Genomic DNA, 72089 nt, shown 5'->3' on the forward strand with positions numbered 1-72089 from the left:
TTTTTCACTTTCCCATTTTCATGTCTTTATTTTACTTTTCTGGCTAATTGTTTCAGCCAAACTTCCAGTACAATGTTGAATAAGTGGAGAGAGAAGCATTTTTTATATGGTTCATGATCTTACTAACATTTTTGGTGTTTCTCCTTACAGTATTGTGCTACCTGTAGGCTTTCAAACATGACATTTAACATATAGGGAGGTTTCCTTCCATTTCTGCAGTCCTTGTCTTTTATCAAAATCATAACAACTTGTCTCTAGGGATTTTACTTGATGGTGACATTCAGTTTGTAGGCCAAGAAAATAAAGTCTCATAGAATTAAGATATTATTTAGATAAAACTTCTCAAAATCCAACATTTTGAATATTGGGCTCATTCAGCATTCTTTCCTCATAAATTATTTAATGAGAGGTAAATGTGTTTTCAATTACAGTGAAGTTTCACTGGACCCAGAGATATACATGTGGTAAGCCTGCCCTCTTTGACATTTATGGAAGTTTACATGAGGAGTGTGACTTGCACATTTTTGGAGTCTAAGAAACTTCTAGGAAAGAATCCATAAGAGTTCATGAGGAAAATATGTCATGTGATAATGTGGCTAGAGGATTACACATGGGCTGGGAAGCAGCTTCCTATGCTGGCACTAATGAGATGTTCACAGGAACAAGTCAGGAGTCACCTTGGAGTAATCTGGCATCAGAGAAAAGGTGCAGTCCACTTTTTATACATTGTCACCTCAATGATGATGTTACAGAACAAACAAGGGGGGGCCTGGGACAATATACTATTATTGAAAGAAGCCCCCGGGTCCGTTATGTCTGCCGCCCGAGGAAAGACATCTCTCAATGCCAGAGATTCATGAAAAGGAAAGGAAATGTTTATTTAATGCTATACAAACTTAAAGTAGTGACCTAATGTCTTCACTCAAATCCCAAAGTCCCTTAAAACACCCACAAACACACACAGTGCTTCCTTCCTTCCCCCTTTGCCCAGTCCAGAGTACCGTATCTCAGGAAAGGAAATAGAAGTGCATGGCTCAGGCAGTCCTCTGGTTCTTCCCAGTTAGTACTCCATCTCGACTGGGAGACCTCCCTGGGTTCCTGGCACCCCCCGCTGAGTCGCCAGTATCTCTGCTAAAACCAGGTGGTGGTTCCCCCTTCTAAAGCTGTGGGGGTCCCCACTCTGTCAAGGGCATGTGGTCCTCTCTCCCAGGGCCACGGGAGTCACCACTCTGCCAGAGCCGCGTGGTTCTCTCCCTCTCAGGGCTGCAGGAATCTTCACTCTGCTAAAGCTGTGTGGTTCTCCCTCTCATGGCTGCGCATGGTTCACCTTTCTCAGGGCTGCGAGAAGGGAGAGTCCCCATGCTGGCCAGGCCGTGTGGTTCTCCCTCTCTCAGGGCTGCCACCTCTGGGTTTAAATTCCTGCACCAATCTTCCTCTGCAGCCCCATTTCCAACTCCTCCTACACTCAGCTTCACATGCCAGAACTCATATCCTTCCAGCTTTACTGGACTGCCATCATGAGTCTGGGCAGGTGTGGCCCCATGTCATGGAGCCAATCTTCTCCAAGTTCCCATGCAGGCGCTCTGTAACTCGGGGGACCTGCCCCCTAGTTATATCTTGGTGGGGAAGTTACTTTCATTCCCCTGGCTCAGAGCATGGCCATAGCTATTCAACATGTCTAAGCGACCAGCCAAAGGCTATAGATATGTTAAATGACCACTCCAGAGCTTAGCTGACAGGCTGTTGCTATGCAAAACAGCTCTCAATGGCCCTGCTCAATTTGTCCCTTCCCCCAATTCACACCCTGGGAATCAGGTTAGAAAATCCTAAAATCTCCTGGACACCTTGAGTTCTGAACCCCATTTCAAATGCCTATTTGGGGTCCCCCCTCTTGGCTGCACCCTGTAACAATGACAATGGTAATTCTGCACATGTCAGTACAAGCCCTCATGAACTTTACAGAGCCTACTATATACTATGTGTGGCTGAGATCTCTGAGGAAGCAGCATGGCCCCAGGTCCCAAGCCCACTCTCAGAACATCACATCATATGTTTCTCTATAGAGTCCGTGAAAATAACCATTCTCCTAGGCAGCAAAACTACAATCAGAGAATACAAGGATGCCATGGTCATGACCTGCTACACAAATGTGATCTCCACACAGTGATTATTCAATGACATGATTCTGTTGCTCAGGGAGAGAATTAATCTGTCCTGGTATTGCAGACACAATACCCACAGGGTCTTTGTTACTATAGGTTCTTCCCACCATTGTATTCAGGACCGTGGGTGTCAATGCCATAGTATGGTAAAAAGGACAAGAATTCTTTAATTAAAAGAAATACTGGTTTAGAATAATAGCAGAATTCTGTCATTAAATCTCACTCCCTTCAGAAAACAAAAATAGACCCGCAAACATACTGTTTTGCCTTCTCCCCTTTGTTTAGTCAGGCTAGCCTCAGAGCATACCAGTCAGAAGTACTGCCTTCAAGAAGAAGAAGAAAAAACAAAACAAAACTGAAGTCTGCAGCTCACTTCTAGTTCCTCCCCATAATCCATACTTATCTGGGCAGGTCTCCCTCAGTTTTCAATACCATCAGCTATGTTGCCAAGATCTCCAGTTCATAATCCTAAAGCATGTGGGATCTCCTCATTGTGAGCTATCGACAGTCTTTTTTGCTTGTATTTTCCCTGCATGGTCCTACCAGGTGCCTCATTCTCCCTGTTGTACATAAAAGACAGCTTTGTGTTTAAATCTTAGCCTGGATCACCCTCCATAATCTCATTTCCCACTCCTTCCACAATTAGCTACACCTACTAACACTCCCATTTGTTCTACCTTTCCAGGTGCCATAGTGAATCCTGGCATGCCTGTCTTCATGTTACACAAACTGCCTCTAAGCTGCTCTCAAAGGCTCAGAAAGTCCCTCTGGCTACACTGCATAATGCCAGAGTCTCTCTGGCTCTGCCAAAGCAAATGTTTTAATATTATTACAACACTGGTCAAGTTACCCTGTTACACTGGCATAACAGTATCTTTGTCATAGATCCTGTCAGATGAATAATGCTGAGAATTACCAGTGTGACAGTTCCACACATCAGTTTCTTCAAATTACATTTAATATATGAGTGACACACCTCCCTCCTTTGTGTTATTGAACTCAGATTCTTTTTTTTTTCTTGCAATTTTAATAGATTTTTTTGTTGAGGTGGAAAGTCCTTAGAAGACTTTCACTGATTCAGTAAATACTCAAAAATGTGAGCTGACATTGTCATTCTTGTGACCTAAAGTCATATTGCACATCAAATTTCACTTCTGGTTTCCCTACGATGATTGTCACCATGGAAGTGACACTGAGTTCCTCCAAGGACAAGCAGCAGTCTTGAGATGACTGGTAGAAGCACATGATAAGCTGACAGGTATCTGAGCTCAGACCCTCCTACTCGTGGATGTGTGAAGGGCACCTGGACACCATTTTAAAGAATGGAAATTGCTGCATCCAGCAAATGCGAGAACAAATGTCGGAGACTTTCAGGGAATCAAGGATGTTACTTTATTGGCCAAATTTAACCTGCGCAGGGGCGAACTCTCAGAGTGTCCAGACACACGGTACCCACAAGGGGCTGCAAACGAGTGACACCCTCAGCGCTTACACCTAAGTCCTTATATAGGGGCGGGCAAGCAAGCCTTATACAGAAGCAGACGTGGCAGTTAGCAATTCACTTACAAAGACCACGCGTGGGAATTTCAAACCAAGCATTCTTGCATAAGGCGGGAAGGCAGGATGTTTGTTCAGTAACCTAGTAATCTCCTGGCTCTAGCTAGCTAGGTTCCTATTTTCTCACGGTCTAAGTTTTTCCCTACTCCTTACATTCTGAGAGTTTGCCCCTGTGCAGGTTAAACTTGGCCAATAAAGTAACATCATTGATTCCCTGAAAGTCTCCGACATTTGTTCTCGCATTTGCTGGATGCAACAGAAATGAACTAAGGAAGACCCGTATGGGTAGCTACACTGAGGTGTGTTTCAATATTTGATTCCCTTCCTAATTTTTTAGTCTGTTTTGAGGATTTCTGTTTTCACAGCAACAGAATTATTTGCTTGAGTTCAACATGACTCTGTCCTTTTTCTTTTTAATATGATATAATTGCAAACTTTCTTAAAACAACCAAGGCTTTGGCTCCAATGTCCTAGTTAAGAACAATGGCCACATAATTAGAAATGACCTCATCCTCTAAAAAGCTAAGATTGACCTGATTGGTATTTTGGTATCTCTTAGGAGAGGAAATTCCCCAAAGCTTGGGAGACTGCAGGTAAAGTGTGAGGGTATTTCTTCCTACCCTCAACAGGCTGTAAAAAGCTCCAATCTAAGTTTGCATAAGAATAAGTTTTGTCAGAGTGCACTATAGGATGAATGTCAGTTCCTGAGTAGTTTATTAACAAATCAGGGAAAATTCAGTTGTACCAGCCATGTTGTAGGATCAAAAATACTCTTCTTTCTTGGAGATGACATTTGATCAAAGGGAATGTCACTGCAGAAAACATTTTAAAGTTTCTATGAAAACCTTAAGAAACACAGCTTTCTGGAAGATCAGAACTGGCATCTCCCATGTTTTTGAACCTGTTTATTAGTGGCTGTGAATTTGCCACTCTTCACACATTGCAGGAATTGAAGGAAATGCAAACTGGGTCTTGGCTGAAGGAGATTTAGTTGTGTTTTTCTACACTGTGTGAAAAGCAGTTTTGTTAGGACCTAGATGTTTGTGTATTCTCTCAGACTCACTAGTCATTTGACACATTCTTCCTGACTAGAGGCCTCTGACCTCCTTTTTAGAGCTTTTTTTTTGGAAATGTACATGCAATTTAAAATTGCAGATTCTTGCTCTGCCTTTCTGAAATACACACAGGTATCCTCCAAAGCTCCTTAAAAGTCTGTCTGTCTAGAAGGACTAGGTTCATTCTCCAGAAATGAGTTCTGCTGGTGTCCTTATTTCCCAGTCCCTGAAAAAATATAGAAGCCTAACTTGTATGGGGAGCTTTACAACCAAGATGTAATATGACCTCATGTCAGGGTATCTCAAGATATTTTAGTTTTCTTTTTTGTAGAGCTAGTTAAGAAGCACAGATGTCTATGCTTCATGCTGTTCTTAAATTCCTTCTAGGCTTCTGTTTCAGAAATTTTGAGTTCATTCTCACTGCCATATTGAGTGGGCTTGAATAATATTTTTCTTACATTTTTAAATTGGTTTTATTCTTGTGAAACTTGGAGAACACCTACCTCCAAGTAGCTAATTCTCTCATATTCCTCACTCTGTCAATATTTCCCACATTTTTCAACTTTCCAGTTAAAATTTTTATATGGCTATAATCTTTCAAATAAATGATTTCCATTTTCTTCCCTCATCTTAGACTTGGTATCTGCATCAGGAGAAATCCTGACTGCCCACATTCTTCTGAGTCCTAAGGTTTTCTCAAAGAAGCCTTGGTGCCAGAATCTGAGAAGAGGCAAAGGCTGTAAAAGATAAACATCCATAATGGACTAGGCATCACATGAATTCTCATTTGACATCCACGTTCACCGCACCTTCTAGGAGCAAAATTACAGGGATTTTAGACACTATTCTGTCATGAAACTCAACAAATCTAATAAACATGCATGTCCCTGCTTATCAGCTGTGCACAGGACCAAAGAGGGTGACCCTGTTTTGATCCCATTCTTTCACCTGGAGTTTAGGACAGACATCAGTGTGCTGATTCTTTTTTGTTTTAGTTGTTGGTTTCACAAAACAAATGTCTGTGCTTTGATAGCTCACAATCAGAACCTGAGAAATGGGAAGTAAATCTCTTCTTTTTTTCTGTTTTCTCTCCTGCTTCTCATTGCCCATGAGGTATTTGACTGAAATCCTTGGGGGTGCAGCATGAAGTGGATTTTAGGTAAACAGAGATGGGTAAAAATAAGGGCCATAGGTGGATGGGGTCTTCAGAGTCAGGGTTAGAAATTGTAAAGCCTGAAGAGTTTGGGGGTTTTACGCACTCTGTAAGTTCAATGGAATGAAGGGGTGCTATGCGAAAGAACTCTTTGGGGGGTCAGTTTGTGGTTGAAAATATGAATGAAGACCTGAGTATTTGTTGATGGAGGAGCAACTGGAGATGGGCATGAGTGTTGAGACAGAATGTTGGGAGAAAGGGTAATGTCTTGGAGACTCACATTAGTTCCCTGGCAATGGAACAAAATGAAGCATCAGATGTACATGTTGGTAGAAGACATGGGACAAGTGGGAGATGAAAATGAGCATTCTGTGGAGTACTAGGAGTGTTGAGGGCAATAAAATGTTGTAGGAAGGAGACACCTTGTATACATACAAAGGGAGTTTAGGAATTTGGTTCTCAAAGGTGGTTGGAGTGCAGGGTCGTGAGGCTACAAAAGGGGTGGGAAGTTGACTAAAGAAGGTGGGGATCACAGGGTGGCATTTGGGGGAAAAATGAAATTGGAAGGCAGAGGTGACCATTTTCTGTTTATGACGAAGTAGAGATGTGTGAAGATGACTTTCACAACAAGATCTGAGGACCGGAGTTATTCAGTGAACTGGGACGCTGTGGAAACCTGAATTTCAGCCTTGTACCTAAAGACATCTCTGAGTTGAGTCAACAAGCTAACCATGGGTGGAAGGAAGATGGCATCAGGGTAGGAGGGAGCAGATTCTACTTCCTCCTACACATGGGGGAATATCCTAGCCAGTCTAAGGCGTAAAAGAGCAAATAACCAATGTACCTCAACATATACGAAAATAGGGGACCAAAAATTGTAGTGGAACCGAAAAACCAGATGTGAGACCAAAAAAAAAAAAGCCTGGAAATGTGAATAGACCAGAGTTCAACTCAAAGAAGGGTCATCACAACAACTGTGACAGTGAGACAAAGTTCACTCTGCTATTACAAAGAACCTGCAAGTTACTGCATATTTGTATTATTAGTATTGTTTCCATTATTCTTACATCTTTAATAGTAATTTTGTATTCCTGTTCTTTTGTATTCCTCTCCTGTATAGTCTGCTTCGCTAGGCTGGTTATATTGTATCACTTGACAGGTTTCCCTTGATACCTCTTTCATAGTGTATTGCTAATTTACTGTCCGTCACTTCGCTTGTATTTATTAGCATACTCCTCAAGGTTATACTCCCTATTTTTCTTATCTAGATCACATAGACTCTGTCATATGATTGTTGCTCTAGTATTATTGTAAATAATTGCTGTTCCATATAATTGTAAATACTTCACAACACCTCTCCCAGATCTTAGTTATTACACCCAGAGAATGCTTGTTGCTTCATGTTAAATCAGTTAAAGGCTCTCTTTTACAGTTCTAGTGGATGACTGCAGAATAGGAAAATGGGGTCTGGAAACAAAAGAGTGGGGGAACTTCGAACTAGAGAAACATGTATGATGTCAGACAGAAACCAATCTTTTCTCTATGGTGGACTCAATTACTGATATTTTAACATATACATGAGCTAAGACATTTGGAGTTTAAAAATGTGCTTTTAGCCCTGCCTGGTGTTTCTACGTGGACTGAGCTTGGGCCTGTGGACCTAAAGGTCAGCAGTTTGATTCCCTAGCCAGGGCACATGCCTGGGTTGCAGGTCAGGTCCATAGTAGGAGGTGCATGAGAGGCAAGCACACATTGATGTTTCTCGCCCTCTCTTTCTCCCTCACTTCCCCTCTGTCTAAAAATAAAATAAATAAATTTTTTTTAAAAATGTGATTTCATGCAATAAATAATAATCCTGGAAACCTCTTATTATAGGTCACAAAGTATGTGGTAGATGTTCTATTTGTCCAGTTATGACATGGAGCCTAAACACAATTCCGACTTTCTTCAGGTCCACTTGACATTTGAATGACCCTTCCTCTGCCATGTAGTTTGTCATGTAATTTAGATCATCTGGCCCAATACTGACCAATCAGTGGAGACCACAACCCTGAAATGGCACAGCTCGAAGAGCTGATGAATATTTTTTGAAATCCTGCTAGAACTTATATAAAACTTTTACCTTTTGAAAACAATAAATCTCCTCAAGACAAAGAAACTAGTATGCATCCTTTTTGACTTATCTTACTGAAATCTTTTTTGTTTAGTAAATTTCTTCCTTCTAATGTCTGAGGGGTCCCCACAAGACATGCAACCAAGGGAAGAATGGGCTTTGGTAGCTTGTTTCAGAAAACCACCTAAAGCTTTCCCCAGAGCCTCTTTTGTGTGATTCTGCAATAAGCAGACAACAACCCCTCCAACTGTCACATCTTTCCCTTAAAGTTGTAAGAGAACCACAGAAGCCCCACCTACTCTCTCTTCAGCTACAATTTTTACTCTAGGTCCACCCTTGGTTCAGTCTCCCCAGCTTTAATACATGAATGCTCAGAATCACCTGTGCTTACTTTGGGTAACTCTTCATGCACAGAGTCAAGAATCCAGGCACTACTGTCTACCCTTCCAAAAACCTGCCCTGAGTCAGGTTCCCTTTCTGGTAATGTTTTGAAATGTAGAAGAAATGCAACTGCAAATGGAAGAAGAGAGATGTGTGTGTTTTAAGAGATATTAAAAGAGTGCAGTTTATCCCTATAAGTTGGTGCTTTCTGAATGAGTAAGAAGAGACAAGCTGCAATCAAGGGAGGTTTTAGAAGGTTACTGGAAATAAGGTTGAGAAAGGGATTTTATGAATAAATGCTAGAATCTAATTATGTGAATGTCTTTATACCATAACTCAGGAAGAGAATATTAATTTAAAGGGAAGGTGAAGTGGCTACAAAATAGGACCCTCCCTATTGCTTTTGAAGCAGAGAAAATATATTTATAAAACACTTATTGTCCTCCTCACCTATGGAACTTTTAGACAGTAATTGTACTTTGCAACATTGTATTCTATCAGCATGGTCTCCAAATAAAACTTGAGGTTACATTTTCCAAGTGTACCACTAGAAGAAATCTGATTAATAATTAAAAATTGTTCAGCCATAGTGAGTAAGATTCCATCACACAGGCAGATTATTATAACTGGATTGGTGTATAGTGTGCCTTCAAACTATAATTAAATGTAATACAAGATGCAAAACAGAGACATGAGATAGGAAAACTTAGATCATAATAGTTTATAGGTTAGAAGTCATCCAGAGTGTTTTTCAAATCAAGGCCTGTGGGACCAACTCTCTCCCATTTCCCTGTTTTTAACTTTTGAGAACATTTGGCTTTGACTTCCATCTAAGGTTAAGTTCTTGCTGCATCACCAATGGTTTATGGTTCAGCAAGATAAACACTGATGCTTAGACTTCCTAAGTATCCCTTCCTAGCACTGTGAGACAATGTTATCTAACTCTAAGATGGCTCACCAATGCATCCTTTAGGTTTATTTATTATAGAAAGGGGCAATGTGGACACAAAAGTGGCCACATACTAAAACTGACAATCTCAAGGGAGGCCTGAATGGTGGCATGTCCAACTCAGAAACCTAAAATAACCAAATAGGAGGGTTTGGAATTCAAACTTTTTACCAAAAGCAAGCCATGCTGCACAGTCATGTCCTAGGCCAGTATCTGTCTTAACAAAGGTCAAACTTTACCTTAACTGAGGGTTTCTGCTAGCCTCTGCCATATCATATCTTAAAGTGCCAGGGTACTGGATTCATTTCCAAAACCCTGACTGCACCATAATGGAGAAAACTTACCTTCTCATTACTGTAGTTACTGTGGTTGCTGTTAACTGCTAACTTTCCTGTACCAACCAAACTATATCCTTACATCCTTTATAATTCTTGGCAGATTTTGAGGTATTATTTAAAAAAGCATTTAACTCACTTGTTAATATTCACACATGGTAACATAAGTAAAATCTCTTCAGTTTTAGTGCCTGTAAAATGTGAATGATTCCAGCACTGTTACCCTCTGGGAATCATGTAAGGAAGACCGTCCATCCTGATATCAATGGGGACATAACACAAGATACCAAACTTAAAATTTTGCATGACTGACACAGTGAATAACCTGAAAACAAATTCAATTACAGTGAGAAATTATTTTTTTTTCACAAGGTACTAAAGACACACAGTACTGGGCCCAGTCCTCTGAAGAAGGGATACTTTTAAATGTCTGTCCTCCTGGGTTGTTATGACTCTACTCAGTCTCTGGAATTGCCCTGAGAAATCTGCATTCTTCTCCCTCTGTGTTTCAGAGATACAGGTCTCAGAGTGGAATTGTCCTATAACAAGGCACAAGACCCTGCTGAACTCCTCTGTTCTCCTCTGTACCTGCCTACCCATGCTACAGAGATGAGACCCATGGATCAGTGTTTCTACTTTTTACTGAATATTGAGTCTTTGAGACACATCCTAGTTGACATGAGTGGTCTTTTTCCTGTCTGACATCTTTGCTAGATTTTTTTACTTCCTCAAAAAGGGACACATTTATTAAAGACATGAACTTTGGCTGTCTACAAGACATGATCTAGATATTTTGAAATGCCATTACAGTTTTAAGAGCATGTTACATTTTTCAAAGGGCAGTGTCTTTACAATTAATAAGATGATGTGGTCAATTCAGGCTCTTTAAGAACAAGCTCATTACTTTGAAAAAACAAGTATGGGAATTTTAAATAAACATTATTATATTCTTGTTTGAAAAGAACATGATATCATTTTAATAAATGGCTTTCTTCAGGACAATGTTTCAGTTATTGAAAGGAAGTCATTATATTTTTTGTGAAAATATTGTTTACATTAAATACAAAGCAATTATATTCAAAGTCGAAATGATTATGAAACAAAACCAAGAGCATCAATTTCTAAGCTCATTTACTTATAAAGAAGGAAAAAGTTGATACCGTATATCCATGAATTACCAAAACAGAATGAAGCTAACAACTAGGAACCAAATCAAAAAACAGCTCATTGCCAGCATTCAGAAGCCCCTGTGTGTGTAGTCTTGGCCACAATCTACCTCCTTAAACTTAAAGTGACAATTTTCTGAATTGATGTTCCTTTTGATTATTTATTTACTTCTGTTTTTTCAATTACACTAAATCTAGGGATTGCAAATTAGAGTTTGTCTTCTCAAACTCCTAGCAATGCATGTCCCACACCAAGTACCAACTTATCCTCAGTCTGCCACTCTCTATAAAGTTGTGTCAAGCTCATTGAAATTAGAGCGGTTCTTTTTTATCTTTATTTGTATTGGGGTAAAACACACATGAATGTAATTTTCCCTTGTGATCATTTTTACAGGCAATATTTTTGCAGTTAAGTCCATTTATAATGTTGTGTCTCCGTAAGCACTTTTTATTTCCAATATGATTTTGTCACTTAAGCATTTCAGGTGAATCTGGAACTTTCAGATATTTTACTCAATTTGTAACTAGAACACAGTAGTTAAGACATAATCATAGCTGCTCATTTGCAACACCTCACCTGAAAATGATATTGTTTTTATTTTATTTCTTTACTTGTTTTTATGGTTGACTCCATTACTGGTGCCTTCATTTTTCCCTTTTGGTCCCACCTCTACACAGTGCCCACCTCTTTTCTGTGGCCATCACTGCACTGTTGTCTGGGTGTATGGGTTATATATACATACTCTTCGGTTAATTCTATCACCTTCTGTTCTCCAGTTCTTCCTCCCTTTCCTTCTGACAGCAGTGTTTTCCATGCACTTGTGCTTTTGTTTCTATTTTGTTTATTAGCTTTCACAAATAAGTGAGATCATATGGTATTTGTTTTTTTCTGACTGTCTTATTGCACATACAATAGCATGAGTTTATTCTACGAATTTTCAAACAAGTATCCAAAAAAATAGGTATCCTCAGGAGTGTGGTTTCTGGTGAAAATGCAGTTTCATTTTTATTTTTTTGAAGAAACCCCAGATGTTTACAAAGTAGCCACATGCATCTGCTTACTCACACTGAGCCTTTGTTTACATGTCTATCAGCCATCAGTATGTCCTCTTGGGAGAAGTGTCTAGTCAGCACTTTGTCGATTTTATAAATTCATTGTTTATCTTCCTGGTGTTGAAGTGTGTAAGTTCTTTATGTAGTGTAAAAATTGATCCCATATCCAATATATCACTGCCAAGTATGTTTATCCATACAGTGTGTTCTCTTTTCATTTTGTGATGGTTTATTTTGCTTAGCAGAAGGGTTTTCATTTGATGCACTTTCATCTGTTGATTCATTGTTTCTTTTCCTTGCCCTATGAGCCATATCAGAGGAAGCATTGCTACAGAGATATCTGACATTTTACTGCTTATGTTTTCTTCTAAGATTTTTAGGGTTTTGCAACTTGCATTAAAGTTTTTAATCCATTTTGAGTTTATTTTCTGTGGTATAAGTTAGTGATTTATTTTCATTTGTTTGCATGTAGCTATTCGGTTTTCCCAATATTATTCCATTTTTTTAAAGGTTTGTCTTGCTCTGGCTGGCGTAGCTCAGTAGATTGAGTGCGGGCTGCAAACCAGTCATCGCAGGGTCAATTCCCTGTCAGGGCACATGCCTAGGTTGCAGGCCATGGCCCGCAGCAACTGCACACTGATGTCTCTCTCTCTCTCTCTCTCTCTCTCTCTCTCTCTCTCTCTCTCTCTCTGTCTCTCTCTCTCTCTGTCTCTCTCTCTCTCTCCCCCCTTCCCTCTCTAAAAATAAATATTTTTTAAAAAAAGTTTGTCTTAACTCAATTGTATGCTTTTGTCTCCTTTATTAAATATTAGTCTTTCACATAGGTGTGGGTTAATTTCTGGGCTCTGTCTTCTGTTCCATCAATTTGTTTGTCCTCTCCTATGACAGTACATTTTTGTTTTGATTAAAATGGCCTTTTAGCATAGTTTCATTTCAGGCATTTAATCTCTACAACTTTGTTCTCTTTTCCACAAGCTTTCTAAAGCCATTTGGGTTCTTTCACTTTTGGTTCTAGATACATTTTTAGAATATATGGTCAAAAAGTGTGAAAGATGCCATTGTTTTTTTAACAAGAATTGCATTGAACCCATACCAGATTGCTCAGTGTGGCCTGAACACTTACATCATGTTAATTCTCCCATTACATGAACATGGTATATTCTTGCAGTTATTCGTATATTTCCTGATGTCACATCCCTTTCTTTCTCAATGTCCCTCAGTTTTCACAGTACAGGTCTTTACTTCCTTGGTTCATTTTTTCTACTTACCTTAATTTTTTCCTGGTGTTGTATCTGTTGTTACAATAGTAAATGGGGTGTTTTATAGTGTTTGTACTGATAGTTTATTATTGTTCAATAGAGTCATTACCAATTTCAGAATATTAATTTTGTGTTCTGCTACTTTGCTGAGTTCACTTATTTCATCTAGATTACTTTTGAAGGATCTTTAAGGCTTTCTATTTACAATATCATGTAAGGTGCAAATACTTTGGTCAGAGACAAGGTCCAACCCACTCTTTACACGTTGTCACCTCGACAAAGGCAATCACTTTTCTGCAGAGGTAAGCACCATCGTCAGGTGACCTCTATAAACTTCACAGTGGACTATGAGTGGCTGGGATGTCAGAAGTTGCATGGTGGCCCCAGGTCCCAAGCCCACTCTCTATCTGTCACACCCTCTGTTTCTCCACAGAGCCTGTGAGGGTGCCAACATTCTAGCCTACAATCCTGCTGTCACAGAGCATAAGGACCCTGTGCTGCTGGCTGCTACACAGTTGTGAGCTCCACTCAGGGTTTTACAACAGTGAGAGCCTATGGCTCTTTAAGAGGATAAAGCTGTCCTGTGCCAACAGAACCTTCACATAGACCTTGTCAGGAGAAAGGATGTGGGAATTATGATTATGATGCCACCAACCCCAGAGTTTCCTGAAGGTGAGCCCCTCAAACTTGGTGTTAAATATAAATGATACTTCTTTCCTCACCTGCTATTAATCTCTGAATAAATCTTTGGCATTTTTAAAATCAATTAGTTGTGAGAGTGGAAAAATTTTAGAAGACTTTCATTGAGCTAATAAATGCTCAATGATAAAAGCTGACATTTTCATTTTTGTTGTCTTAAATTTACAGTTTATAGCAGATCCCATCTTTGGTTGGTCTCAGATGCACCATCTGTACAGTGCAGGAGTCACCGAGTCCCTCAGAGGAGGAGCAGTTGTCATGTGATGAACCTCGGGAGCATGTGACCAGGTTGAAAAAATCAAGTTCTGTCCTCTTTCAGGGGTCATGTGGAGGGCCCCTGGACACCATTGTGGACAGCAAGAATAAGCAAAAAGACACCTATGTGGGTAGTAACACTGGTCTCTTTCTCTGTGTTAGACTTCTGTCCATAAATTCTAATGTCTTCTTGAGTCTTCTTATTTACATGGCAGTAGGATTCTTTGCAAAAGTTTAGCGTGACTCTGTTCCTTTTATTACTAGAATATAAGTGGAACCCTTTCTTATACTAACAAAGCTTTGTTTCAAATGCCCTCATTCAGACTGAAGCCCAGAGAACTAAAATTAACCTCAGTCTTTGTGAAGCTAATTTGGACTTGATGTTTTTAAAGGTATTTCTTGGAGAACAGGGCATCACCCAAAAGCAGGTTTACTGCAGGTGAGGTGTGAGGATGAAGCTTCCTAACAACCCATTACAACTCCCATGTTATATTTTATGGAAAAACTTACTTCAGAGTGAACTATGTGGTGAATAGTAATTCGTCTTCATTGCACTAAATGATCAGGGCAACGCAAATTACAGTAGCCATGTCATAAAATATAGAATACCTTGTTTGTTTGAATGATGTGTGACCCCCCCACCAAAAAATGAATAATTAATTAATTAAAGGTGAGTGCAGAGATATGTAAAAGTACAGGATTCTGGGAGATGCAATCCTGGCTCTGTTCAAAAACTCCCAGATATTTTGCCCCCCTGCCTACATTGCTTGGAACTGACACCTGTTTATAAATATCTGGCAATGATGGAGATGCAAACTGACTCTTGGCTGAAAGAGATTCAGTTGTGGGTCCCTCCACTGTGAAGAAGGCATTTCTGTTATGACTTAGAGGTCCTAATGTTCTTTCAGAGTCTGGAATCTTAACACAGTTTCTTTCTGACTGTAGGCCTCTGGAATCTGTCTTGTTTTAGACTATTTCACTACAAATGTAATTGCAATTTGGTTACGGACAGTTTTTTATCTGGTCTTTTGAAACATACCTAAGTGGTTTTGGAATCTTCTTACAAGTGTTAAGAACCAAAGAATATCTGTCTCCAACACCAGGCGCAATGCTTTGATTTTTAATCTTCCTGGTGTGCCAGTCTCTGAGGAAAAGGGAAAACCTACCTTAGTTTAAGAACTTTGCAGCCAAAACATAAAAGGACCTCCTGTTAAGGCTTTATGTAAAGTTTTGCTTTCTTTGTCTAAAGTCAGTTAGCAAACACACATTCCCATGATTCCTTCTTTTGTAAAACCTTCCAGACAATGTATCAGGGGTTTGAGTTCTCTCTCCCTGGCCTATTGCATTGTCTTAATAAATGCTTACCTTTATTTTTAACTGGTTTCATGCAAGTTTCTTTTTAACATAACTTCCATGAACTAGCTAATCATGACATCTTACTCAAAGTGTCAACACTTAACATATTTTCAAGTCTTGCAATATTTCCCTTATCTCATTAATATTTTTTAAAAGGTTTGTAATTGTCTCCCTCTCTCCTGACTTGATGTTCACAGCAGGAGATGACCTGACCTCTCACATTCTTCTGGAAACCCAGGTTGTATCCAAGCAGCCTTGCCTCAGAATCCAGGAGGACTTGCCAGCATGAACGGGCAGATTTCCACAGTGCCCTTAGTATCAACAGTGCACTCATTCCACATATGTCTTCAAGAAACAAGATCACAGAGATTTGAAAAGATATTCTGCCATTAACCTTAAATACTCTAGTGAACATGCAGGTCTCTGTTATGTCAACTCCCCACAGGAATGTACTGAATGAGATTCTCTCAAGCCCTCTTTGACCGGCAGCTCAGGGCACACATTCTTTGTGAGTTCCTTTTTTTGTTCTTTTTGCAAGTTCCACATGCCTGTCCTCAAATAATTCCACCAAAGTTAGCAAATTAAAAATAAATCTCTTCTGTGTTTCTATTTCTTATCTGATCCCTGTGACCTCTGGCGGATTTGGCTGAGATCCTTGGGGACCTGTGCACAGGTGGACTGTGTGTGTGAGCAGAGGTGAACACAGAATGAAGTCATGGAAAAATGGGGTCTGCTCATAATTAGATCAGAAATTTTGGAGCCTGGTATGTGTTAGGGTGTTAAGCATTTTACTTACAAGGGGAGATAAAGGTGCCATACAGGAGGGTTTATTTTGGAGGCTCTGAATGAAGCTAAATAATGTGAGTGAGGGTCTCTCCTGCCTGTTGCCAGAGGGGCCACTGGAGCACCTGTGGAGAAGTGAGGGGGCTATGGTAAATGAAAAGTGTTCAGGAAGGCAAGTGTTGGCTAGATACCCCCTATTTCTCAATAATTCTCTGTTGCCTAGAAAAATCCTCTTGCCTTGTAGCATCTAATCTTCTCAACTACCTGTAAAGCACTCACTGTGATTTATGGAATAATAAAAGACATCATTACCACTTTTTTCTATTTTTCCAAAATGTGTTCTATACGCAATGCTGCCTCACACAAATTGGAATTTTTAGGTTTATGTGAATTCTGTATGACCATAGATTAAAAACTGTATTCCTTTCTACTAATCTGTCTCTCTTATTGTGATGATTTGCCAAGTCAAAAAAATATGTAGAAGGTGGGAAGTACAGTATTACTATCATTTAGCTTTCACATTAGCTAGGATTTGTGAAGCTGCTGGGTTACAATCAGGGAGTTCAGTGTGAAGACAAGTGCATCATCTACGTGAACAGTGAGAATGGTTGGACCAGTATGAAAAAAGTGTCAGTTTCTGGATTTGTTCTGATCATATAGAAGCAAATAATTGCCTGAAGAATTTCATGTGTGCTAAAAGAAAAAGAGAAGAATTATGAAAATACAAAGAAATTCAGAAATATTCTGCCGGAGGACATTGATATCAAAAATTTGGCTGGGATTAAAAATCTTGAGGAATCCTGAAGTGCCTTTTCAACATGAGTTGTCAAGAAAATAGTTGGGCATCAGCAATCATGTCCAGTATGTTTCTTTCATCCACTACTCTGTCCACAGTGCCTCAGATAGTGCCTGGTAGGTTTACAGTTTGTGTCCATCACACATTTAAAGTATCTACAAATGAACAAGCAATGAAGAATTAAAATGCCTCCTGGACACCCATACGGAAATTTATTTTTTGACTAGGAAAATACAGCAATACCACAAAGTCATCATCACTACAGAGGCCCTCATAAACCCATTGTTGTTGTAGTCACATTAGGACCTCTCTGGAGCATTCCTGCTGTAGGAAATTTTGGAACATAATTAAGTTAAATGTAGGGGTATTTGAATGATAATGAAACTGACCTGGCCCCATTCTGGGAGACTTCCTGGTCCCAGTGTCTCAACAATTGAAATGGAAGTAGAGTCTTTCAGGCAGCCAAAACCTTAGCAAATGCTAATTAAAATTAGGGATATGTAAAAATGTAACAAAATATGAGATTAAACAGTAAGTACTGATAGCATAAACCCTAATCTGACACATGAATCCGGGTCACAGGGCTTGTGGTTTTACCTCAAAAGTCATGAACAAGATCATAACACATGTGTTCAGTTACTTCCCAGTAATTAAGTTCCCCAGGAGAGGGAAGCTGTGAAACTCATAGAATAAAAATTTTTTATTAATGAATTCAAAAGTATCTTTAAATTTTTCTGTAATAATAAGTTCACATTTGATAGACTTAGGTTGAAAAAACAATATCGATTTTTTAACTGGTTTGGTAATATTTTATTTATTACCTGTCAGTTTTTTATTGTTCAAATACAGTTGTCCGCATTTTGCCACCACCACTTTCCCTCACTCCACCTGCCTCCTCTTCCCACCCTCAATCCTGTCCCCTTTGGCTTTGTCCAGGGGTCCTTTATTTATGTTCCTTGAAGACCATTTCACTTCTTCCCCAGTCCCACTCCTACATTACCTCTCTATTCTCTCCCCTCTGGTGACTGTCAATTTGTTCTTTATTTCAAAGTCTCTGGTGATATTTTGCTTGCACATTTGTTTTGTTGATTAAGTTCCACTTACAGGTGAGATCCTACGGTATTTGTCTTTCGCACATTGGCTTTTTTCACTTAGCATTCCATCCACTACTTGTGAAGGGAATCTTTCTTTCTCCTGCATAGTATTCTATTGATTTAATGTACTACAGTTGTTGTTTTTTTTTTGAGTAAATGGAAGATGGATAAAAGACTTCAATATATGTGATACCATAAGAGTCATAGAGGAGACCAAAATAGGAAAATCGCATAAACTCCACACAGCAATGTATTCACTGATATATCCCAGAGCATGGGTCATAAAGGAAAGAATAAACAAATCGTATCTTATCAATATATAAAGCTTCTGCATGGCTACAAAAACATTAGCAAAATGAAAAGGAAACCAACTGTATGGGAAAACATATTTGCCAATGACATCTTGGATACAGTTTTTTCTCCAGAATATAAAAAGAGCTCACAGGACTCCACTCCAGGAGGACAAGAGACCCAGTTAAAAAGTGGGCAAAGGACCTGAACAGCCAACTCTCCAAGGAGGACATACAGAGGGTCCCAGAAACACATGAAAGAATGCTCAGCATCACTAGCCATCAGAGAGATGTTTCTTAATAAATTAGGTACTCAATAAATTTAATTAATGGCTAGATGTACTAGAACTGAGCTTTCAGTTTCAATCTTATGTCAGACCTAAGAAGAATAAGGAGTGAGTTTTCCTTTACAGAGTTCATGGTCTGGGGAAATCCTGTGTGTGGTTTCTGCAGCCATCTGTCTGGGTCATGATGTTCTGGGGAACAAGGGAAACTTCCTGTGCCGAAAGGAAGATGAGAACCCAGAATCTGTGGCTGCTTCCATCTCAGAGGGGCTGAGGTTTCTACAAGAACCTTTCTTCCCTTAACAGAATGCATAGGGCCCCTGGTTGAGTATTCACCTCGAGATTCTCCAGCTCCTGGGCCTTGGGGGCAGAGAGGGACACAGGCATTACTTATATGCAACATCCCAAAGTAGTGATGGTGGACACACAGGGCATTTTAGGGAACAGCCTTCTAGACCAGCACTGTCATTCAAAAGCCCCAGAAGAATCTTTACCAGGCCCTTCCTTTGAAAACTTGAAAGCCCGGAGCTCTATCTGAAACATTGTATCTCCCTGGAGGGGCAATTCTCCTGCCACTGGGTGTGTAATATTCGGGACAATGCCTGCCTTTTCACAGGGCTCACCCTACACTCGTCAACAACCTGTGCATCACCTGACATTGGCTGCAAGTTTGCCTCTGACCTCTGGGGACCAACATTGAGACACACATGAAATAGACACAGGAATCTGCCTTTGGCTAAGAAGGTGGAAGAGGCTGATTTTCATCCCCTGCTTCAATAAGCATTTCTTTATCCTTCTGTCTTGACTGCTCTGTCCCACCTGCTACTTCTAGAGACTGTTACCAAAAGGAGGCTGTGTAGCATCCCTCACAATCTCAGGGGGTGATATGTTAGGCTTGCCAATCGTCACATTATAATCTGATCTGAACTTTCTAACTGGGCAGGTGTTGGCAGGTTGCTACATCCCAGACCTTCATTTTGCTTTGCAAAGGTCAGTCTTTACCTTCAGTGAGAACTGACATCTTTTTTTTTCTTTTCCTCTTGGATAGCATAACTTTGACACATCCAAGGGATTTTTTTTTCTGGGCCTTTCAAATGCACAGAGTCTGGGACAAGTGTGTAAGACTGCAGACTCTTTATGTTATTTGGTCCCCTGCCCAACTTGTCTGTGTCCTGTAAATGTGAATTAGCCTGTCCCCACAACATACAAAACATATACATATATCTCCATTTGGCCAGTTAACCAATTCTAGAGATTTCCATGCTATGTTTTCTCTCACTTTCTAAGAGGTTTTATGCAAGTTTTTTTTGCCATCTTGTTTGATTAAAATGTATAAGATAAGCTACAAAACTGCCTTCACAGGATTTGAGACCTTACTCCCGCACATATTATGCCAGTCTGGCTCAGATAAACTGATTAAATTGATCTATAGGTTTGAACGTTTTTAAAGTTTGACAGGGCCTTGGAGCACCTCCTCCCTCATGGAGTTCTGTGTTGCTCTGTACCTCATGAATGGTATCAACCATGGAAATGGAGGTGATAGTAACTAAGGCACCCAAGTAGAAATCACAGGTTTTCCCAGCAGCCAGGCAGCACAAGGACAAATCCAAGAAACAGACATAGGTAGGGGTGGTCTACATGAAGCTGCCACTAGAAAACAGAAGGCTCATAGGCATTGACTTTCCCCACAGTCCTTTCTTCTTGAGACATGGAGGACACATCCCACTTCACACGACAAAACTGCAGGTCCTACTGAGACTCCTGCTTTTGGGTATTTGTCCTGGGAAGCAAAAGCCAGACTGTGAAAACTTGAGATAAAAGAATAGTCCCTTCTGCAATTATCACCAAGTTTGACACCTGCTCACACCCAGAGTCATGTCTGTAAACTTCCTGCTGGGAGAAAAAATGCCTCAAGTCATCAGAGAACATGGAGAGGACCCAGTGCCCAGCTGCATTTTTGTGTCACAAACAGAAATAATTCACGTTTTTAGGACATATGCAATTCTCTGTGTGGTGTTGAGAGTCCCATAACCAAGTCTCAGCAGTGGTCAATTTCAGCGTTAGTGTATCATACTCTCAGGGACACATGTAACCCCAACAGCACTACTATTGCAAGTGTACCCTACAGGCCAGATGGATCAACCTATCCTGACAGCTTGTTGGATGCAGAGTCATTGACCCACTGCACCACAGAATCTGTAGTATAACAGGATATGAAGACTTCCCCTTTGTACAAGAGGGCAAGAGAACTGGTTCTAACTTCATATCAAGCGATCACAATTTGAAGGGGCACCCGCATTACCTAGGGAGCTGCTGGAGCTACATTGTTAAGATTTCTCCTGGAAAAAGAGATGATGAAAAAGTTTCAAAGAGGATCCAATGAACAGAATGGGTGACATCATTTTGACAGCTTTTTCAGAGTTAGCTCTAGAAATCCTGTTCTAAAGGGAAAAGTCAAATGTGAAAGAAAGAGGTATGTCGGGGAGGCTATTGTGTACCTCACAGGGAGCTGTGGGAAATGCTTGAAACCCACACACCCCAGGCCTTTGCTTTTCATAACACAATTTGAGAATGGGTGTTTGTGTATGCGTGGTATTGAGAGGCCTTAGAAGTTCTCAGGGAACAAAAATACAATGGTGTAGTACTGGTGACAAGGTACAAGGGTGGGAAACATGAGGGCTGGGAGAGGGAGGCTAATGTGCACAGACCCCGCCCCCCGCCCCTAGCCCACATGACACGGATAGTAAACATGCCACAGAATAAAGCTCAGTACACAGGTAGGGCACACAGCACATTGCACCATTCTGGACAGAGGTGCCTGTTAGCCTTACACAACCTCAAGCTTCTCTCAAACAGGCAGCCACAGAAGAGACAATATATACCATGTGGTCTCTTTCAATGTCTACCCACAGAGGACGTGTCCACTGGCAAGGGCTCATGCTGGTTGGTAAGTAGGACACAATTCCTTTGGGTAGAGTAAGGATCTGACACAGAGACTGGCTGGGATCTGCTGAAGACACCAGTGCTCTGGGAAAAGTGGGAGTCTTCTGATTGAACCTGAAGGTTAAGGCTAAAGGAGAAAAGAGCAGAGTAAGATGAGGAAGGGGTCTCAGCTAGAGGAGAATCTCATAATCTGGAAATGGTGAGAGACAGAAAGTCCTCATTTGCTGTTCATTTGATGTTATTTGTCATACTGATACACTGATTTTTCAGGAAACACCAGAAAAATTTAACAAGGATAGTTAGACATTGTCTTTATCACCAACCTTTGCAATGGGCCAAGATCCGAGGATATACAGGCCACTGGGATCATGCATTCACTCAACCCCATGTATTTCTATGCTGTTGCAATCACTGGAGGTAGAAGATGACACAAGCCCTCTTCTCATAGAGCCCATGTTCTATGTAGGAGAGAGGGACAAGGAAGGATGTAGATGTGATGTTAGGTACCCACAATAGCCATGTGAAAAAAAAGAGTAGGGGCATGTAAGAAAGTGAAGTCAGAGAATCTTTAGCTAAGATGGTCAGCAAAGATGCTTTTCAAAAATGCCTGTGAGTATCAGGAGATGTCTGAGCACAGTGAAGGGGTAAGAAAGAGAAACAGCTGGAGAAATGTATTTGAAACCAAACTAATAAAAGCTTCAGAGGTTCTGAAATACAGATGCCTTGTCTCTGACCTTGCCCTGAGAGAAACAAACTCACATGCACACCAAGGCTGAGACATGAAGAGACCTGCTCAGGATTCAGGGCCCCATCTTTCCATCCCAAAACATAGATAGTAATAATGATGCATTTTTTTTTTATTTCTTAGTTTCACTCTTCAACTTCTGGAGCCACCCCACCACAGCACAAGTGGAAGTTGAGTCGAACAATGCTCTCGAGGGGACGGATGTGATTCTGCATATCCACCACAGGCCTCCCAATGCAGAATACTTCCTGTGGTTCAAGGGAACAGCCATTGACAGTAATAGTAATATTGCACATCTTACAGTAAAGCCAGGAAGCCTTATAAGAGGTCCTCCAGTTGGACAAGCGAGAGTAGAGGATGATGGGTCCTTGTTGTTAAAGAATGTCACCATGGAAGACTCAGGAATCTACACCTTAATGGTCCTACTACAACGCTGCCAAAAAATGATAGCATGTGGACGGCTTACTGTATACCGTGAGTGATTGCTCTCTGACTACTGGGTGTCAGGTGGGGTGAGTTCATCTTCACACACAGGACTGATGTACCCTGGGCACTACCTCCATTCCTCTTGACACTTTGTTTCTGGGTGAATTTTAGTGCTTCATGCAGAATACACAGAGAATACAGACAAACTTATAAGGCCTTATAAGGCCTCAGTTCCCTTCTCATATTTCAGCCTTTCAGACTCAATGAAGACAGAAGGATCAGATTCATAGGACTAAGTTAGCAAAAGGAGACAAGGCTCATTTTAGCTTCCTGAGCACCTGCCTATTCACTTGACCTTGAGAATGACTCTTGTACTTTGTCAGAGCACAGTCTGAGAGGCCCCCTGAAATTCTTACACAGCTCAGCTCAGCAACTCCTCCTGAGAATCCTGTCCCTTAATCTTTACTCCCAGGCCCCTGGTGAGCCTATGCTAGGTTGGGTTTGGCCTCCTCAAAAGGGCTGATTGTGTAATAGTTTAATGGGTGCCCAAGCTACAAGGCTCCTGAGGAGGTCACCAGTCAGGGCTTCTGACCAAGTCCTTCATCTCACCAGAAATGGAGTATGGTCTATCATCAACTGAGTTTTGTGTGAAGAGCAAAGTGAGACAATGTCCTTGTAGAGAGATGTCTATCTTGGGGGTCCTGGGAAAGTTCAGGAGAAGGTCAGCATCCATTAAAAGAAACTGAGAAAAAAAGGTGCTCCCGAAAGCTCCTCATTCACCAGGCATTGATAGTGGTTCTCTCTGGGAGTTCATCAATAACAGATGCTTCTTTTGAGGAGCTCTTCCATTTCAAGATATAGGTCACATCCTGTAAATATTTTACAGTCATTACACTGACATCCTGGCAGCCAAATATTCATTGAAAAGAAACTGAGAGACAGGGAGATACGGTCACTAAAAGGGAGTGACACAGACCCTGAGCAGGTGATCAGGGCCAGTAGAGTGCTGTATGTAGCCAAAGACTTAATTTCAATACCTCTGGGGCCTTATGAGGAAGTCTTAGAATTCCTAAACCAACAAGTGGTTCAGATCCCTTTCTCTTAGGGGTCATCAGTCATAGGAATACATTTTGGTATGTGAAGGGGAAAAAATGGAGTCAATCTATTTTTACTCTAGAAAAACATTATTTTCATTATCAATCAGAGTCACTGCATAGATGACCCAGGCATCCCCCTCAAGTGGCCCATCCACACCTCCCTGCACTGGACGTGACATCACTTATTTGTTTCCTGTTCTGCTGCAGTCTCTCCCAGCAGATGTAAAGGAAAAGACATTTCTTTCTTATTGTCCACTCTTCCCCTGAAACAAGCTCTGGAAGAATTTTTAACAAGCATTCATTTGGCTTTGATGAATTAGGAGGAAATAAACAGTGATTGAATGAACAAATGAATGAATGATCCAAAATCTCTTCAGAGCCTGGAACCTGGATGCAGATTCCTTGGAATCCTCATCATAGGGAATGGGATTTCCTGGACCCAGGAACTAAGAGTATCATCTCAGAGCCTTTCCTTTTCTCTACTAAAACAGCACTTGGTGTTTGACCTCGGGCCTGGGGTATTAATAATAATTTTCACATACAGAAGAATTTTAAGTTTTTTTTTCCAATTTTTGTCTCATAGCCCCTGAACACAAATTGCCCGCAAGTGCCAGAATTTTAGGAAGCCTATGCTGACCACTTTCTCTAAGACATTGATTTTGCATTTGCATAAGTCCTGACCTGCTCTCAGGAGAGAGAGAATGGCTTTTGTGGTCAAGAGCAGAGCACATGATTCTGCTTCCATTATCACCTTCTACCTGTCTTTTTCCCTCTTTGGTAAATCATTTCGTGGACCCTGCTCTATCATTCATTGGCTCCCTGGCTCATTTCAGTCTCATTCACCTGAAAACACCTGACCTACCTCTTAGCCTATGGCCTGAGTAGACAACTTACCACTGGCTTGCTTCTGGTCTCTATGGGTTACATCTGCTCAAATCCCACCCAGTGTCTATGATGTCCTGGAAAATAGTGCTTCATAGAAACACACCTCAGTTGGGCAATAAATGTCTATGTATCTGGAAGGAATGGCTTCTGGTGATGCAGGCACTCAGGCGGTCAGTGTAGAACCAGAGAATTGCAATGGTCTCTCTGAACCCCTGTCTTATGTCTTCCTTAACCAACACTGATACTGAATGGACACCAGAGAAAATCTGCAGTTTCCCCCAGACATATAGCTGGGGGACATGCATTCTCTCAGTGCTCTGATTCCCAAACATGTTCTTGTGACATGCTGACCTGCCTTGTTAGTTCTAAGACTCAAGTTGACTAAGAGGTGAGAGGTACGGACTGTGACTGAAGACACTTTTAGAGATATGAAAGGAACCACACAGGACATTTATTTTCTCTTTCCTGCAGAGGAGAGTTAACCACAACCAATATCACAAGCAACAAATTCAACCATGAGAGCTTTGATTTTCGTTTGTGTACATAATCATGGTGTTGAGCATTTTCTCCTCTAACTATGGGCCATTTGTATATATTCTTTGGAGAAATGTCTATTCAAGTGTTTTGTTCCATTTTTAAATTGGCTTATTTGATTTTGTGGTGGTTGTTGAGTGTAGAGGCTTTTTGTATATTCTAGAAATTAACTTTTTATTTTTTATATGATTTGCAAAATGTCTTCACACATTTTATGGGCCACCTTTCAACATCTTATGTCTTTTTTTATGAAGAGACTTTTTTTATTTTGAGAATACCCAAATTGTCTATTTCCTGTCTTCTTAGGGTCACATTCATAAAATAATTGAAAAGTTCAATGGCATAATGCTTCTCTTGATACATTTTCTAAGCATTTTAATGGGTCAGGTCTAACTTCAGAATTTGATACAATTTGACTTGATTTTTGTTAGTTTTGACATGAATATGAAATTAATTTTGATATAATTTTGACTTAATTCTGTGTAATATCAAACAGGGATCCACATCATTACTTTTCATGTGGATATTGGTGTTCAACCCCATTCATCGTAAAGATGGCATTTTCTCAATTGAAATCCTGGCCTTCTCTCTTTTTAAAGTTAATTAATTGTTTTTTTATTGATGTTCTAGTATGTCTGTCTGTATTTTCCTGCCACCACTTTCCCCCACCCCACCCACACTCGCCTCCAACCCACAATCCTTCCCCTCTTTGGCTTCGTCCATGGGGCCTTTATGCATGTTCCTTGATGACCCTTTCCCTCTTGTTCCCCTGTTATTCCCCTCTTCCTTTTCCTCTGGTTACTGTCAGTTTGTCTTTATTGCAGTGTCTCTGGGTATATTTTTCCTGAGGTAATCTGGGAACAGAGAGTGGTTGCAGCTCTTTCCTTAATATTGTCACCTGAACTTAGACAAGTGTCCTCCAAATGCCTGGACCACACTCTGGTGAGCTTTACCTAAGTCACTGTGGCCTGTGAGGGGCTGAGATCTCTGAGGAAGCTATGTGGCTGCATGTCTGAAGGCCATTCTCAATGAGTCACTTTCTCTACTTCTCCACAGGACCTGTGAGTGTGCCCACCCTCCGAGCCAGCAAAACCCTAGTCACAGAGAATATGGAGTCTGTGGTCCTGACCTGCGACACAAACAGTGACAACATCGAGTGGTTTTTCAATGGTGTAAGTCTGCCACTCACGGAAAGAAGGAATATGTCAGTTGACCTGAGAACCCTCACCATAGACCCTGTCCTGAGAAGGGATGCTGGTGTTTACCGTTGTAAAGTCTCCAACCCCAGAAGTTCCGGCACAAGTGCTGCGCTTAGGCTGAATGTGAAAGTTTAGTGACTCTTTTTCCCCCTCTATGTTGTTAAACTCTAAATAAAGTAGTTTTTTTGCAATATCATAATTGATTCATTTTGAGGGTGAATAGTTCTTAAAGATTTGCATTGATTCAGTAAACAGTAGAAAAATGTAAGTTGATTGGTCATTATTGTTGACATAAGATAACATTTCAGACCACCACCCCACCTTGGTTTGGTTTCATGTGTACCATATCCACAGTGGAGGGGTCATTGTGACACTGTGTCACTCAGGTGATGAGCAGTAGTTGTTTGATAACAAATGAGAGAAGGTAAGGAGCTTAGAGAATATCAGCTCTGTGTCTTGTCCCTGAACACATGTGGAGGTCACCTGTTGTAGACAATGGGAATGAACAAAAAGACAACAATATGAGCAGCAAAAGTGATTTTTGTGTTTCTCTTTAATCTCTCAAAAGATTTCTAAATTCTCTTGAGTATTCTTCCTTCTATGCCAATAAAATTATTTGCATGAGTTCAGTGCATTTCTGTTCTGTTTGTTAATGAGGTATATTTTGAGCCTTTGGTAATAAAACCAAGGCTTTGTTCAAATGTGCTATTTCAGACTGATGCCAATAGAATTGGAAATGACCTCATACTTTATAAAGCTAACCTTGACATTTTCAGACTTTTGGTAACTCTTGCAGAAAAGACATCACCCAAAGAAAGTGAAACTGGAGGTGAAGTGTTTGGGTAAAGCTTCCTAACTTCAAGAGGCTGTTAAAACTCCCATCATATTTTTCATGGAAAATCTCACCAGAGCAAATTGTGGGGTGAATATCAGTTCCTCTGCACTTAGATAACTAACTAATCAGGTTAAATCAGGTGACACCAGCCATGTTGTAGGGTCGGGAACACACTTCTCCCTTAATGATTAATTTTGATGAATGGGAAAGTGACTGCAGAGATAAATTTAATGTCTGAATGTAATTCTCTAGAACCAGAGCCTTCTGGGACATCAAGTTTTAGCTCTGTTCAGGGAATGTCAGTTATTGTTCACCTATTTATAAATTGCAGGAACTCATGCAGATGCAAATTATGTCTTGGCTACAAGAGATGTAGTTGTATTTCCCTGCACTTTGCAGAAAGCAGTTTGCTTATGACCCAGAGGTCTCAAGGTTCCCTCAGATTTGTTAATCTTCAGACAGGTTCTTCCTGATTTCAGGCCTCTGACCTCCAAATTTTACAGAATTCTCTTTAGAAATGGAATTGCAATATGTAATTACATTTATTTTTTTTTGCCATTTAAAATACATACAAGTCTCCTTAAAATTATTTTGCTAGTGTTATGATTTAGACAGTATCTATCAAAAGGGCCTATGTCCATCTGCTAAAATTTAATCATTCCACTGTCCCTGTATCTCAATTTCTGTGGGATGTACAAGTGTAACTTGGGTGAGGAACTGTAAAACCATGATGTATTAAGACATTCTGTGAATATTTTATGAAGAGTTGTACTTTTATTTTTTTTTATTTTAATGGGGGCTCAGTTGCTTAAAATTATTTTAATTACTGACATGTTATTTTTTAACATTATCTTTCATCCTGTTTTAATTATTGTTCAGGTACCATTGTTTCCATTTTCCTGTTACCACTCCACCCAACCCTCACATACCTGCTCTTCCACCCACAATGCTATACCTTTTTTGTCTTTGTCCATGTTTCTTTCATTCATGTTCCTTGATGGCCTTTCCTATTTTATCTCCCATCATCCCCCTCTCCCCTACCCTCAGGTTACTGTCAGTTTGCTCTTTATTTCAGCATCTCTGGTCATATATTGCTTTCTTTTTTGCTTTGTTGATTAGCTTCCACTTATAGGTCACATCATATGGTATTTGTCATTCATGGACTAACTTATTTCACTTAGCATAATTCTCTCCAGTTCCATCCATGATGTCATGAAGGATAGGGACTCCTTCTTTCTGCTGCATAGTACTCCATTCTTTTATAAAACTTTGGTAGCTTCCAGTGTATACATCTTACATTTCTTTTTAAAAGCTTATTCCAAAGAATTCTAGTCTTTGTAATGGTATTATAAATGGAACTTTTTTCTTAATTCATTTTTTGAGATATTTATTGTTGGTGCATAGAAATGAAATAAGGCTCTTTTTCTCTTCTCACTGCACTGAATTTATTAGTTTTAACATGTTTTGGGGCTAGGGGGTGAACTCTTTAATGTTTTCTACATGTAACCTTATGTTGTCTGTTAAAATAGATCATTTTCTTTTTCATTTTTTATTTTGATACATTTATTTTATCTTTCTGCATAATTGTTTTAGCCAAACTTGCAGTACAATGTTGAATAAGTGGGGAGAGAAGCACTTTTTATATGGTTCATGATTTTACTAACATTTTTGGTGTTTTTCCTGGCAGTATTGTGCTATCTATAGGCTTTTAAGCATGACATTTAACATACAGTGGGGTTTCCTTTTATGTCTACAGGTCTTTACTTTTATGAAAACCATAACTACTTCTATCTAGTGATTTTACTTGATGGTAACATTTAATTTGTTAGCCAAGAAAATAAAGTCTCAAATATTGAGGAATTATTTAGATGAAACTTCTGAAAAACCAAGATTGTGAATATTGGGTTGGTTCATCTTTCTTTCCTCACAAATTATTTAATGAGAGGTAAATAATTTTCCAGCTATAGTGAAGTTTCACTGGGCCCAGATGCTTATACTGGAGGTAAGCCTACCCTCTTTGACACTTATCAAAGTTTACATGAGGAGTGTGACTTGCACAATTTTGAAGTCTAAGAAATGTCTGGGAAATAATTAATAAAAGCTTTGAGAAAAATATTCATGTGATAATGTGGACCACACAATGGCTTGGAAGTGGATTCCTGTGCTAGTATAAAGGAGATGTTCACAGGAATAAGTCAGGGGTCACCCTGGAGTAATCTGGCACCAGAGAGAAGGTACTGTCCACTTTGTATACATTGTCATCTCAATGATGAGAATGGTCATTCTTCACAGCTCAGAACCATGACCTGGTGAAGGTTAAAGAGCCTAATATATACTATGAGTGGGTGACTGCTCAGAGGAAACTGCATGGCCCCAGGTCCCAAGCCCACTCTCAAAATGTTACATCATATGTATCTCTATAGAATCCATGGGAATGACCACCCTCCTAGGCAGCAACACTACAGTCAGAGATTACAAGGATGCCATAGTCCTGACTTGCAACATAAATGTGATCTCCACACAGTGATTATTCAGTGGCATGAGTCTGCAGCTCAGGGAAAGAATTAATCTGTCCTGCTGTTATAGACACAACCCCCACAGGGTCTTTTGTTACAATAGGTTCTTCTCACTACTATATTCAGGACTGTGGCTCTCAATGCCATAGTATGGTAAAAAAAGAAAAGAATTATTTAACTAAATGCATACAGGTTTAGAATAATGGCAGAATTTTGCTATCAAATCTCACTTCCTTCAGAAAACAAAGATAGAACCAGAAACACAACTTTGTACCCACCTTTCTTTGTCTAGTGAGGCCAGTCTCAGATCATGCCAGTCAGAAGTAGTGCCTTCCACAAGAGAAAAACAAAACAAAACTGAAGTCAGCAGCTCACTTCTCCTGTTTCCTCCCCATAATCCATGCTTGGCTGGGCAGGTCTCCCTCAGTTTCCAACACCATCAGCTATGTCTTCGAGATCTCCAGTTCTTAAACCAAAACCATGTGGGATCTCCTCATGGCTGGCTGTCGAGAATCTTTTTCACCTGTTTCCTGCCCCCCATGCTCCTGCCAGGTCTCTCCTTATCCGTGTCATACAATGCAGACCACCTTTTATTTAAATTCCATCCTGGATCCTCCTCCATAACCTCAATTCTGACTCTATCCACAATTCCCTACTCCTGTTAGTGTAACACAGTGCCCCAAATAGGGATTTGGCATGGGGTCTAGAACTCAAGGTGTCCAGGAAATATTAGGATGTCCTCACCCCCTATGCACACACACAGGTGTGGACTGGGGGAAGGAACAAATGGTACAAGGCCATTGAGAGCTGTTTTGCATAGCAAGAGCTTAGGAGCTAACCTCTGGCATGGGCATTTAACATATCTATAACCTTTAACTGGCTACAAAGATATGTTAAATAGCTATGGCCTTGCTCTTAGCCAGGGGGATGGAAGTAAATTCCACACCAAGACATAACTGGGGAGTTGGTTCCCTGAGTTACAGGGCCTGTGTGGAAGCTTGGAGAAGATTGGCTCTGTGACAGGGGCATGCTGAGAAGGATACTGAGCCAGCAGTATCCATCGCTGAGGATGCTTGTCAAAACACCAGAAAAACATACAAGGGGACAACCGAATCCTGTGGGGAAATAGATACAAAATGGCCACTCTCTCTAGTAGAGAGCATCCCAAGTCCCCACCTGAGCAGGCTTTTATTAAGAATACAGACACAGTTTTTGGATTATAGTCTGGTAGGGAATATCAAAAGAAATAGGTAGCTTTCAAAGGTGCTGGCAGATCTCCCTCTGGGATTCTGGGCTGAGAGTTTGTGTTTTATCCCTTAAAAAGAATACAGGATTTAAAAGGCTAGTTTTGTTTCCTGCCCATGCCTTCATATTCTAATTCAAGAGTATTAGAGTATCCTCCAGCAAGCAGATTTCACAGGATCTTGCATATTCTATGTCCCAGGCCTGATTACCCTGGGGGTCTGCCAACTCTGGTCTGAACTGCACTCCCCCTGTTATTTCCACAGGCCTGAGTGTGGCAGAGGAGACAAAGGCAGCCAGCAGACTTGGATTTCTCACAACTAAGAATAAGGACTCAGGCTTTGACAAAGCTGAGGGGGCAGGGGTCGATGTTGATCACTCCTTCATTTCCACAGGCCCCTGAGTCTCTTCCCTGAGGCCTCCATGTGATCATGCCTGTCTTAGGCTATTCCCTCCTTGGGAAATCTTACCCATCATTGGCTAAGTGATCAAGCATTGGAGGCCAGGCACAGAACAGGCAGCGTTCATGCCAGGAAAATAAGTTTGTTTCCTTAGTTTCTCCTGTTTCAGAGGTCTCTCACTCAGCCTAAGTCATGGGGGTTACAGCTTCCTGAGACAAGGTAGGGCAGACTCCAACACCACACCTGCCCACATGCATGAGGGAAGCCCAGTAAAGCTGGAAGGATATGAGAGTGCTGGCAAGTGTAGCCTGTTGTGGGAGGAGTCAGAAATCGGGCTGCAGAGAAAGACTGGCACAGGGATTTAAACCTAAATGAGCAGCCAGATCAGGTTGAAAACCAGGTGGTTTGGCTGATTGGAGACTCCAGCGGCCATTGTGTGGAGAGAACCATGTGGCTTTGCAAGACTGGGGACTCCTGTAGCGATTGTGCCGAGAGAGCCACACAACTTACCCTCCCAGCTTTACAAGGGAGAACCACAACCCAGCTTTAGCGGAGATTGCAGAGACAGAGCTGATGGTGCGGGGAACTGAGGGAGACCTACAAGCTGAGACAAATTAGTGGGAAGAACTGGGCTGCCTGAGCCATGGACTTCTTTGTCTTTTCCTGAGATATGGTACCCCAGACTGGGCAAATGGGGGAAGGAAGGGCTATGGTGTTTGTGGGTGTTTTAAAGGACTTTGGGATTTTGATGAAGACATTAGGTCACTACTTTAAGTCTATATAATATTAAATAAACATTTCCTTTCCTTTTCTCGAATCTTTGGCATTCAGAGATGTCTTTCCTATAAGGTGGAGGACAAAATGAAACTAGGGGATTCCTTTTGTTAATAGTACATTGCCCTCAGCCTGCCTTTGGCCCCCCTTGGACCCTTTGTTTTGGAAACACTAGCACTCCTATATTTTCTACCTTTCTCAGCTGTGGTAGTTAATCCAGGCATGCCTGGCCCCATGATGCAGGACCTGCCTCTAAGCTGCTCTAATAGGTTCAGAAAGTCCCTCTGCTACGTGGCAAAATGACTTAGCATCATGCCCATCTCTCTGGTTCTGCCAAGGCAAAAGTTTTAATATTATTTCGACTTGACCAAGTTACCCTATTAAACTGGCAATTCAGTAAATTTATCATAGACCCTGTCAAATAAATAATGGTAAGAATTAACAGTGTGACATTTTCACACATCTGTTTCTTCCAATTAGATGTAATATATGAGTGACACATCTCCCTCCTCTGTGTTATTGAACTCATAATTCTTTTTTTGGCATCTTTAATAGATTTTTTGTTGATCTGGAAAGTCCTTAGAATACTTACACTGAGTCAATAAATACTCAAAAATGTGAGCTGACCTTGTCATTATTGCTGAGCTAAATTCATATTCCACACCACATCCCACCTCTGGTTCATCTAAGATGCTCTTCACCATGGAAGTGACACTGTGTTCCTCCAAGGACAAGCAGTGGTCTTGAGATGACTGGTAGGAGCACGTGATAAGCTGATAAGAATCTGAGCTCAGACCACCTACTTGTGGATGTGTGGAGGGCACCTGCATACAGTTTTAAACAATGGGAATGGACTAAAGGACACGCATGTGGGGAGCTACACTGCTCTTTGTTTCAACATTTGATTCTCCTCCACATTGTCTACTCTGTTTGAGGATTTTTGTTTTCACAGCAACAGAATTATTTGCATGAGTTCGCCATGACTCTGTCCTCTTTGTGAATAAGATATAATTGCAAACTTTCTTAATACAACCAAGGCTTTGACTTCAATGTCCTACTTAAGAACAATGGCCACATAATTAGAAATGATCTTACCCTCTAGAAAGCTCTCATTAACCTGATTGGTATTTTAGTACCTCTTAGGAAGAGGAAATTACCAAAACCTAGGGAGACTGCAGGTGAAGTGTGAGGGTAGTTTTACTACCCTCAGCAGGCTGTTAAAACTCCCATCTAAGTTTGCATGAAAGGAAGTTTTGGTAGAGTATAGTATAATATGAATGTCAGTTCCTATGTAGTTAAGTAACAAATCAGGGAAAATCCAGTTTCACCAGCCATGTCATAGGATCAAAACTTTTCTTCTTTCTTGGAGATGACATTTGGTCTAAGAGAAAGTCACTACAGAAAAAAAAATATTCACATTTCTATGAAAATCTTAAGAAACACAGTTTTCTGGAAGATCAGAACTTACCTCTCACATATTTTTGAACCTGTTTATTGATGGCTGTAAATTTGCCACTCTTCACACATTGCAGGAATTGATGGAAATGCAAACTGGGTGTTGGCTGAAAGAGATTTAGGTGTGTTCTTGTACATTGTGTGAAAATCAGTTTTGTTATGTCCTAGGTGGTTGAATATTCTCTCAGATTTCTTAATCAATTGACAGGTTATTTCTGTGTACCCACCTCTGAGTTCTCATTTTAGATCATTTTCTTTGGAAATATACATGCAATTTGTAATTGCAGATTCTTGCTCTTCTCTTCTGAAATACACACAGGTATCCTTCAAAGCTTCTTTCTAGTCTATGCATCTAGAAGGTTTAGGTTCATTCTTCTGAAATGATTTACACTGGCGTCTCTGTGTCCCAGTCGCTGAAAAAACACAGAAGCCTAACTTTTGTGGGAAACTTTAGAGCCAAGATGTAAAATGACCTCATGCCAGGATTTCATGAGAAATTTTAATTTTCTTTTGTGTAGAGTCAGTTTAGAAACAGAATTGTCTATGCTTCCTACTCTTCTTAAATTGCTTCCAGGCTTCTGTTTCAGAAATTTTGAGTTCATTCTCACTGCCCTTTTGAATGGCTTGAATAATATTTTCTTCCATTTTTATATTGATTTTACTCCTGTTAAACTTGGGCAACACCTACCTGCAATTATCTAATTCTGTTGTGGCAGGAAAAGAAAAACTCCAAAAGTTCCTCTCTAACTGTAACACTTGCAAAATTTCACACAGGACTGTAGAAGCTGACCAGTCGTAACCAAGGCAACGGCTGGTTATCTCAAGGCCACTGACCTTGCTCCTGCTTCTGAATGCCTGCTTTCAGCAGCTGGTTCCCCCGCCCTTTCTGCCTGTGTAACTGGTATATAAAAAGGACCCCTAACCCAGCCTTTTTGGGCTCAGGATTTGGAATTAATCCCTGAACCCCCCTGGGTAATAAAGTTTGTGCTTTGTTATCTCCCCGAGTGTGGGTGGATTTTCCACAACACTGTCATCTTGCTCACTGTGTCAATCTTTCCCATATTTTTCACCTTCCATTTATTTTTTTATCTGCCTTGAAATAAATGATTTCTGTTTTCTTCCTTCTCCTTTGACTTGGCATCCATATCAGGAAATATCCTGACAGCCCACATTTTTTGCTGCCTTAGGTTTCCTCAAAGAAGCCTTGGTGCCAGAATCTGAGAAGAGACAGAAGCTACACATGGTGCACCTCCTCAGGGACTAACCATCAATGGTGTTCTCATTTGAGATCAATGTTCAGTGCACCGTTAAGAATCAAGACTACAGGTATTTAAACACCATTCTGTCATGGAACTCCACAAATCTAATAAACATGTGTGTCCCTGTCTTATCAGCTGTTCTCATGCCCCAAGTGGGTGACCCCGTTTTGATCTCTCTCTCTCACCAGGAGTTTAGGCCAGTCACCAGTGACCTCATTCTTTTTTATTTTCCTTCTTGGTTTTACAAACCAAATGTCTGTGCTTACATAGATCACAACAAGAACATGGGAAATTGAAAATAAATCCCGTTTTTTTTTCTGGTTTCCTTCCTGCTTCTCATCACCAATGGCATGTTTGACTGAAATCCTAGGAGATGCAGCAAGAAGTGGATTGTGCATAAGCAGCAGTGGGTAGAAATAAGGGCCATAGGTGGATGGCCTCTTCAGAGTCAGGATTAGAAATTGTAAAGCCTGAAGAGTTTGGGAGGTGTAGACACTGTATAGGGTTAACAGGATGAAGGAATGCTTTGGAAAAGAGCTCTTTGGGGTTTCAGCTTGTGATAGAAAAATATTAATTAGGAGCTGAGTACCTGTTGACGGAGGAGCAACTGGAGCTGTTGCAGGAATGTGGAGGTGCCCATCTTGCAAACCTGTGTGGTGTGAGGGGAGAGACAGTTTTTAAATACAAAGTGAGATATCTGCCATGGAACTGAAAATCTCTAGTTAATAAGCAAATCCCCATCATGGTAGCCATGAGTAGGGCTGCAATTAAAAGACCCTATTTTGGACCCTCCATCAGGAGGAGGTAAGGCCAGAGGTGAGTGTTTTGATTCTTTGTAGTTTTCACACATTCCACATGCCTGTCCTTAGTGTGTTGCAATGAAAACTTGATAATAGGGAATCAATTTCTTCTGTGTCTCTGTTTATTCCTGCTTCTTGTGGCATCTGAGTTACTTGGCTGAAATCATTGAAGATCCAACCAAAGGTAGATAGTTGGTTAGCAGATGTATTCATAGAGGGGGGCTCCTGGAGGATGGGTTCTGCATATAGTCAGGATGAGAATTGCAAACCTTGGCATGTTGCGGTTGTGAGGCAGTGTAAGTTCAAGATAACTCCAAGGTGCCACAAAGAAGGGCTGCAGGGAGCCTTAGGATGAGGCCAAAATGTGAGTAAGGGTCTGATGTATGGAGATGGTGCATTGAAGTAAGGGTGCTATTTCCCCAAGTTTGGATTGGCATGAAGGCTGAGACACAATGTTGGAAGAAAGGGTAATGTCTTGGAAAGTCAGACAAATTCCCTGACAATGGGACACAATGAATCGTCAGATGTACAGGTTGGTAGGAGACATGAGACAAATGGGAGATGAAAATGAGCATTCTGTGGAGTGCTAGGAGTGTGGAGGGCAATAAAATGTTGTAGGAAGAGGGCAATTGAATACCTGCAAAGGGAGTTTGGGATTTGTCTCTGGAAGGTGGTTGGATTGCAGGATACTCGGACTACAAAAGGCATTGAAAAATTGACTGAACAATGTGGGGACCACAGGACAGCCTTCGGGCTGAAAACCAAATTGGAAGGCAGAAGTGTTCAGTTTCTTCTTCTGGTCCAGTAGAGATGTGTGCAGGTGGCTATTGTTACAGAAAAGATGACTCACACAGCCTGGGAGTTTATGAAGTGGATTTTATTCATGCATGTGGAAGCAGAGGAGATACATTCCAAAATCTGTGCACCAAGTTTTCAACTGGGGCTGATTTATATCCTTGTTACAGAGGCAAACGAGGAGTGGGGAGGAATGCAGCTGCTGTAAGCGGGCATGCAATAGCAGAAAGCAGGGTTAGCATAAAATCTTGAGATAATTACTTATCTGTGGCTGGCTGCTGTCCAGCTCCTACCTGGGAATAGCTACTGCACAGTATGTCCTGTCACAGTCCCTGCTTCTGATGCTATAAGGCGTTTCTATCCATTTAGCATCACCATATACCTCGCTATATGGCTGAGGTGCTGGGAAGAGTTGCAACTGCTGGTAGTGGTGTTGGTACCACTGGAGGGCTAACACTTTGGCAGCTGCCGTATGAGTCAACATGGCCTCCAGGTGTTGGACCAAGGTCCAGAGGATGCAGGGTCCCACATGCCTGACAACTCCAGGTCTGGTATCCTATGGTCCTGGATATCATTCCAGTCCAGTATACCTTCCCTCCCCAAGTACAGAGGGATTGCTGTGGCTGAATGCAGCCCCATGGCATGTCAGTGGAGGGGCTGAAAGCTGACCCTGGGAGACAGTAAGAGACCAGTCTACTGCTGAGCATAATCCTATGCCTGGGGGTATTACATTTGCAGGCTGGGGCTGAGACAGGGGCCAAATTTGTCAAGCGAAGCATACCATAAACCCAAATGCAGAGACCAAACAGAGATAAACTATTCCTAGGGTGATCTGCTCTGTGGGATTCCATTCCTGAGGGGCCACAGTCACTAGTCCTATTCCCAATATTCCTTAGAAGATGCCAATTAAAGTCAGGTACTCTGTGGAACAATGGTCCATTCCTTGGTGTCTTCTTTACTTTCTGGCATCCTCCGGTGCCTCAGCATGGGTATTCTAGGTGCAGGCCTAGTCCTCGGGTCCTCACGATCTGCTGCTGTTTTGGCCCAGTTATAGTGGATCCAAGGGGTGATGCCTGCAACCTAAGCAATGCTAATGGCAGCAAGTCCATCCAGGGAAGGGCAGTTCTCTGGTAAAATTTAGCTAAGGTTTCTTTAAGAGTCCAGTTCATCCACTACATCTTCCCAGAACTCTGGGGTCGACAGGCAGTGTGTAGTTTCCACATGATGTTCAGAAGCTTAGATGTTTCTTGGATGATTTGTGAGACAAAGGACAGCTTGTTGTCACTTCCAATGGTCAGAGGCAATCCATATCTTGGTATGGCCTCTCTCAGGAGGGCTCAGGTGACTTCCCGGCTTTTCTCCTTCTTGGTGGGGAAAGCCTGAACCCATCCAGAAAAGGTTCACACGATCACCAGGGGGTATTTAAACCCTCAGTTAGGCCTGACTTCAGTGAAGTCTATTTGCAGGTCTTCAAAGGGTTGTCTGCCTGTGTGCTGTATCCCAGCCTCATCTACGGGTGCCCGGCGGCATTTTTCCGAGCACATGTTATGCATTGTGCTGAGGCGAAGCAAAAATACTGCCACTTTGGAGAAATAGAAATACCTCTTCAGCAGATTTTCTAGGGAGGTCTTGCCCGTATGTGTGAGGTCATGGCACTTCCTTACTAGATTGCTAGCTTGCCCTTGTGGTATATATATTCTCCCATCTGGCAGTTTCCACTATTCTGCAGTCATCCACTACTGCATACCTGGTGACTCTCCTGCCCTCAACCATATAGCTGCTCCGATCCATGTAGTAGGTGACATCAAGTTGGGCCAGGGGCTGGTCCCAGAGGTCTAGGTGGCTGATGTGGACCTCTTTGGTTACTCTGAGACAGTCATGGTCCTGCTCCCTAATTTCTGCAGGAAAGTAGGAAGCTGGATTGACTCATTTCCTGGTCTTAACATGCACCCTCAGGTTTCCTTGGAGGATGCCTTGGTACTGAGTCAGTCTAGGATTCGACAGCCACGTATGACCCTGCCCAGCAAGGAGGCTGTTCACTCCATGTGGTATGTGAAGACTGACTTCTTGGCCTAGAGTTAACTTGTCTGTTTCTTGCAAGAGGGTCACTGCAGCAGCGACTGACCTAAGACCAGGTGAGCAGGCGGTGGCCACATGGTCCAACTGCTTAGACAAGTCAGCTACCAGGTATTGCCATGGTCAGACAGGCTGAGTCAGGATCCAAGGGCTACCTTGTCCCTCTTATGGGTATACAGATCAAAAGGCCACCCTGGATCTGGAAGTCCAAGGGCAGGAACATCACTGAGACATCCCTTGATATCTTGGAAGGCTTTCTCTTCATTTTCTCCACTTTCTAGGGGCTTAATATCTGGACCCTTCAAAGCCTGGTAGAGGGGCCAAGTTCCACAGCATCAGGGTTTAAGTGGGCTTTTTCTCAGAAGAACAAGCATTTCTCTCAGAAATCAGATGAGGTTCTGGAGGGTGTGGGCAACTCTGTCATTTTCCGTTTGTGCCCATGATCACACCGTGAGTACTTCTGACAAACCTGGATGCCAAGAGCTGTGTCAGGATACACTGCGGGAACCCGAGGTAGCTCACAGGCTTCTGGGGCAGGCGAACACTACCGAGCACCGAGAAGGGCCATGACAGAGGACTGTGCAGATGGCTGTTGGGACACTTCAGATACACAGTGCGTGCTTTCTGTAACTCCACATGAAGACTAGGAGTGTGTTCAATATATATGCTTCTGGTATTCTTTCCTTAATTCAGCCAGGTGTGTGTGTTCCCTCCCAGCACTATTCCTGGGATGAGGCTGCCAAGAGGAGGTTGTCCACATACTGCAGAATCATCAGGTCCAGCCCCCCTCAGCGAAGGGCTTCTGGTCTCCTGCTAGGGCTTCCCCAAATAAGTCTGGGGAGTTCTTAAACCCCTGGGGCATTCTAGTTCAGGTCAATGGAGTCTTGATCGCAGTGTGCGGATCTTCCCATTTGAAGGCAAAAATGGGTTGGCTGGAAGGTGCCACAGGAATGTAAGAAAGGCATCCTATAGATCAAGGCAGGTAAACCATGTTGCTGTTGGGGGAAGCTGGCTAAGGAGGGTGTACTGGTTCGAGACGACAGGGTAGAGGGTGACAGCTGCTTCATTGAAGGCCCGCAGATCCTGGATGGATCGGCACCCACTCCCTTCCAGCTGCCATCATGCGTCTTGGCAGGTGTGGCCCCATATCATGGAGCCAGTCTTCTTTGAGTACCCACGCAGGAGCTGTAACTTGGGGGACATGCCCCCCAGTCACATCTTGGGTAGGGGGTAGTCTCCTTCCATCTTCCTGGCCCAGAGCATGGCCACAGCTATTAAGCATATCTAAGTGACCAGCCAAAGGCAATAGGTATTTCAAATGACTGTGCCATGGATTACCTGTAAAGCTCTTGCTGTACAAAACAGCTCTGCATGTTCTTGCTCTGTGTGTCCCTTCCCCCAACTCATACCTGGGGGGAAAGGTGGAAGACACCTTAAAATCTCCTGGATGCCTTGAGTTTTGGATGCCATTTTAAATGCCTTTCTGGGCCCCCCCTCTTGGCTGCACCCCAGAACAATCTGTCATTTCAGATAGACATCCACTTTAAATTATTTTAAAGGGCAATGGAAAAAGGTCTCATCTTCTGGTAACTACTTCCAGCAGGACATGGAGGTCATCCTACCTACCTGTGGGTCAGGGGGGCCCTGATGGGTGGAGGGTGCAGCACAGAGGGAGTACCTCTTGTGTGGGGAAGGACCTTACAGAATCCTGGTCAGTTGGCTATCATAAGAAAGTCACAGGATTGGTGTCCAAAAACTGCCATTATTGGACCGTTGGCATCCTGGTCATATTCTGTACATGACAGATTTGAAAAGAGTTGGAAGGCCGAATTAAATCATAACCACTAAATGAAAAAGGCAGGAACTTATGTAAAGAATGGCTTACCTGGAGGAAGGTGTACAAGGCATGCTACACCTATCCAAAACTCTCGTGGCCCATTATACTTCACTCGGGCTGATGGGAATATATTAGGATGTCCCTCCTTCCAGATATCTGAACCCTTTCTGTCCTAGCCTTCAAGACAGAAAAGGGAAAATCAGTTCTAAAGTGAAGCCCACAGATCGCCCGGACAGCTCACCAACCCAACCACTTATTTCAGCCAAACTGTTGAGTTTCAGCAGGCAACGATGAGAAATGGGCTCCTTAAGTGAGGTTTGTATTGCAACTAATCACTCAGATAATTAAGTCATAGGCATACATCCTATGAACACAGAAGAACACACAGGTTAATTCACACAATAGTCCCCAAACCAGTCTCTGTGCCTGTGAGACTGTCTTTTGGGAAGATGTTCAGTTTCAAGCTCTTTCCTGCAATGACATTCAGCAATGGAAGTTTCACAAGTCCTTTGTACCTGTAAATTGTGAATATTTGATGATATTACAAAACCAGTATTAACTTTCAAATGAAAAGAAACTTTCAAGACAGTTAGCTGCGTCATTCTGAAGTCCAATACTGAGCATTGTGATTTTCATTGAACAATAATTTTTCTCCTTAAGATCACCCTCACTGTTATTAAAGGAACTTCTTTGAGTCCCACTTTTCATTTTGACTGTTTGTTTGCATAAACACACCAAGAGCAGCCTGGATCACTTATGATCTTTAAGTCTGCTTTGCTGGAACTCAAACAGGGAACCTTTAGATTGACTTCTCAGTCTGACCCTCGAGGCACAGAAGTAGAGCCACACATGTGCCATCTGGGTTTTCCTGTACCAGTTGTTTCAGTCAAATCCTTGAGGCTTCCATTGCGCCCACAGGTTTCTTTTTGGCCATCATTCAGTAAAGACTGCCATGAACACCACAACCAACCAAAGTACCAGGCTTTTCTCATGGTCTCACCCTAGCTCCGCAAGTCAATCTCAGTTCCCCAGGGCTTTCTGGTGATGACCAGAACCCATACATGCCTCCTTCAGATGTGACATTCCAGTCAAAGTCTTGGTTAACAAAACCACTATTAGTGAACAGGTCTTATTGGTATTATGCAAAGAAACCTTATGTATTCACTCACTACTTCAGAGTGCCAAATTCTGGAGGGGTAAAGTAGGGAGAAAAATACAAAGCATGAGGGAAAGTCCTTCCCTTCCTGATATACACTGGGCTTCTCAAAACTTTCACTTCCAGACATTCTGCAACACTCACAAACCCTCTATTCTTTCTTTCATACAGCTTATGATATCCACCAAGATTGCATCTCCATGCCTTATACCTTCTATTACCAACAAACACCACATAATTCCTTCCTACAACTCTTACTTTTCCATTCATTTGTACAGTTTCCCAATGACCTTCTTCATTTTCATATCTTGTAATTTCTCATTTAGTATCCTATAGAGTGTGAAATTTCAACTTTCCCTGGAATCCTCAAATTCCTTTTCAGAGAAGATACAGAGCAAAGTTCAAAACACAGAATTCCAGGACATTACACAGGTGGAAGCATTCTCTTACACCAATGTGTCCATTGGTGCCTCGCAGAGACATGATCCTTCAGGCCCAGTCTCTTGGCAGAGACATGCTGCTTTGCCTCTGGCTGAAGCACTCATCAGCACCAAATGACCCTCCCTGGGTCCCAAGTGGCAAAGGCATTCTCCTCAACCAGTTACAGCTACCTTTCCTAGGTCTTACAGGTGACCTTAAACAGGTCTTCAAGTACAGAGGATTTCTGATCAGAAACAACACCAAGGGCAGAGACTTGCTCTTTCAGATCCAGTCTCATGGCAGAGACATGCCCCCCATGATGAATTCTCCCAATTGGTGCTGACAGACAAGGGAAGGGATTCTCAGGTCATCTGCCTGAACTCCCCCCTCTCAGGGTGCTTAGGTTCGTCTTAGCTAAGGCTGCCTGTGTAGAATTATGGTTAAACTCCCAGCTGTTATGCCATATGATAGACCGAGGAACCGCAGGTTAGGGCTCTCTCATGCTCCGTAGACTTCCACCCATGGAGCAACAAACACAGTCATTCACACAAACACTCCAAGTTTATTACAATCCCACCCACCCGAACAGTGGGAACCCTGCCTCGGCCTCCCAGCCTGAGGGGTGATCAGTCCCTCCTTCAACCACAAAGGGTGGGTGTTGGCTCAGGCTCCTGGTCCCCAGGGCACTTACCAGATTGGCGACTACACAGACTGCACCAGTTTGCACCCCACCAGGCTTGGTCAAAGAGTGGTCCGGGGGCTGAGCCTATGTCCAGGACCTCAAATCACCGGGGCATGCACCTCCTTATCATTGCCAGGCCCCACGCTCAGCCCCTTGGCTGCCTTCACTGGAGGCAATCAGCTTGGCTCCATGAGTCGTTTCCCAGTCAGGGAAACAAAATGTTACAGAAGAGATGACTCAGATGGCCTGGGAATTTACCAAGTGGGGTTTATTCAGGCATGTGTACCCAGAGGAGATAAATTCCAAGTTCTGGGCACCGAGTTTTCGACTGTGGCTGATTTATATCCTTGTTACAGAGGCATAGGAGGAGGGGGAGGAATGCAGCTGCTGAAAGCGGGAAGCAGGGTTAGCCTACGAACTTGAGATAACTGCTTACCTGGGACTGGCTGCTGTCCAGCTCCTATCTGGGAATAGCTACTGCACAGTATGTCCTGTCACACTATCACAGGAAGCCTTGAGGAATGCAGTTATTCCAAGTCCTGGGAGGCTGTGAAGATCTGAATTTCAGCCTTGTGCCTCATGATATCACTAAGCTGAGCCAACAAGCTAATCATGTCCTAGGAAGTTTGTGTGTCAAGGACACAGTCTGACTAGGAACCTGGGAACAACTAAAGAGGTGGCTGATGGATTGTGCATGTGAGAGGTGGGATTGAGGGCAAGGACAAACTTAAAGTGAGTGGATCCTTTTTCTTCCAGTTGGAGTGGACTGCTTGTGATTCTACACAGAAGAGCTATGGGACAGGTCACAGTGCTGGAGTGGTCAAGCACAGCCACTTGTTGGTTACTCTGGAGTGTAAGTGCAGCATGTCCCAAACTATTGGAGCCATGAAAGTCTCATAGATGTAGCAGATCCCTGAATGGTCATGGATGTAGTTGTTAATACAGCTGAAACTTTGATTCAACTTCTGATCACACAAGCTAATGTTGTCACTGGTGTCACTGCCATCACTGAGGTCATTTGCTCTACAGCATCAACATTAGCAGGAATCCATTTTTATCTTTGAGAGAATATGTCTAAGGAATTTAAGAAAGTGCTTTTTGACATCTTCAGTGGGGAGGCATCTAGTTTGCACAGTTAAGGATGATATTAATTGTAGTTGTGTATGTTTTTTTTTTTGTGAGAGTTTTCAGATAGATTTGTCTTGGTGGTTGAACACATCCATTTCTCGTGCTGGAAAAGTCCAGCTTCATAGTCTTATAGTCAGTGAAGAAACTTAGAACAGCTTTTAGGAGGTTTAACCTCTGCTTTTGCCATTATACAATTTTTCATGATTTTGAACAAAGAGCCCTGAATTTTCATTTGGTGCTTATGTTTTCTGCTTCAAGGAGTGACCCTGGTTTCAAAAATGATTTTTTTGAGTCGATCAGGGAATGCACTTTGCAATGTGAGTTTCAGAGGGTGATATGAACACAAGGAAACCTGGAGGGACCCTCATGGGATGTGGAGGAACTTTTTGCTTCTCCACTGTATTTTTGTCATTGCAGGAGAAAACATTTTCAATGTTACTGTTATCATATCGATTCACTGCTAACTCTACTGTACACATCAATGTAAACAGCTTATGTCTATTGTTTTTATTTTTATTTAGTCCCATGTGTTTCATCTGTTTTGCTTTCTCCAGACTCCCTAATCCATCACCAATGATTTTAATGTAACCCCTACGATTTTCCTTTGACGCTAATGTATAAAATGAGGTACAAAACTGCCATTCTCTGGAGCACTTTATTATTTGTTGATATATTGTTTCTTGTTTGAAAGTAAACTGCTAAACTATTTCTACATATCTGAATATTTCTTACTTTAACATTTATGTGGCACTTTGTGGAGGGAGTCTGGAGAAGCTTTTCCAGGATCACCTTGCTGGACACCAGCTGGGGACACATTGTGTCTCAGTAACTCTTGGAATTGGATCAAGTGAGCTTGTGGGAGTTTTTCTCAGAATTCTGGACTTCCCTGCTTTAAAGTAAAAGGCCTAAATTTCTTGGAATATTTTTTAACGTCCTCACTGTGAACCTAAAAGTTAAGAGTTAAAAGCAACCAGGCTAACACTAAGAGTTGAAAACTCATACAAAACAAAACAACAACAACAACAAAAAACAAACTATGGCTGCTTTTTCACTTTGCTTTCAAGTGGAATTGCTCTTTGAGAGTCTGAACACAATGTTTTGCAGGATAAATGAGAGACCACACTTTGTTGCCTCTGAAGACAAAAGGCACTTCCTCCCTGAAGGTATGGTCTCTGGTGTTCTTGGGTGACTAAGAATCTCTGTGCAGGTGTCTGAGGAAATCCCTCAAAATGTGCAACACCTTGTAGAGCATTAAAACTCAAAAGTAATTCAGTAAAAGATCACAGGAAGATGTGCACATGAAGGTTGATTACCTACCTCCTGGGAGGGAAACTGAGACACAATGGAGACATTGATGTGACTCAGGTGGTAACTGCTCCTTGGAATTCAACTGTTAAGCAGCCCACTGAAAGCTACCATGCAATATCCCCAGAAATTTACTCAAAGTCTGCAAATATCCAGAGAAGTGTAAAATATATTAATGTGAAAAATCAAACATGCAAGGCTGAATACTCTCAACCCCATTCCCCTCGTTACTACACTGGCAGATAGACAATAAATAAAAAAAGCTTTATTTGCAAGTACTTAGAGAAATGTGAAGTTTTTAATATAGTAGGTGTCCATTTTTGATGGCCAGAGAATACCTCTACTGGCATCTAATTAAGTTTTCCATGCAAAACTAAACATTTATAAAAAAATAAATGAAAAGCGCTCTGAAATTTAACTGAATAAATGGCAAACATATCTTTATTGGAAATTTGCAGCTTCTAGGAGGAGAACAGATAAATTCTCTTTAAAAATAATAAAAACTTTTAGGGACTGTCTCTGAACTAAAGAATGTCTCTATAGCTAATAAATTCCAGCACCTCATTCGTTCTCCTTCTATACCTCCTTCAGTATTTCCTGTGCTCTCTGACGTTTTTTTTTTTTAATTTTTTGCCTGGAATTTTCCTCTTTCTTCCTTTTCCCTTTTTATTATGTCCTTTATATCTCCTCCACTACAATTCCCAAATAAACTTAAAGGAAATGAAAATAGAAATTCAGACAAAAATAATGCAGAATTTTAGTAGCTTCCTTCAGGGAAACAAAAGACAGTCTTAGGCAGAGGACAGCCAAGATCATATACATATGACTAAAACTAAAAAGAATATAAAAGTCTATGTAACACTTTCAAAGATTTTTTTTCCAGGACTCTCATTGTTTTACACAAAATTTAATTTAATGGTCAAAATATAAGATCAAGGTCATTCTGACCGATTCAAATTAATTCCTAGTGGTTCCTGGAAGTAGAGGAAGAGAATGACTAAGTAAGGTTCAAATTACAGAAAACTGAAATGAGATTTAGATACAAAAAATACAAAAGCAAGCATATGGTTGTTCAGAATGATAGGGGCTTAAGACTTGGAAAATTTTAGCTTAAGGTAAATAGCCATAAATCTAGCAAGTAATGTGTATGTTAAGCTTTTTGTTTCAGAAACTATAGATAAGGCCCATCTGGCTCCTGATAAAAAGTGGCTGATCTCCTGGGGAGCTGGCTAGAGATTACTGCCTGGAAACATCCATATCAGGAAGAAGCAGGCAACTACCCCTCACACTTGGAGACAGCTAATTGCCCAGGATAGGAGTGATGCAGCTGCAAACTTCAAAGACTCTCACTGCCTCCTGTTTTTCTTCCCCAACCCCCTTATAAAAGATCTGTCCAGGAAAGAAAGGGGAAGATGGTTTGTTAGGGTATGAACCCACCATCTTCTCGGATTGACTGCAATCTGAATAAAGTGCCAATAAAAGATTCAATCACTATCATTGCTTATTGGACTTAGTAGAGACAGGCATTCCAATCGCTGGTGTCTTTTCTGGTTACAAGAGGGCTGTAAAGGTGTTTCCCTTTCTCCCTATTAAGAGAGAGGTAGAAAATAAAATAACTATAACAAGGGAAATTACTAAAGCCCTTGTAGGTCCTGGGACTACTTTATTTGTTCTTAACAACAACCAGTTAAGAGTAAATCTTCAGTGAAAATGGTAGGGATATCTTTTGAACTAATGACTGCTCTTAAATAAAAACTTCTCCCCTTCCAAATATAAAATGTTATGAGCCAACACATTTTTGTTTGCCAGTGTAATCAGCCACAGTATACCTGATAGGAAGAGATTATTTCTTTTTAAACTCATGGTACCTATGTATTTTTTCCTGGGAGAGTGAAATGTATTTGAATGCTGACACAATTGGGAAAATAATACTTATAAGGATATTTTCAGAAAAAGAAAATAAAAATAACAACACTCAATGTTTCTTGCAGGATGTTTCAAAACAACTTCGAGCCCTTTCTACTACATTAACTGTGCAGTTGAATCAGCCACTCCCATTAAAATAATGGCTGATAATACTTTGCCTCTGCCTAACATTTGCCATTTTACTTTAGAACCTGATGCACTAGCTGGAATTAAGGCCATTATACAAAATTACTTTAAAGAGATTCATAATTTTCATAAAAGCTTCAGTAATTCTATTCTTGCCAGTAGAGAAACTTAGCAAAAATCAAGATTTGTACATATTCATAGAGCAATAAATAGAATGGTTACTTCCAGACATTCTAAAATTCTAAATTCAAACTGCTTATTAGCAGCCATTTCTGTGGGCTGTAATAGTTTTCAGTAAAAAAAAAAATTCTATAGTTTCTTTATCAGCATTTCAATAAAAGTGATGCAAAGTCATTATATCTTTGCCTTCATTTAGGAAGAGTGGTAATTTACTTACACTAATATGACCCAGAAATTTACAGGGAGCCTCACCTATTTCTCCCAGATATTAAAAGCTGATTTAAATAATGTTAAATGTCTTAAAGTTTCCACTTTAATCCAATATGTGGATGATATACTTTTGTCACAGGTGTGCACAGGTGTGCACAGGTAACCAGGTTCTTAGTGATCGAGGACAAAGAATTGAACCGAACACACAAAGTTTATAGCATAAAGAAAGAGGGGAGGTTTATTAAGTGATAGTACACACCACAGGACACGGGAGTGAGCCAGCTCTGAGCAGAGGAAAAAAAAAGGGCACGTGGGCTGGGGGATTCTATTCTTATAGAGGCAGAAGCCCCCTGCTAGTCTTTGGCGGGCTTTTCCTGCGCTGGTACAAGGAGTTGGATTTCAAAGCTACTGCGCATGCGTGGTTTCCCATGACTTTCTTGATTGGCTACTGGAGAAGGGAGTCCCACAATGTTATTTCATTATAATGATATTATAATGAATCAGGGGTAGTGCGCAGGCGCATTCTATGATTCAGAGTTGTCCCAGAAAACAGGAACAACCCGTCTTAGGGGGGTGTTTGTCATGTATAGGTGTTTTCTACCTCAGCCCTGCGGGGCCTCGGGAGCTTCCTTCCTGACTACCTCCTGCCTCAACTTCCCCCTGAGAGACATGGTTCTCAAAAAATCTTTTTGGGGTTGTTGAAGGATGAAGATCCGTCTTCCATAGCTGCTTCAGGCTTAGATTGGACAGTAGACCCTGCCTATTGAGAACCACGGAACTCTCGCCCTATTCTATCTAGGGGTTGAAGAGGAATTCCTGAGGCCACCGCAGATGTTGTATGTTGGTCAGCTTCAACATCGTTCTCAGGGATTGGTTGGAAACCTTGGAGCGTCATCAGTTTGATGTGAAACTGCTTAAGTCTAGAAGAAACAAATTTAACAAGTAAATTAAATAAGCAAGGTCCTAAAAGTAGTAAAACCAGCAGTGTTATTAAGGGCCCTAAGAAGGGTAATAACCATGTTAAGCCAGGGAACCAGGAGGTCAGGGCTTCCTTAATCCCTTGGCCCTGTTGATTATACTTATGTAGCCATTCTGCCTGTTCATAAATTTTCTTTATGTTAGTTTCAATCATTCTGGAATTATTTACATAGGTGCAGCAGGTTTTATTGATAAGAGCACATACCCCTCCTTGTTCTGCTAGAAGATAGTCAAGGGCAAGGTGGTTATCCATGACTACATTTGCCAATGAGTCTACTGATCTTGAGAGTCCAGCTAGAGTACCAGCAGTATCTTTGGAGATTTCTTCTATAATCTTAGTGAGTTCCCTTAGAGTGGCCTCATGATAGGTGAAACCTCCCCAGGGGGCTGCAGCGGCTATAGTGGCAGCAGCTCCAGCCACTACTAGACCAAAAGCTCGTTTTTTTTCCTGCTGAGAGATGGACTCCCAGGACCCATGGTTATATTTATAATGGTAAGGTCTTGGGGTGCCAAGGTCCCTAAGGTACAGTCACCCCCCATGTTTAGAGTTGCTGAGATGAGTATAAGCAATAGCTTCTTGAAGTTCTGAATGATCCGTTAGCCAGTTATTGGGAGTCCCACATAGCCAGACGAGCCCCGGGGGTGCTGCAATAACTGTGGCATTAGTGGAGTTATATTTGTTAAGGAGGGCATATGGCAAGGGGGGAAAGGCAGTCCTTAAAAGGGCCTAAGTTATTTCCTTGATCTTTCCCCCCTGCAGGAGGTGGTAGAAATTTTGCTAATACTCCTTGAAGAGATTGGTTTAATTTCCAAGTAACACATTTAGAAGTATCGTTTGTATCTGCATTGTGAGTTTTGTCAAAGCAACAATGGGTACTATTAGGAATACAGTTAGAATCATAATTCGGGTAGCATACTATATGTGACCAATTTAAAGGTTTGAAAATTTCTTCCTCAGAAAGATTCTCTAGAAAGCTGGAACTTGAAAGAGAAGCCAGGGCTTTAAATGGGTCAATGGCCCTTGTATGAGTATTATTATAACATGGGGTACATCCCATCGTACTGTTGCACTTAAGAGAGGTGCTGGAGTAGTTAAATGGCTTTAATTCTAGTGGGGTCATACGGAAACACAAAGGAGGATTTCTCTCCCATGTGACTCTTAAAGAAAAAGGGGAACGCGTGTAATTGGCAGAGCAATTCAAAGCACTGATTAAGGATTCATTAGCTATTGGGTAGGCTTTTATATGAGTATTATATCTGGAAGGAGTTTCCGGGTTAGGATGACATATCCAACATTGGGCCAGGTTTTCTCCTGCTGCTAAGGTTCGAGAAGCATTCACTAGAAAATTTTCATTCCATTCCGTTACACAGGGTGCAGGCGAGTAGAGAATGGTTAATAGAAACAACAAAGACATTTTCATTTTAGACAATCCACCCAGATACGATTCCACCCAGAAGGAAGTGAGCAAGCCTTTATATGAAGCAGAGGACCAGTACGAATAGGAAGTTTTCAAGAAGTGCAACTATCCAGAACAATGGTGATCTTAGTGCACTGTTATTGGTTATTACTTATCTTTTTAGGGCTTCCTCCTTTTGAACAGGAACCTGAGGTCCTCCAGTGGCTCGCAGGTATAGTCTGGGCTTTGGGTCTCCAGCTGGTCCTGAGTCAGATTGGGATCCGTGGGGGCTAGTTTTACACTGGAAATATGAACCCAACTATCGACCCCCTAAGAGTTTCACAGCCATAGGGGTACTCAGGGCTACCTGGTAAGGCCCTTTCCATTTAGGGTTGAGTTGGTCTGCTGGTGATCCCTCCTTCCAGGTTTTAAGGAGTACCCAGTCTCCCGGAGATATGGCAGTTTGAAAATTCCCTTTTGGGGCTGGTAAAACTTTATTTCCATATTCCTGTAAAGCTTTCTGCACTTGTCCTAAGTTTATTATATACTTAATTGCTTGATGGGTTTCTGTATCAAATATTAGATCTAGAGTCAAAAAGGGCCGGGCATACAACATTTCAAATGGACTGAGTTTAGTATTGGCCTTAGGGGAGCCCCCTAATTCTCATGAGGGCTATAGGCAGTAACTTAGCCCAGTTTTCAGAAGTCTCTTGACAAAGTTTTGCTAATGTCCTTTTTAAAGTTTGATTTGCTCGTTCTACCTTTCCAGAGGACTGTGGTCTCCAAGCAGAATGAAGATAATATTTTATGCCTAGAGCTTCAGAAACTGCTTGAGTGATTTTAGAAGTGAAGGATGGCCCATTATCACTTTGTAGGGATCATGGAAGACCAAACCTGGGTATTATTTCCTTTAAGAGAGCCTTTACTACTTCTGTGGCCTTCTCTGTCCTTGTCGGAAAGGCCTCAATCCATCCAGTAAAGGTATCTACCAGGACTAGTAAGTATTTGTATCCTTTACAAGGAGGCATTTTGGTAAAATCAATCTGCCAGTCCTCTCCAGGATAAGTTCCTCTTCGCTGAATAGGTTCTATCAGCGGGGGCAGGGATGGCTTTTGCCCAGGGTTGTTATAGGCACAAAGAGTACAAGCCTGGCAAATATTCTTTATGGTAGTAGCTATTCCCCTACCTATGAATAATTTGTTAACCATTGTCATTGTAGCATCCCTCCCAATGTGGAAGGAGTCATGCAAAGCCTTTAAGAACTTCCACTGGGAGGCTTGAGGAAGGAAGAGCCTCTGGCCAATATATATCCAGGGTCCTTCATGGACACCTCCTTGCTCCAAAGCCCAAGATATTTCCTCAGATGTATAGTTGGGCTTGATATCTGAGACATTTACAGGGGGGAATAAAGCCATTTGTCTATCAGTCCCTAGCGCTGCTTTCTTTGCTTCTTGGTCTGCTCTCCTATTTCCCTGAGAGATATGGGTCATATCCTTTTGGTGGCCTTTGCAATGCATAACTGCCACTTGCTTAAAGAGCCTAACTGCTTCCAATAAATTTAAAATTTCTGGTCCATGTTTAATAGGGAATTCTTAGCGGTGAGGAGCCCTCTTTCTTTCCATATGGCAGCATGAGCATGCAGAACAAGGAAGGCATATTTGGAGTCTGTATATATATTGACCCTTCTTCCTTGTCCTAGAATGAGAGCTCGGGTGAGGGCTATAATTTCAGCCTTTTGGGCCGAGGTTGAGGGTGGAAGGGGTTGTGCCTCAATGGTGTTATATAAACTAACTACTGCATATCCTGCTTTTCACTGCCCATTCTGTACAAAGCTGCTCCCATCAGTGAACCACTCATCATCAGGGTTTTCTAAGGGCTGGTCTAATAAGTCAGTCCTGCTCGATTGAGTAAGACTAATAACATCTGAGCAGGAATGGATCAAATCTGGGGATGATTCTGTAGGCATTAAGGAGGTTGGATTTAGGGTGTTACAGGTCTTTATAGTTACTTCAGGATTGTCTAGAAGAAGGGCTTGATATTTGGTCAGTCTATTTCCTGTTAGCCAGAGGTGCCCTTTCATTTCTAACACCCCTTGTACCTGATGTGGAGTTAAGACTTCTAACTTCTGCCCGAGAGTTAGTTTACTAGCTTCCTCGGTTAGCATGGCTGTGGCTGCAACTGCTCTTAGACACGGAGGCCACCCAGCTGCTACAGTGTCCAGTTTTTTTTGAGAAATATGCAACTGGTTGAGGCTCATTCCCTAGTCGTTGGACTAAGACCCCTAAAGCTATCCCTTGCTTCTCTGCTATGTATAGAGAGAAAGGCTTGTTTAAGTTGGGGATGCCTAAGGCTGGGGCTTCGACTAGAGCCTGCTTGATTTTATTAAAAGCCTGATCACATTCTTTTTCCCATATAATGGGTTCAGTGTCTGGCCCCTTAGTAGCTTCATACAGAGGTTTGGCTATTAGCCCAAAGTTGGGGATCCAAATCCTACAGAATCTTGCCATTCCTAAAAAGGAGCGAAGCTGCTGTTTAGTAGCAGGTGGAGTTAATTCAGTAATGGCTTTAATTCTCTCCTGTGATAATTGCCTACATCCAGGAGTCAAAATATACCCTAAGTAATTTACTTTTTGTTTGGTAATCTGAGCCTTTTTCTTTGATACCCGATATCCTCTTTCAGCTAGGAAATTCAGAGTCTGGATGGTATTTTGATCAGAAGCCTCCTTGGAGGGGCTGCAGATTAGTATATCATCTACGTATTGTAAAATGGCCCCTCCTTGTAGCTGTAAATCTCTAAGATCCTTTTGTAATACCCTAGCAAAGAGATGGGGACTGTCCCTAAACCCTTGTGGCAATACAGTCCAAGTATATTGCTGATGTATCATTGTCTTTGGATCAGTCCACTCAAAAGGAAATAAATACTGAGAGTCAGAATGCAAAGGGATGCAGAAGAAGGCATCTTTTAGATCTAATACTGAATACCACTGAGCATCATCTGGTATCTGCGAGAGCAAGGTGTAAGGGTTAGCTACTATTGGATGTAAAGGGACTACTGCTTCATTGACTAACCTTAGGTCCTGGACTAGCCTGTATTCTCCTGTAGGTTTCATCACTGGTAAGATGGGAGTGTTGCAAGGAGACTGACAAGGGACTATGAGCCCATGTTGTATAAATTTAGTTATGATGGGCTGTAACCCCTCCAAAGCTCCTTGTTTAATAGGATACTGCTTCCTGTGAGGGTAATCTGACCTGGGTTTTAACTGGATTTTAACCGGTAATGCAGTCTTTGCTCTTCCAGGAACCCCTGACTCCCAAACTAGTGGGTTTACTGCATCCAGAAATGAACTTGGGATTTCTTCCTGATTTCGAACACTACTGATTATCATCACCTTACTTAACTCAAATGGCACTTCAGGGAACAACAAGATGGTTCCCATCCGAGCTAAAAGGTCCCGGCCTAACAGAGGAATAGGGCACTGAGGAACAATTAAAAAGGAGTGTTTGAATATTCGACTCTCAAATTGGCAAGTGATAGGGAATGTATAAAAAATATGCCTTAGGATTTCCTTCGACCCCCCATTACCTTAACTGATTTGGAGGAAAGAGTTCCAGAGTAAGAGTTAAGGACAGAGTAAGTGGCCCCTGTATCAACAAGAAAGTCGATTTTCTTACCTGCCACATCTAGAGTTACCCGGGGCTCCTCGGTAGAGATGGGAATATGAGTATTCCCTGGGGCCGACCTGTTCCCCGGGCACCTTCAGTCCTCAAGAGTAGCCATGGCCTTGGGAGATGACCCCTTTCCACTATGGGAACGGGGGCAGTCTACCTTCCAGTGCCAGGGATCAGAACTGAAGTTCTTGCATAGAGGACAGGGCCTCGGAGGTGGCTGAGTGCAGTTCTTTGACCAGTGTCCAGGGCGTTTGCACTTATAACAGGTCTGATCCTTTTGCCCCTGATTCCTTTGAGGCCTCCCCGAGCTCTCCTGATGGGGCTGGTTTCCGCCAATGTCACTACTAAAGGCTAGTGCAAGGAGCTCTGCTTGCCTCTCCCTTTCCTTCTTTCCCTGTTTTCTTTCCTCCAAATCCCTATTGTTAAAGACTGAAAAGGCTGTATCCATGAGCTGATCTAAGGGGGTCTGCGGGCCCATTTGTAATTTCTGAAGCTTCCTGCGAATATCAGGGGCAGATTGAATTATAAAATGCTGCCCTATCAAGATTCGACCCTCCGGGGATGAAGGGTCCAAGTTTGTATATTTTTGGAAGGCTTCTACTAGTCTGTTTCTGAAGAGAGCTGGGTTTTCTTCCTTGCCCTGAAAGATTTCCCTAACCTTTTCATAATTCACAGGTTTCTTGATGCAGTTTCTCATTCCTGCCAGTAAGCAATCTATCATTGCATCCCTACTCCGGATCCCTGCCTGAGTATTGTATTCCCAGTTAGGTTCCTGGTCCGGGACAGCTTGGGCAGCTGGCTGGTTAGTGCCAGGGTTCTGGGTATGCAGCTGATCTGCATACTTACGGGCCTCCTCCCAGATCCGCTGTTTCTCATCTGGGGAACAGCAGGTGGTCAGAATTATGTACCAATCCCTCCACGACATACTAAATGCTAGAGTAAGAGTCTGGAAATTACTAGTGAAACGTGAAGGGTCCTCTGAAAAACTCCCTAGCCTGTCTTTACATTGTTGTAAATCAGTTATAGAGAATGGCACTTGTACCCTTATAGCACCTTCAGGGCCTGCTACCTCCCTCAAGGGTAGGAGTGCAGAGGTGGTAGGGAGATAAGAAGCGCCACTTCTAGTATGTCCTGCAGGGCTGGGTTTTTCCTCAGCTGGTGGCTTTAGGTTATCCATAGCATAAGGTGGTGGAGAGGTTGCTCCCTCTAAGGTAGGGGCAGAGACTTCAAAACTCTGGGGGGGTTCCCTTAATCTCCCTTGAGAGACAGGTGGGGAGCTAAGGAGGGTATCTTCTAATTGATCAACACTTGGGCCTGTAGGTTTTGTCAGGGTGGGGCTGGAGCAAAACGAGGGATCTTGGTACAGAGCCATAAACGCCTGCACGTAAGGAACTTCAGACCATTTGCCTTCCCTCTGGCAGAATAGATCTAGCTGTAGGATAGTATTATAATTTGTGCTCCCATTCTCAGGCCATATCTCTCCACCCCCTAATTTATACTGGGGCCAAACAGTGTTACAAAAGATAACTAATCTCTTCTTTTTTAAATTTTTGGGGTCAAATTTATCCCAGTTGCTAAGAATGCAACCCAATGGTGATTTGGAAGGGATGGAAGATGTACTTCCCATCTCGACTGCGGTGATCCTAAGAGAGAAGAAAACACAAAGATACTCCTTTGCAGACTAGAGGCGTCCCTCTCTTCGCTGCCCTTAGGAGATTCCTAGTGGGCCATGGGCGTCCCCTGGGATCCCACCGAACTACCAGACGTCTCTGGCGAAAGAAATCCTAGTGAGTGTCGGCCGACAGAAATCGAAAAGACTTGAGAGAATCACCACAGTCTACTTTTGTCTCTAACTATTGGGAAGGAACCAGTCCTGCATTCTTGAGCAATTGCCTATAATCCTGAAAATCCCAGACTCTATCCTTGTGGCCCTAGTACATTTCCATTTCTGTATTCTTCATCTACAGGGGACCCTCATTTTCCTGTAAGCTTTAATATCTGGGGAAAAGGAAGTGTCTTACTAGGAAAAATAATTTCTGGCCCTGTAAACCATTAAGAGGAGCACCAAGATGACCTTATTATAAAATGACTCCTTTCCAGATCACAAAGAAGACCCTTAAATATTCTATGTAATTTTTCAGAGCTTTAAGAAATTGTACCTGCATCTGAAATCTCCCAGAAGGGACCTCAAGCGATGTCTAAATCACCACCCTTCATACTGGAGGCGTATCTCATGGAGGGACAATGAACTGAGAGGGGAAATTAAAATACCCTTATAGAAACAAGTAAACCACCTTAGAATTCCAAATTCAATTAATTAGGTAAAAGTGGCTCTATGCAGCCATTCTAGTAACCAGGGACCAGCAGGCACCTGTTGTGCAGTTCTGAGCGATGTTGCTGCTTACAATGATAGTATACACGTGGCAAAGATGGGAGTGGCTCATTCCTGCAACTGTGCTTAGCGCTAGCCTAACAATGACCCCAAGGTAGGTATCTTAGTACAAAGACAGCAGGAACCCTTCATACATAAAAGGCAAGTGGGGTGTGAGTGAAGGTATAAAGATCAGAAGTCAGTTGGGGAGGAAAAGCATAAAAGACTGTCCGTGGGCCTGATGAAAAGAATGCAAAAGGAAGTCACAGTGCAGGTGAGGTGGTGACTGATATCCCGCTTGGAAGGTCCGACTATGCCTACTGGGGGGAGTGGCCGAGGGGTGGGGGCAGTGTTTTGTGCTTTCCACAGTGTGCCTGACCGTTGTGCGGACATTTTCTTGTACCTGGCGGGGACTAAGGCTAACCCGTTCCGCATCCAAGTTATCCTATCACAGGAGTCTTCAGCGGCGGGCGCCCTTGTGGCTTTTAACTGCCCGACCTGTGCCCGCAAATTAGCGGCCGACCTTCCGTCGCGGAACATCAGAGTCACCGAAACAGAATAGGTGATAACGGAAAAGGGCATCCCGGGTGTCAGAGCAGCAAAGGGGGGCTTACCACTCCGGTGTCTTCTCCTAAGCTGGCTCGCCAAAAAACTGTCACAGGTGTGCACAGGTGTGCACAGGTAACCAGGTTCTTAGTGATTGAGGACAAAGAATTGAACCGAACACACAAAGTTTATAGCATAAAGAAAGAGGGGAGGTTTATTAAGTGATAGTACACACCACAGGACACGGGAGTGAGCCAGCTCTGAGCAGAGGGAAAAAAAAGGGCACGTGGGCTGGGGGATTCTATTCTTATAGAGGCAGAAGCCCCCTGCTAGTCTTTGGCGGGCTTTTCCTGCGCAGGTACAAGGAGTTGGATTTCAAAGCTACTGCGCATGCGTGGTTTCCCATGACTTTCTTGATTGGCTACTGGAGAAGGGAGTCCCACAATGTTATTTCATTATAATGATATTATAATGAATCAGGGAGTAGCGCGCAGGCGCATTCTATGATTCAGAGTTGTCCCAGAAAACAGGAACAACCCATCTTAGGGGGTCTTTGTCATGTATAGGTGTTTTCTACCTCAGCCCTGCGGGGCCTCGGGAGCTTCCTTCCTGACTACCTCCTGCCTCACTTTTATGCTCTAGGACATTACTAGACTTACAAAAGGACACAATTTACCAGTTACAACAACTAGTAACAAAAAGACATTAGGTCTCAAAGGATAAGCTTCAATTTTGCTCACCTCAAATAAAATAGATTGGCAATATTATATCTGAAGATAGATACTAATTAATCTTGAAAGGTTGAAAGGGTCTTACTTTTTACTTTTTTAAAATTCAAAGGAAACAGAGGATGCTGGGTTTCAGTGGATATTGTCAAAACTGGATTCAGAATCTTTCCAATTTTTATTTGTCCTAATATAGCCAAATTGACTTGATCTGTTTCATAGAACTGCCTTACCACCACCCACCAAATAAGTAGTAAGATGTAAAATCTTTAAAGAATTATGTAAAGCTCACATTATCACATATATTTAAGTATAAACTTCCTAACATTTTATATCAAAATATTTTGGAAGTTTTAACTCAAAATATAGAGTTTATCATATACTTATACGTATTATCATGAGGAATTAGACTCAGAAGTCAAAGGGCTCCCATACTGCAAGACAGTCATCTGTGTTGTAGACATGTTATACAAACAAACAGAAAAGGATTGATGGGCTCTCCACTTTTTCTTTTTTTGGTTTTCATTCTTTTGAGTCTCCATGAAATTCCTATCATACTTAATACTTTTGTGAGTTTTAGACTTTCTGCACCTACTATTTTAAACAAGATGTAACTGGAAGAAGACAAGGCTGTCCACTTTCTCCACTTCTATTCAATATAGTACTGTAAAATTTAGCCACAGCGATCTGACAAAAAAAAGAAATAAAAAGGCATCCAAATCTAAAAGAAGGAAACAAAACTGTCACTGTTTGCAGATGAAATGATAGTGTACATGGAAAATTCTATAGACTCCACCAAAAAACTGCTTGACCTAATAAATTAATTTGGTAAAACAGCAGGATACAAAGTCAATATCCAGAAATCAAAGGCATTTCTGTACACCAACAATTAAAAAGCAGAAGCAGAAATCAAGAAAAAATATCCCATCTGAAATAGCAAAAAGAAAAAAAAATACCTAGGAATAAACTTAACCAAAGAGGTAAAAGACCTGTATTCAGAAAACTACATAACACTGAGGAAAGAAATCAAGGAAGTCAAAAGCAAATGGAAACATACACCGTGTTCATGGATTGAAAGAGTTAATATATTCAAAATGTCCATATTACCCAAAGCAATTTACACATTCAATGCAATAACTATTAAAGTACCAATGGCTTATTCCACCGACATAGAACAAACAATTCACAAATTTATATGGAACCATAAATGACCCTGAATAGCTGCTGCAGTTTTGAGAAAGAAGAGTAAAGTAGGAGGGATCACAATACCTGACACTAAACTATAGTACAGGCCACTGTAATTAAAACAGCCTGGTACTGGCATGAAAACAGGCACATGGACCAATGGAACAGAACACAGAGCCCAGAAATAAACCCAAGTTTCTACAATCAACTGGTATTTGACAAATGAGGAAGCAAAATAAAATGGAGTAAAAATAGCCTCTTCAACAAATGGTGTTGGGAGAACTGGACAGCTACGTGCAAAAGAAATGAAACTCAAGCACCAACTTACACCTTATACAAAAATAAATTCAAGGTGGATAAAACACTTAAATATAAACCATGACACCATTAAAGTCCTAGAAGAGAACGTAGGTAGGAAAATCTCAGATATTTCACGAAGAAACTTTTTTACTGACATGTCCCCTAGAGCAAGGGACATAAAGGAAAGAATAAACAAATGGGGCCTCATCCAAATTAAAAGCTTCTGCACAGCTAAAGAAAACAGTATCACTATAAAGAGAGAACCAACTGTATGGGAAAACATATTTGCCAATGATACCTCACACAAGGGTTTAATCTCCAAAATATTTAAAGAATTTACACGACTCCACTCTAAGAAGACAAGCAACCCAATTAAAAAATGGCCAAAAGACTTGAACAGATATTTCTCCAAGGAGGGTGTACAGAAGATCCAAAGACACATGAAACGATGTTCAATATCGCTAACTGTCAGAGAGATGCAAATTAAAACCACAATGAGATGCCACTTCACACCAGTCAGAATGGCCATCATAAACAAAGCAACAAACAAGTGTTGGAGAGGTTATGGAGAAAAGGGGACCCTAGTGCATTGTTGGTGGGACTGCAGACTGGTACAACCACTATGGAAAGCGGTATGCAACTTGCTCAGAAAACTAGAAATGGATCTGCCTTTTGACCCTGCAATTCCACGGCTGAGACTATATCCTAAGAACAGTAAAACACCGATACAAAAGAACCTTTGCACCCCGATGTTCATAGCAGCACAATTTACAATAGCCAAGTGCTAGAAGCAACCAAGTACCCATCAGTAAATGAATGGATTAAAAAACTACAGTAAATTTACACAATGGAATTCTATGCAGCAGAAAGAAAGAAGGAGCTCCTAAACTTTGCAACAGCTTGGATGGAGCTGGAAAGCATTATGCTAAGCGAAACAAGCCTGGCAGTGAAAGACAAATACCATATGTATGATCTCACCTTTAACAAGAACCTAAACCACAAAACAAAGAAACAAGCAAAATATAACCAAAGACACTGAAATAGAGGACAGGCTGACAGTGACCAGAGGGGAGAGAAGAGGAAATTTCAGGGGAGAGTGGGTAGGGTTTACAGGAACAAATTTAAAGGACACATGGACAAAAACTAGGGAAAGGGTGGTAACGGGAGGGAAGTGGGGAGGGTTGCGTGGGTGGGCTGGAATGGGAGTAAAAGTTAGGAAACTGTACTTGAACAATTATTAAAATAAAAAACAAACAAGATGTAAAAGTCCTGTCACAGCAAGCTTGGTGCCTTCCTCAAAGAATAATGACATGCATGACTGTATTTTGCCCACTGACAATCTCTTTGTTTCCAGGGATGGTTCAAAGGAAACTCCTTGCTGATGCTGACTTAATGTGGTTTACATATGAATCCATGAAAAATGACCAGTGATATTTCCAAATTGGATAGGCAATACCTGGTTTGATGGACACAATGCAGGTTTTTATTTACTCAAGTAAGAAACTCTAAACAATCTGAATTAATTGTTCTAACTTGGGCTTGTCAATATCCAAAAAAACAAATTCCCCATATTTGCACCAATGCTTGTTATGCCCTTGGTGCAGCTCCCAACTATAGATGTTGTGGAAACAGCAATCCTTCTGATCTTCTTCAAAGAAGTGCTTTAAAGACAGAAAATAGGTTGCAGCATTATTACATGTTACACAGATATTGAAACAATTGGTAATTATGAGAATTTGAAGACTTCTGAAACTGCTACCATGAAAGCAAGAAGAATTCATTTAGCTGAAGCTGCACTAGGTGGGTAGTATTAAACAGCCAAATTATTTCACCCAGAGAATGCTTGTTGCTTCCTGTTAAATCAATGAAAGGCTCTCTTTTACAGTTCTAGTGAACCACCACAGAAAAGGAAAAGGGAGTCTGGAAACAAAAGAGCGAACAGTATGATTCCTGAGTCAGGGCACAAGCCTGGGTTGCAGGCCAGGTCCACAGTAGGGGGTGCATGAGAGGCAACCACAAATTGATGTTTCTCTCCCTCTTTCTCCCTCCTTTCTTCTTTTTCTAAAAATAAAATGCATAAAATCTTTTTAAAAATGTGACTTCATGCAGTAAATAATAGTCCTGGAAACCTCTGATTGTAGCTCATGAAGTGTATGTCAGATGTTCTATTTCTCCGAATATGACACAGAGTCAAAACTCATTTCCCACTTTCTTCACGTCCCCTTGACATATGGGTGGACCTTTCTCTGCATGTAGTTTGTCATGTAATTTCGATCTTCTGACCCGATTCTGACCAATTACTGGAGACCACAGCCCTGAAATGGCACACCTGAAAACACTGATGAATATTTTTTGATATCCTGCCAAACCTTATGTAAAACTTTTACCTTTTGAAAGCAATAAATCTCCTCAAGACAAAGAAACTACTAGTATGCAGCCGACTGTACTTGTACCTACTGCAATCTTTTCTGTTTAGGAAATTTATTTCTACAAATATCTGAGGGATCCCCATGAGACTTGCAACCAGGGGATCAATGGGCAGTGGTAGCTTGTTTCAGAAAACCCCCTAAAACTTTCCCCAGAGCCCCTTTTGTGTGATTCTCCAATAAGCAGACAACCCCTCCAACTGTCACACCTTTCTCTTAAAGTGGTAAGAGAACGACAGTAGTCCCACCAACTCCCTCTTCTGTTACCCTTTTCATTCTAGGCCCCCATTTGGTTCAGTCTCCCCAGCCTTAATACATGGATGCTCAGAATCACCTGGGCTTACTTTGGGGACCTCTTCCTGCACAGAGTCAGGAATGCATGCAGGACTCTCTACGCTTCGGAAAACCTACCCTGAGCCAAGTCCTCTTTCTGGTAACATTCTGAAACTTAGAAAAAATGAAACTGCAAAAGGAAGAAGAGAAACATGTGTGTTTTAACAGTGGTAAAAGAGTGTAGTTTATTCTTATAAATTGGTCATTTCAGAATGAGTAAAAAGAGAGAAGTTAAGATCAAGGGAGGTTGTAGAAGGTTAGTGGGAAACTATTAAGAATGAAATTTGATGAATAAAAACTAAAATCCAATTATGTGAGTGTTCTTATACCAAAATACAACAAGGACTACTCATTATATTAATTTACATGGAAGCTGAAGCAGCTATAAAACAGGACCCTCCCTACCTGCTGCTGAAGCAGAGGAAAGGTATTTATGTCTTAGTGTACTGCTCACCAGTGGAACTTTTAGATGGTAATTGTACTTTACAACATTGTGTTCTTAGAGCCCAGTCCCCAAATAAATCTTAAGGTTACATCTTCCTAGAGTACAACTAGCAGAAGTCTGATTAGTAATTAATAACAGTTGGGCCTTAGTGAATAAGAACTCATCTCACAGACAAATGATTAAACCTGGATTGGTGTAGCGTGTGCCCACAAACTATAAGTAAATGTAATAAAAGATGCAAAACACAGAGACATGAGATAGGAAAACTTAGATCATAATAGTTTATAGGTTAGAAATGATCCACTGCGTTTTTCAAATCAAGGCCTGTGGGACCAACTGCCTCCCATTTACTTGTTTTTAACTTTTGAGAACATTTGGCTTTGACTGCCATCCAAGGTTAAGTTCTTGCTACATCACCAATGGTTTATGGTTCAGCAAGATAAACACTGATGCTTAGACTTCCTAAATAACCTTCCTTGCACTGTGAGAAAATATTATCTAACTCTAAGATGGTTCACCAATGCATCCTTTAGGTTTATTTATTATAGGAAGGGGCAATGTGGATACAAAAGTGGCCACATACTAAAACTGACAATCTCAAGGGAGGCCTGAATGGTGGCATGTCCAACTCAAAAACCTAAAATAACCCAATAGGAGGTTTTGAAATTAAAACTTTTTACCAAAAGGAAGTCATGCTGCATAGTCATCTCCTAGGCCAGTATCTGTTGTGACAAAGGCCAAACTTAACCTTAACTGAGGGTTGCTTCTTGCCTCTACTATAACATATCTTAAAGTGTCAGGGTAATTTACTCATTTCCAAAACCCTGACTGCACCTTAATGGAGACAACATACCTTCTCATTATTATGGTTATTGTGGTTGCTGTTAACTGCTAACTTTCCTGTACCCACCAACCTACTATTTGTATGAGTCTATTTCTTTTACTTTCATATGATCTCAAAGATTTCTGCAATTTTCTTTTCCTCAAATCCTAATGTATTACCAGTGGATTTCATGTAACCTCTTGTGCCTCTGGCTTTGATAGTTCTGCATAAGATGAGATAAAAAATTGCCATTCTTCAGAATATTTTCTCAATCCATTGAGATTTTTCTTCCCAGTAGTTACCATAATTTTTGCCTCTAATTCACTTATGAAAATTCTCTTCAGGTTGAAGCATTTCTTACATCGACAGCTGAAAATGCCAAGCTTCTGATCAGAACTTGGTCATTCTGGTGACCTGCCCTCACTTTGCAACTATCCACAGACCTGACAAGAGTTGTCAGAGATGACTCTGTGAATGAGAAAAGCTCTCTTCTTCTCTCTCAGGCTGCCACCAGACTGGCTATCCACTGGCCCAGAACCTGGAGCATCTCCATGTAAATAAATACTCAACTAGGGGCCCTGTGGGTTCTTTTGTTAGGGAAAGAGAGGTTCTGGTAGAATCCTCAGCCACTGATATGGACACAACCAGAGATTTTAGGTTTTCCTGTCCCATTCTTCACAGGACATGCCCTTTATTACACAGGAAATCATGCAAGAGTGATGTCTTCAGAAAAAAAAAATAGGCTCGTATCCCAGAGACCCGGAAATCTGGGATTGAAAAGTCATCCCTGATTTTTATAAGGTCATTCCCCAACTTGTATCAGCTCTACCAGGGGATGAGGATCCATAGATTCTGTCAGGTCAGATATCTGTGAGAACAGGAAGAACACAGGTTTAGGATGATGAGGCATAACTCCCAAGCTGGGCCTTTAAAGTGCTATGATAGTGGGGGATATAAAGTGGGGTCCAACCCCTCCCTATCAGGAGGTTTCTTTGCTTCCTCCTGGCTCTAGGAGAAGTCCAAACTTACCCTCCAATGTCCCCAAGCAGGTGGTGGCCTCCTCTCATGCTGACACCTATGTTTATCTATTCACCCCTTTATGGACATTTGTGTTGTTTCCAATTTTGGGCTCTTACAAGTAAACCTGCTATGAACTTGTGTGCAGAAAATTCTTTAATACAAAGAATCAATGCTTATAAAACCACTGAGTAGCTGTACTAATGGAAGTTAGGGAGTTATCCCTGGCAGTCCAGTCTCAAGGCTGCCTGGCTTCAGCGCTATCAAGAGGTACAGAAACACCTGCTTCTACACATGAAGCTGTGTCTGCTGCTGCCCACCCATTAGTCAACACAGTGGCAGAAATAATGGCCCATCTCCCCTCCAGCTTCTCAAAGATGAACCGGTACACCTCAGAGACTGCATTAATTCACACCTGTATTCTCAAACACTAGGATTTGGGGAAAGGTAGCTTTTTACCATTCACATCCTCTGATAGAAAAAAAAAAAGAAGAATAGATTGCCAGGTGCCAAAGACAATACCTAGCATATCTGAGCCCACATTTAGGCAGTGTGAGTCTGGGTTAATGACTCTTCCACATGAAGTGTCAATTCTCTCCTGTGATGTCATAAAAATATGTTTGGTCTTCTTTCTTGGATTTTACAAAAGAGCAACTAAAATCTCTGACATTTTCTAAGGGATGGGGTGCACAGAGATGACTGTGCTGAAGGGGAAATAAAACCTTCTCAGAGCCTTTGAGAACACGAAGCAACCTGGATTCCCAGCTGGCTCCTTTGTCACAAACAGAAATGATCACCTTTTTTTTCAGGAAAAATACTGCTTTCTGGTGGTATTAAAGACACAAGACCAAGTTACTGCAGAGTGCAATGCTAGCATGAGTGGTTCAACCTGCAAGGGACACATGTGCCCCCATCATTCTTGTAAGTGTAAGTGTACAGTACAGGTCAGTAGAGTCCACCTCTCCTGAGAGCTTTTCAGGTGCAGATTCTCTGAACCACTGTACCCAGTACAAATTGCCAGTTTAAGAGAACATGGAGACTTTCCCTGTGCACAGGAGTGCAGGAGAAGTGGTCCTACTTTTACATTAAGGCTTCTGGCTCTGAATGGGCACTCACATTACCAAGAGAGCTGCTAAAGCTGCATTTTAAGGTGTCACCTAGGAGTTGCAATGTTTACAAAATTTCACAATCACATCCTTGTGGCAGGTTTTTTGGGTTTAGCTCAAGATCGCCTGACTTTACTCAAGTCAATTGATGAAGAGAGAGGGATGAGGCAAAAACTACTGTACACCTGATTGGGAGCTGTGGAGAATGCCTGAAACCTGAAAAACCCAGGCTTGTGCTTTCCCAAATAGCTTTCCCATGTGCTTTCCCATGTGCTTTCCCACATGGGAGTAGGTGTTGGTGTATTAATATGCATGTGTGCATGTGTCTGTGGTTCCTCAGGAGTTCTCAGGCAACCAAAATATAGAGGATTAGTACTAGTTAGAAGGGTCAAGGGTGGCACAATGAGGGAAAATATGGGGAAAATGTTATGCCCATACTCTGCTCCAAGCTATTATGGTAAGATTGGTAACCTTGCCAAAGAATAAAGTCCAGTGCACAGGTAGAACACACAGCAGATTGCACCAATCAGGACAGATGTGTCTGTGAGTCTTACAGAACCTCAAGCTTCACTCAAAGAGGCAGCCACAGAGGAGTCGACATGGACACTGGGGTTGTCCATGTTCAATTTCTTCCCACAGAGGATTTGTCCACTGGCAAGGGCTCCTGCTGGTTCGAAAGTAGGAGACAATTCCTTGGAGCAGACTAAGGATATGACACAGAGACTGGTTGAGATCTGCTAAAGAACCAGTGCTCTGAGTAAAGAGGGAAGTTTTTGATTGGACTGGAAGCTAAAGGACAAAGGAGCAGAGCAGGATGAGGAAGGCAGCCCAGAAAGAGGCAAATCTCATAATCTGCAAGTGGTGACAGGCAGGAAATCCCCAAATTGCTGTTCTCTTCCTATTATACATCATTGAATATTAAATAATGGAAACTGAAAATAATAATAATGATGTATGTCAGGAAACACCAGAAGAATATTTAACCAGGGGTGCTAGAAATTGTCATTACTACAAAGTTCAGAAATGGGTAAATAATCCCCAGGAGTCATTCATTCAACAGTATGTACTTCCAGACAATTGCAGTCACTGGAGGTACAAGATCAGAAAAGCCCTGTTCTCATGGAGTCCATGTCTTATGGAGGAGAGAGGGACAAGGAAAGATCTAGATGTGATGTTGAGTACCCAAAAGTGTCATGAAAAAAAAAAAAAGGAAAAACAAACCAACAGAGCAGGGCATTTCAGAAAGTGAAAACAGCATCTTTAGAGAAGGTGGTCAGCAAAGGTGTCTTTCAAAGACACTCCTGAATGTGGGAAGGGGTCTGAGCACACAGTGAGGAGGAGAGTGAGACAAGTACCTGCAGAAGAGTATTTGAAATGGAAAAAATAACAGTTTCAGAGGTACTGAAGTAATGGGGGCCATTCTGTTGACTTTGACTAAGGGAGACACACACTCACATGTAGACTAAGGCTGAGACATAATGAGACCTGCTCAGGATTCAGGACCCCATCTTTTCATATCAAAAATTAGATGTAAATATTGATATTTTTTTCTTGTTTCCAAGTCTCAGTCTTAATTTCCTGAGGTTTACCACCCACAGCCCAACTCCCCATTGTGTTGACCATTGCTGCCAAAGCGAAGATGTGCTTCTACGTGTACGCAATAAGTCTCCTGATGCTGTAGGTCTCTTCTCATGTGTGGGGATGGCCCACAGAGAAATCGAGTAATTGGATTTATTGACTTAAGATAAAAGCATCATAGAAAAGGACCCATATACAGATAATGAGAGATCATAAATTCTGATGGGTGCTTCTGATAGAGAAGATCACCATGAATGGTTTAGAAATGTACACCTTGGTAGAGATTTCCTTCATGATTTAAAAAAAAAGAAATAGGCTTCAGACAGCTTACATATACAGTGAGTGATTGCTCTCTGACTTTGTGTTTTGAGTGGGGTGATTTCTGCTTCACACACAGGACTGATAATCCTGGACTCTACCTGATTGCATTTTGTTTCTAGTGAATTTTGTCATTTAATGCAGGATTCACAGAGAATGCAGACAGACTTGTTAAGATCTCAGTTCCCTTCCCAACTTGCAGCTATGCAGACAGTCAGTGCACTCAGGATCAGTCTGATGTGAGTAACTCAGCTCAGGGAAACCAGGCTCAGTGGAGTGCTCTGACCACTTTGAATAAAACATGAGCACAACCAAAATTTTCATCCTCCCAAGTTCTCAAGTGATCCTCTCAGACTCTTTCCTCTTTCAGTCAAAGTCAATTTCATCCTTTCTACACTCAGGTCGACTAAAATCTTGGCATTATCGGTGATGCCTATCTTGCTCTCACAGTCATCTCTAATCCATCAGCTCATCTGCAGTCTTTTTCCAATGTGTAGATAAAACCACAACATTAAGGTACGAGCCCACATTGCCTCTACATCAGGTGATGTAATGGTCTTCCAGTAGACCTTTCTGCTGTTTCCTTTACACAAATGCAATCAATCACACCAGACAAAGGCCTGTTAGTCTTTATAGGTGAATTCTTTTAAAACCCAAGTCAGGTCATTGTTTGTTTCTTTGTTCCCAAAGCCCTCCTGTCAGTTGCAACTCAATCACAAAAAAATTCAATTATTTTACCACAGTTCAAAAGGTCCCACATTAGTGCTGCTCAAAATGCTCATCTACACCAAACACAAAGTTTTTTACGAGATTATGAAGGACCTCAGTGCTTTGATTCAGAAAGTGTTACAATGAAGTTTATGTAAACTGAGATAAACAGGTCACTAAGTGATGAGGTTGGTCTACTTTCTGTCCAGGCTCTTTAATTACATAAAAATCACTATTTAATAGCACTGCCCTAAGAAACCTGGTTTCTGTTTATATATTCCCTGTCATTCTTTGTGTCCCATTTATTCTGGCCACAGTGCCTTTCTGACCTTCAAGTATGGCAAGCAACACCCTAGTCCAGCTCTACTACAGAAGCCATTGTCTCTTCCTGAAATAAGCTTTCCCAGAAATCTTCTTGACCCAGTTGTCCCTGTTTCCTATCTTCCTCCATGTCACATAGTCATAAAAAAATTTCTGGACCATCTTACACATGAAAATAATCCCAAACCCACTCATTTTCTACCTCCTCCATCCAACTATTTTATCCTGTAGAGGACCTACTGCCATCTTAAATTCTGCTTGTTTATTTTTTGATTATTTTACCTCATCACTGGAATATCAACAGCATTGGGCCAGGAACTGTCAGGTTAAATTTGTGGCCCAATATCCTCTATGATCCTCAGCAGATTGTGAGCTCATTGTTTTAAAAGGCATTTAAATCACCTGTTAATAATCACACATTGTAAAGTGAGAGAAATCTGTTCAGTTTTAGTGCATGTAAAATCTCAGTGATTTTACCGAGAACTTTTAACCTGTAGTAATCATGTAAGGAAAGGCCTCCTTCTTGAAATCAAGGGCGATGTAACAAAAGACACCAAACTTAAAATTTTGCATGACTGACACAGTGAATAGCCTGAAAACAAATTCAATCACAATGAGAAATTAATATTTTTTCACAAAGTACTAGAGACACAAAATACTGAGTGAAGTTCTCTGGAGAAGAGTCACTGGGATGCTTTTAAAGGTCTGTCCTCCTGGGTTATTAAGACTCCTCTCAGTCTCTGGAATGGCCCTAAGAAATCTCAATCCTTCTCCCGCTGTGTTTCAGAGACAAAGGGTTCACAGTGGAATTGTCCTATAACAAGGCACAAGACCCTGCTGAACACCTCTATTGTCCTCTGTACCTGCCTACCCATGCTACATGGATTAGACACATGGATCAGTGTTTCTTCATTTTCTGATTATTGAGTCTCTCATACACATCCTAGTTGGCATGTGTGGTCTTTTTCCTCTCTGAAAACACTAACAGATTTTCAAATTCCTCAAAGAGGACACATTTAGTAAAGATCAGATCGTTGACTGTCTCCAGGACATGATCTAGATTTTTTGAAAGCCCATTACAGTTTTAAAGCATATTACATTTTTCAAAGGACAATAACTTTATAAGTAATAAGATGACATGGCCATTTCACACTCTTTAAGGACAAGCTCATTACTTTGAAAACAATGCATATGGAAATTTGAAATAAACATTACTATATTCTTGTTTGAAAAGAACATGAAATTATTTTAGTAAATGGCTTTATTAATGGCAATTTTTCATTTATTGATAATGAGACATTTTATTTTTATAAAAATATTATTTATATTACAGACAAAGCAAATATATTCAAAGCCAAAATGATTATGAAGCAAAAGCAAGAACATCAGTTTCTAAGCTCATTTGTTTATAAAGAAAGAAAAAGTTGATACCACATAAGCAGGAAATAACAAAACAGAGTCCAGCTAACAACTCAGCACCAAGTCAAAAAACAGCTCATTGCCAACATTCAGAAGTCCCTGTGTGTGCAGTCTTGGCCACAATCTACCTCCTTAAACTTAAACTGAACAATTTCCTGAATTGATGTTTTTTATTATTATTATTATTTACTGCAGTTTTTTCAATTACACTGAATCTAGGAATTGGAAATTAGAGTTTGTCTTCTCACACTCCCAATAATGCATACCCTAAACCAAAGGCCAACTTATCCTCAGTCTGCCACTCTCTATTAAGTTGTGTCAAGCTCATTGAAATTAGAGTCATTCTTTTATTTTTATTGGGGTAAAATACATATGAATGTGATTTTCCCTTGTGATCATTTTTACATGCACAATATATTTGCAGTTAAGTACATTTATAATGTTGTGTCTCCACAAGTACTATTTATTTCCAATATGATTTTGTCACTTAAGCATTTCAGGGCAATGTGGAATTTTCAGATATTTTACTCAATTTGTAATTAGAACACAGTAGCGAAGACACAATCACTGCAGCTGGTTTGCAAAACCTCACCTGAAAATGATATTGTTGTTATTTTATTTGTTTACTTGTTTTGATTGTTGACTCTATTACCAATGCCTTCATTTTTCCATTCTGGTCCCACCTCTACACAGTACCCACCTCTTTCCTGTGACCATCACTGCACTGTTGTTTGGTTCTATGAGTTATGTATACATACTCTTCATTTAATTCCATCACCTTCTTTTCTCCAGTTCTTCCTCCCTTTCCTTCTGACAGCTGTCAGTCTTTTCCATGCACTTGTGCCTTTGTTTCTGTTTTGTTTATTAGCTTCCGCAAATAAGTGAGATAATACAGTATTTTTTTCTGACTGTCTTATTGCACATACAGTAACATGAGTTTATTCTAAGAATTTTCAAACATCTATCCAGAAAATAGGTATTCCCAAAAGTGTGGTTTATGGTCAAAAGACAGTTTCATTTTTATTTTTTTGAAGAAACCCCAGATTGTTTCCCCCTGTGGCTACATCCATCTGCTTACTCACACTGAGCCTTTGTTTATATGTCTATTTGCCATCTGCATGTCCTCTTTGGAGAGTATCTATTCAGGACCTTTGCCCAAGTTTTAAGTACATTGCTTGTCTTCCTGGTGTTGAGGTGTATAAGTTTCTTATGTAGTTTGAAAATTGATCCCTTATCCGATATATCACTGCCAAATACATTTATCCATACAGGGGGTTGTCTTTTCATTTTGTGATGGTTTCTTTTGCTGAGCAGAAGTGTTTCTATTTGATATACTTCCATTTGTTTATTTTTACTCTGGTTTCCTTGCCCTATGGGACATATCAGAGAAAGCATTGCTACAGAAATAGCTGACATTATACTGGCTCTGTTTTCTTCTAGGATTTTTATGGTTTTGCAACTTTCATTAAAGTTTTTTTTTCCATTTTGAGTTCATTTTCTGAGGTATAATTTGGTGATTTCTTTCATTTTTTTTTGCATGTACCTGTCCAGTTTTCCCAACACCATTCCATATTTTAAAAGGAGTGTCTTTCCTCCATCATATGCTTTTGTTTCCTTTATTAAATATTTGTCTTTCACTTAGATGTGGGTTAATTTCTGTTTCTTTAATACATCTGTCTGCTAATATGACAGCACATTCCTATTTTGATTAAAATGGCCTTGTACAAGTATTTTATTTCAGATATTGTAATTTCTCCAACTTTGTTCTTTTCCCCTCAAGCTTTCTAAAGCCATTTGGATTCTTTCACTTTTGGTTCTATATATATTTTTAGAATATATGGTCCAGAAGTGTGAAAGATGCCACTGTTGTTGTAATAAGAATTGCATTAAACCTATGCCCAGATTGCTCTGGGTAGCCTGGACATTTACATCATGTTAGTTCCCCCATTACATGAATGCGGCATATATTTCCTGTTATTTATATATTCCTTGATGCAATTTCCCTTTCTTTCTCAATGTTCCTTAGTTTTCACAGTACATGTCTTTATTTCCTTGGTTACCTTTTTTCTAGTTACCTTAAGTTTTTCCTGTTGTTGTTTCTGCTGTTGCAATAGGAAATGAGGTTGCTTTTTAGTTTTGCTTCTTGATAGTTTATCATTGTTCAATAGAGTTGTTGCCAATTTCAGAATATTAATTTTGTGTTCTGCTATTTTGCTGAGTTTATTTATTTGATCTAGTTTATTTGTGGAGGAGCTTTAAGGTTTTCTATTTATAATATCATGGATTGTACAAATAATGAGGTCAAAGGCAGGGACCAATCCTCTCTTTACATATTGTCACCTCAACAAAGGCAATCACTTTTCTGCAGAGGTGAAGATCATCTTCAGGTGAACTTCACAAACTTAACTGTGGACTGTGTGTGGCTGAGATATCAAAAGTTGCATTTTGTCCCCAGGCCCCAAGCCCACTCTCTATCTGTCACACCTTTTGTTTCTCCACAGAGCCTGTGAGGGTGCCAACATTCTAGCCAGCAACAACCCAGTCACAGAGCATAAGGACACTGTGCTGCTGCCTGGTAAACAGCTGTGAGCTCCACTCAGGGTTTTTCAACAGTGAGAACCTATGGCTCTTTAGGAGGGTGACGCTGTCCTGTGTCCACATAACCTTCACATAGACCTTGTCAGGAGAAAGGATATGAGAATTATGAGTGTGATGTCACCAACCCCAGAGTT

General features: G+C 41.3%; 1 protein-coding gene and 1 long non-coding RNA gene across 2 annotated transcripts; one reads left to right on the top strand and one right to left on the bottom strand.

Moving 5' to 3' along the window:
- The first annotated feature begins 21489 nt into the window (after positions 1 to 21489).
- On the top strand, positions 21490 to 26704 carry LOC123817914 (carcinoembryonic antigen-related cell adhesion molecule 3-like). Its single transcript, XM_045837701.1, has 3 exons — positions 21490 to 21517; positions 22552 to 22902; positions 26427 to 26704. The coding sequence occupies exons 1-3, from the start codon at positions 21490 to 21492 to the stop codon at positions 26702 to 26704; spliced, it is 657 nt and encodes a 218-aa protein (XP_045693657.1).
- A 3494-nt stretch (positions 26705 to 30198) lies between these two features.
- Positions 30199 to 43109, bottom strand: LOC123817910. The gene is made up of 4 exons (XR_006785557.1): positions 42827 to 43109; positions 40608 to 40736; positions 35641 to 35700; positions 30199 to 30250 (listed from the first exon to the last, which is right to left on the bottom strand). It is a non-coding gene; the product is annotated as an uncharacterized LOC123817910 (long non-coding RNA).
- Between the last annotated feature and the right edge of the window lie 28980 nt (positions 43110 to 72089).

The sequence above is a fragment of the Phyllostomus hastatus genome, unplaced genomic scaffold, assembly GCF_019186645.2.
Source record: "Phyllostomus hastatus isolate PE091 unplaced genomic scaffold, TTU_PhHast_1.1 phas_contig_236, whole genome shotgun sequence".
Classification (NCBI taxonomy): Eukaryota; Metazoa; Chordata; class Mammalia; order Chiroptera; family Phyllostomidae; genus Phyllostomus; species Phyllostomus hastatus.

Coding starts and splice junctions, on each gene's coding strand:
- LOC123817914 (XM_045837701.1), top strand. CDS start 21,490: ATGCCACAGAATAAAGCTCAGTACACAG. Junction 21,518..22,551: donor GAATAAAGCTCAGTACACAG/GTAGGGCACACA, acceptor TTTATTTCTTAG/TTTCACTCTTCAACTTCTGG. Junction 22,903..26,426: donor TGGACGGCTTACTGTATACC/GTGAGTGATTGC, acceptor ACTTCTCCACAG/GACCTGTGAGTGTGCCCACC.